Here is a 71,507-nt window from a genome sequence, read left to right as displayed (position 1 = left end):
GCAAGGATGCCAAGGAGGAGGCCTGTGGGGTGGGGCCTCTGGGGATAGGGACCAAGGAAGGTCCAGGAGTGCAGGGTTGGCTTGGGTTCCTGGGTGGATGATGGAGCTTCAGAGATTGTCTCAGGGCCCCTAGGAGCCGGTGATGTGGGGGGTCTTGCTTTCTCTCCAGGATGAAGATGGGAAGGAACTGTCAGATGAGGACATCCGAGCTGAAGCTGACACCTTTATGTTTGCGGGTGAGATTACAGAAGGGGCAGGGGTTTCTCTATCCCAGGGACTTGGCTGGTGGCCCCTGGACCAGCCCATAGTCCCCCATCCTCCCTGAGGGCCTCAATGTAAGGACGCTGTCCACCTTCTGGTGCTGAAGCCTCCCAGAAACGCAAACTTGTCTGGCTGCCTCTCAGGACATGACACCACAGCCAGCGGCCTCGCCTGGGTCCTGTACAACCTCGCGAGGCACCCGGAGCACCAGGAGCGGTGCCGGCAGGAGGTGCGAGAGCTCCTGAGGGACCGCGAGCCTAAAGAGATTGAGTGGTGAGTGCAGGTGCACATGGTCTATTCCTGACACCCTCTGCTGGCTCTGCGCCCCAGCTGGGAGTGGGAAGGTCTTTTCGTCCATTCTGTGATTTTTGCTTAGTGGGAATAGGAGCAGAGCCCAGAGGTGGGGTCAGGTACCCAGCCCGGGTCTCTAAGGACAGGTTACAGCCTTCTGGGTAGAAGATCTGGACGGCAAGAGAATTAGTGCAATGTGTGAGGGCAGATCATGCCCCTTAGAACCTGTTCAGAGAGTGAACCTCCCTTCTGCTCCCTTACTTTTCTCTCTGAAATCACATTCTTTCAAACATCTTCACCGCCTGGATGTTTGCTGGGCTCCTAACTCCTATCATATTGTTCAGTCCAGTGTTCACAGGGGACACCTGAGGATTGAAGTCACTCAACTCTTGTCCATGAACACCTGCTCCTTCATCCACCCAGTCCCCATTCAGTGAACACTGCCATACTGCCTGCCCATCCCCAACTCTGTGCCGTCCCCAACTCTTCCCAGCCCTATCCTGTGTCCTGGAGACCCGGGAAGCACCCAGACCTGGCCTGTGCCTTCCAGGAGCTCCCAGCCTGGAGGGGGATCGTCCCAGGTCAGGACACTCCCAGTCCACATGGGCAGGACCTGTGTTCAGAGCAGATAGGCAAGACTGAGGGTGGAGAGAGTTCTCAGCTGAGACCTTGAATGCTGATCAGTAGACATTTGGGTGTAGTTGTGTGCGGTTCTGTCAAGAAGATAGTGTGGGCAAAAGTGATGGGGAGGGGAAGGGCACAGGAAGAGGGAGAGGGGGAGGGAAGGTAGCAGAGAGGGAGAGACAAAGAGCGGGAGAGAGGGAGGGAATGGAGGAGGGGGAAGGAGAGAGAGAGAAAGGAGAGGGAAGGAGGGAGCAAGAGAGGGAGAAAGAGAGTGGGGGATGGAGAGACAAAGGAAGGGAAGGAGAGAGGAAGGGAGGGAGAATGAGAGAGAGAGAGAGTGACTCATGGTGAGATGATGAGGCTGGGAGATGGCAGGAGAGGCCGGTTGTGGAAGACTTTAGTGAAATGTTAAGGGCTCCATCTTTAACTCAAAGGCAATGGAGAACCAAGGAAAGTGTTTGAGCAGCAGGAGGACAGGTGAGATCTGGGTAGCAGAGAGAGATTTCTAGGGCTGGGGGGCCTGCTGGAGAGGACAAGCTGTAGGATCGGGCCCAGGGAGGAGATTCGAGGCCTGAGCCAGGCCAGGGGCTGGGGGATGGTGAGGAGATGTTGGACTGGACAGGCGTTTTGGAGGAAGTGTTCACTCCAAGTCTTGCTCAGCACAGCGGTCCTGTGAGGTGGAGAAACACTTTTATTGTTTTTAATCCAAGACTTAACCAAAATTATGCACTTAGTAAAAAAGAAGAGTGCAAAAGAATTTGCAATAAAAATGGACTTCCTTCTTAATCTGCACCCTGTGGGTAACTCTTGTCAATGAATTCCTGTGCCTCCTTTTAGAAGACATCTATCCTTAGACCCACATTTATATGACTCCTCTCTTTCTGTCTCTGTCCAGGTGGGAGTTCAGGTGTGCACATTAAAAGTATAACTTTGAACTCTTTACTTTTTCTTGAAGAATGAGTTTTGGAAAAGTGGTTTTGAATGACATAAACCACGGTGAGAACAAGTTCTTATTGCACTAAATGAGACATTACAGAGAAGACTAGGGTTATCCTTGACACAGTAAGTTTGGTTAACGTCCATCACCACACACAGTTACAAACTTTTCTTTCTTGTGATGAGAACTTTCAAGATCTACTCTTTTAGCAGCTTTCAAATATATAATACAGTATTGTTAATTAAACTCACTGTGTTGTACCTTACATCTCTTTGGGCTACTTTGGGCTAATTTTTATGAAGTCAGATCTGTCAGAATTTTCTTTTGCAGACATTCCCTCCATCCATACCCTAGGGTTCTGTGGGTTTCCTTAACTAGATGTTAAGTTTTCACGTATTCATGTGTCTGTCTCTCAGCTTTCTATTCTGTTCCATGGGTCTATTTTCCTCTCCTTGCAGAGGTGCTACACTGTTTTTTTAACTCCTGCATATTTGTGATAAATCTTAACATACAGTAGAGTTCCTCTTCTTTTTAATCTTTCAATTTTAAATTGACTTAGCTCTTCATCGCCTTTTATTTTCCCAGAAACAATTTTGGAGTAGGTTTATCAAGTTCTTTAAAATGTCAGGTACATTTTCATTTGAATTGCATATATTCTACTGGTTGACTTGAATGTATGATTGGCCTGTGGAAAATGGATTATTGCACAATATTAACACACACTATCCCAGAGTGTGGAATGGATATCCGTTTCTGGATATTCAAAAAATCTTTAGTTTGTTAATAGAGTCTAAAATTTTTGCATAGACATTTTATGCACATTTTGTTAAATTAATCCTTAGATATATTTGTTGCTATGGTGAATCATATCTTCTATTTGGATTGAGAGAAGTTTATAAATTCAGTAGGAACATGCAGATTTCAGATTTTTGCCAATTTTAATCCAGGTATTCTATATAAATATTATTATAATCTTCTCTCTTGTTGTCTTTTCTAATTGGTTGTTGCTTATACATAGAAAAACCAATAATTTGTGCCTATAAATTTTGTGCCTAATGAATATAGTAAATACCAAAGAGGGAGTCTCATGTAAATAGGAAAAATGAAGATCGTTTAATTAAAGATCTTGGAACAACTGGGAAGCTACCTGGAAAACAGTTAATTCAAACTGTGTTTATGTATTATAAGAATACAACATCTAGATGAATCAAAGATTTAAAATAAAAAATAAAGGAGTCTTAAAACTCTAGTTCTAGTCTAAAAACCCTGGAAAAATTGTTTTATAGTTCCAGGGTAGGGAAGGCCCTATTTTTTAAACTGTATTCTATTTTACTTTTTATCAAGATTATGATAGTTTACAACATTGTGAAATTTCAGTTGTACATTATTATTTGCCAGCCATATTGTAGGTGCACCCCTTCACCCTTTGTGCCCACCCTCCCAGTCCCCCTTTCCCCTGGTAACCACTAATCTGTTCTCCTTGTCCACATGTTTAACTTCCGCATGTGAGTGGAGTCATACAGAGATTGTCTTTCTCTATCTGGCTTATTTCATTTAACATAATACCTCAAGGTCCATCCATGTTGTCATGAATGGGACAATTTTATCCTATTTTATGACTGAATAGTATTCCATTGTATATATATACCATATCTTCTTTATCCACTCATCAGTCAATGGGCACTTCGGTTGCTTCCACGTCTTGGCTATTATGAATAATGCTGCAATGAACATAGGGTTGCATGGGTCTCTTTGAATTGCTGATTTCAAGTTCTTTGGATAGATACCTAGTAGTGGGATGGCGGGGTCATATGGGATCTCTATTTTTAATTTTTTGGGAAGTCTCCATAGTGTTTTCCACAGTGGCTGCACCAGTTTGCATTCCCACCAGCAGTGTATGAGGGTTCCTTTTTCCGCACAACCTCTCCAACATTTGTTATTTTTGTTTTGGTTATTTTAGCCATTCTAACGTGTGTAAGGTGATATCTTAGTGTAGTTTTGATTTGCATTTCCCTGATGATCAGCGATGATGAACGTCTTTTCATGTGCCTATTGGCCATCCATATATCTTCTTTGGAGAAATGTCTGTTCATGTCTCCTGCCCATTTTTTGATCAGGTTGTTTGATTTTTTGTTGTTGAGTTGTGTGAGTTCTTTACATATTATGGAGATTAATCCTTTGTTGGATATTTGGTTTGCAAGTATTTTTTTTCCCATTTGGTGGGTTGTGTTTTTGTTTCAATCCTGTTTTCCCTTGGGGAAGGCCCAACTTTTGTCACAAGTCCCAGGAGATAGACAAGAAGAGATTGATATGCTATTAAATGAAAAAGATACAGAGCAGTATTTGTAGTATATAATATGCCATTTTATAACTTTTTTTAAGATGCAAAAACATAACTCTGGAAGGATACATCAAAAATAACAATCTAATCAAACTATAAAGAGGGGAAATGAGTGGTGTTGGGCCACAGGGACAGTGTTTTATAGTTTTCTAATTTGAACCAGTTAACTGTATCAGCTATTAAAAATTCAAATCACCACACAAGAAGAAGGGAGTGAAAGAAAAAGAATTCAGCCCCGTTACCAGATCTTCGATGCTTATAATTTTTTTTCTGGGGGACTCTCATGTTTTCTAAGTGTAAAATCACTCTCTACCAAAAGTGACATGTTTATCCCCACATTTCGAATTGAGCTACACTCCTTTTTTCCCTTGTCTAATTGCATTAGCTCGTATCTCTAGCACGGTGATAAATAAGAGCAAAACATTGGAGCTGTTTCTTTCATTTCTTAATAATTCCTTTGCCTTTTGATTTTACTTTCTTGCCATAAAAATTATTTTATTTTATGCAAATTTGAAAACCATTTTATGGTTGGCTTTTGGGTGTTGTGTTTTGCTCAGAAAAGCTTTAAAAAATATCTAGCTGATGTTCTCAGTCTGGCACTTGTGTAATATTGCTTTTCTTTCAAACCACAGTATTGAGATGTGACTGACATACAAAAAGCTGTTCACATTTAATGTACACAACTTAGTGAGTTTGGAGATGTGTGATCCATCTGGAATTTATCCTGTTATAGGAGTGAGGGTCAGAGGAAGGTGGAGAGAGGCTCTAACGGGGCAGGAGGAGGGCTGAGGGGTCTCTGTTTTGGCTCCCTGGATAATTGTTCAGGGGTTTCCTTAGGGACGACCTGACCCAGTTGCCCTTCCTGACCATGTGCATCAAGGAGAGTCTGCGGTTGCATCCCCCAGTGACAATGGTCTCCCGCTGCTGCACCCAGGACATTGTGCTCCCGGATGGCCGGGTCATCCCCAAAGGTGCCCTCAACGTCAAGGGGAAGAGCATCCTGGGCAGGAAAAGGGGCCCGTCTGCCAGCGGGGGACCTCTTCCTGACCGGCCCCTCGTCTCCCACAGGTGTTATCTGCCTCATCAGCATTTTCGGGACCCACCACAACCCATCCGTGTGGCCAGACCCTGAGGTGCTGCCTCCCCCCACTCTCATCCTTGTCTGCTCCCCTAAGGGGACCCAGGGGAGGGCGCAGGGTTCTGACCTGACAAATGAGACATCACCTCCCCCCATCATACACACGTCTGACTCTCCAAGGCTGGAGGTCCTGGGAGAACCCACCCAGCAGCCCTGTCTTGGCCTCGCCCCCAGGTTTATGATCCCTTTCGCTTCGACCCAGAAAACACCAAGGAGAGGTCACCTCTGGCCTTTATTCCCTTCTCAGCGGGGCCCAGGTGAGGACGGCAGGCATCTGAGGTGGGGATGTGGTGATGGGGGCGGGGGTCTGGGATTGAGATCCCAACATGACTGTGAGGGCGGGAAAAGGGGAAAAGTGAAGATGGGCAGAGTTCCAGCTCTCCTTCCCCCCTGCCCCGGAGGTTATGGGTAATGGTCTGGGGCCTGGGGTCCTCGGTGTGCTCAGAGCCCCTGCCCCCTGTCTGCTGGTCTGAGCTCGGGCTGCAGGCTGGGCCAGGCTCAGGGGATGTGCAAGCCCTGGCGGAGGCCCAGGCTTCTCTCTGCCTGCGGGCAGGGATGGGGGTCTCTGGACAGGTTCCGGCGCGATGGTGCGGGCATGGGGGTCCCGGGACAGGTTCCGGCGCGATGGTGCGGGGATGAGGGTCCTGGGCGCCTTCGAGCCCCCACTCCTGCCGCAGGAACTGCATCGGGCAGACGTTCGCCATGACGGAGATGAAGGTGGTCCTGGCGCTCACGCTGCTGCGCTTCCGCATCCTGCCGGCCGGGGAGGAGCCGCGCAGGAAGCCGGAGCTGATCCTGCGCGCCGAGGGCGGACTGTGGCTGCGGGTGGAGCCGCTGAGAGCGGGCCACCAGTGACCCGCGGCCTCCCGACCCGGGATCCACCCCGACCCCACACCTCACTGTGCAGATTCCCAGCAATAAATCTGTGCTGTCACCTCTGCCCCAGCCTATCGGGAGCCAGCAGGGGGCGGTGGTGGCTGCGGAGGATGGGGAGGGGACGTGGTGGGTGGAGGCGGGGCCGGTGTCTCTGAGGCCGACACCCTGCCTGCCCCTCCCGCTGACCACAGGGCCACACGCCACTCGAGGGTTCTTCTAGAAACCAACGAGGGACTTCATCCTGTGGGCAGTAGGGAGCTGTGGGAGGTATCTGAGCAGGAGGGGGCCAGGGTGGAGGACGGACGTAAGGGGCACATTTGAGGCTCTGAGCCAGGGAGGAGAACCTGTGCTCTGAGCACTCTGACCTCGGTTCCCTCTCCTAATATACCCAATCTTTCCTCACCTCAGAACCCTTCGCTATGTATCTGTGGTTACTGTGTTACTGTCTTGACTTGAACATGACAAGCCGGATGCTTTATAGTGTGTTGTGTTGTCTGTCCCTGTTGCAGTGTCTGCTGTTTTTGCTGGTTTTCACTCCTAGGGTCAGTGTTCTTGTGTGCCTGGTTACCACTGCCGGGGTAGTGGCTGCCATATTTGAAATAATATCCATCGAATTTGAAGGAGGCAGCTTTCTGTAAGAGGAATCCTAGGAGCCGTGCTGGGTGAGGATGAAGTTAAATGAAGTTCAAGGCTCATGGTGCCCAAGGCCACCAGGAAGATTAAAGTCAAGGCGAAGTGACACTTGCAGGCTCCTCCTCTTCCATTTGCTGTCATGTTGAGGGTGGAGCTTTGTGAGGTCTCCACCAACGTGAGGAGCGCTCCCCTCCTGGCCTCTCCCTGGGCTCTGCCTTTTCTCTCCCCACCACGAGGACATCCAAACAGGGATTCACATTTTCTTGGCTGGAGAAATGCCTCCAGGGTAATAAAATGAACATAATGTTCATTTTATCTCTGGGTTTCTGTTTTCATTTGAGTAGTGTCTTCCTAATTCTTTACTGTCTTTTCAGGTCGTTATTCATTTAAGAAACTGGGAAGGTATCCAGCTTTGAGAGTTGTTTTTAGAAACCTGAAAGTTTAATCCGAGTAGCCTGGCTTTCCATTCATGGAAAACAGAAGTCTCAATTGGGATTTTAAGTGGTCGTGGTCCAGTTATGACTCCACTCTTGGATGTAGTAGGAATGGTGGTTGCCTTTAAGCGTATAGATTTCCAGGCCATAAGAGCCCGCAGCAGGTTAAGGGGAGGCCTGCACATCACCCAGACTCTGGACTCTGGGCTGAATGGAGGCAGCAGGTGGACTTTGGGTTTGACTCTCTTGGGATGTTGTGAGTGTGTTCCTTGTCTAGGAAGAAGGGTACACACGGGATGTTTTGGTAGTCAACAGGACGGCCTGTTCGGGGACTGCTAATTGTGTATCGGGATATGCATTTTGCTCTCTTAGAATCCTTAGTTTTTAGGTATGCACATGGCTGGCTGAAACACAAATTATACTTGAAAGCTTTTCTTGAAGGTAGACTGGTTAAAGAACTGTACCGTGTCCCATATGGAGAAGTCAAAGATTGCTTAGTAATTCCGGGAACCTTCTTGAAGAGACAGCTGAGATGCTCTCCCTGTCCAGTCTTCCCCTCTCCTCCTTCCTGCTGCGTGGAACATTGAGGTGGTGGCTGGAGCTCCATCTTGGGTCACAAGGACGAGACTACTCTTTGGGGCGGGTGGAGCAGACACCTCGATGCCATCAGGGTCAAATGACCCTGGATCAACCACATCCTGGAGTTGTACTACCAATGTCACAATCTCAGTCTGCTCTTTACCAGCTGTGTGGCTTGTGGAGAATTGTTTCTCTCTCTGAGCCTCAGTTCCTTTCCTCTGAAGTGTAGGCACTTTACCGCACTGCTGTGGAGAGTGAATAAGCAGGCATGTGCAGCATGACTGGGTCAATATCTGGTGGTGATCATCACTCACTGAGGGTTGCTTTCCTCCCTTTTGACCCTCTTTTTGTATCCAATCCTAAAATTTAAAATGTTATAAAGTCTTGAAGCTTACATTTAAGTTTTGAGGAATCTGGCACCCAGCTGTTGAAGAGAAGTGTCATTAGAATATTCAGTGAGTCCAAAATATCCATAGTTATGTCTGAGAAATTACAAGGGCGTTCGATGTGAAGCTGGCCTGAAGCTAGGAAGTGAAAATGGTTTTTTTACCCAGAGAAGCATGACCCGGACTTCATTTTAGTCTGGACATTCCAGGAAGTGGGGGTCACGCTGGTCTGCAATACCGATAGGAATGTGGAGGGGGTGGCAGTGAGGCTGTTTCCTTCAGCACCTGGGACAGCGGCCGTCCCTGGACTGGCTCCTGTCAGGCTGCAGTGGGTCCGGGGGTACAGGGTACAAGTCTCAGAGCCTATCAGGAGCCCACAGATTGAGGGCCTGGACTGGTTGGGTAAGAAGCACATGAAAAGTTACTCAGCATCACAGCCACTAGGGAAATGCCAATCAATGCCACAATTGATACCACTCACAACCACTAGGATGGCAAGAAAATAAAAAAGGGAAAATAAGGAGTGTGGACGAGGATGTGGAGTGATTGGGACCCTCAGACACTGCTGGTGTGAATGTAAAATGGTGCAGCCATGAGGGAAAACCGTTTGTTGGTTCCTCTATAAATTTAACCTAGAATTACCGTATGACCCACGCCCAGGTATATTCCCCAAAGAATTGAAAACATGTGTTCAAGCCAAAATTTGTACATGAAAGTCCACAGTGACACTATTCACAACTGCCAAAAGTTTGATTTTTGGGAAATAATCCAAATATTCATTAACAGATGAATGGTAAGCAAAATGTGGTCCATCCACACGAAGGAATTTTGTTTGGTCATAAAAAGGAATGAAGCACTGACATATCCTACAACTGGGATGAACATTGAAAGCATGATGTTAAGTGAAAGGAGCCAGACACAAAAGGTCACATATTGTACAATTCCACATACGTGAAATGTCCAGAATGGGCAAATCCATAGAGACAGCAAGCCGATTGGTGTTCGTCAGGGGCTGGAGGGTGGGCGAATGTGGAGTGCCTGCTGATAGGGATGAGGCCTGGGTTTTGGTGATGAAAATGTCTTGGAGCTCGATAAAGGAGGTGGTTGCACAGCATTGCGAATGTCCTAAATGCACAGAATTGTGTGCTTTACAGGGGCTAAAATGGTGAATTTCATGTTATGTGAATTTTATTGCAACCAAAAAATGTTATTTTCTCATTTTTATGAGATATATTTGTTATATATATTTGATATAAGTATATATTTGTTAATCTGAGTTTTTCACATAATACTATATTGTGAACCTCTTTCTATGACATTGCATTTTCTTTCCATGATATAAAAATGATCATCTTGGTATTTAAAATCTTTAGTTTTAAATGTGAAGCCACACTTTATTTTTTAAAATGGAATCATGTTTGAAAATAACAAAAGCTTGCCTCACTTTGCAAGAATTCTCATCATGCCATCATGCACACTGATGGCTTGAGATATGCTATGGATTATAGATTGTGGTGTTCTTAATCAAATAACTTTTGCTGTAGAAATTTCATGTTTATAAAAATAGATACACAGATATTCAAGTAAAATGTGGGTGGTGTTAAACACCTTTCATAGAACGTGTATGGCCTGGCACCTCTGCAGATACTGATGTTTTTGGTCCTATCAACAGAGGTAGACCACTGAGAAAGGAGAAATTGATACCCAGCTCCCCCACGTAAATGCTGTTTCATCCTCACAGCCATCTTATGATCAGAGAGATTAACGCACTTGCTCAAGGTCACTCAGTGAGTGGTGGAGTGGGGGTGAATTTGGTCAGCTTGGCATCAGAGGTATGCCCTAACCTACAAAGGAAGAGATCTTCAAGGTGTATCTCAGCCCTAGGTACATCAGATCACCTGGGGAAGCACTCCAGGATTGCTAGATGAGACCCTGCAACCTAAAATTTTTTTTTTAACATTTTATTAAGATTATGATAGTTTACAACCTTGTGAAATTTCACTTGTACGTTATGTTAGTCTTGTTTTAGGTACATCACTTCACCCATTGTGCCCTCCCCCTACCCCCCCCATCCCCTGGTAACCACCAGTCAATTCTCTTTGTCTCTATGTTTAACTTCCATCTTTGAGTGGAGTCATATAGAGTTTGTCTTTCTCTGTCTCTGCAACCTAAATTTTTAAATATAATAGTTTTGACATGGAATACATTCACTCACATAAAAAAGTATTGGTTCTCCATATGTCTTTTGTTTGTCCAGTTTCTTCTTTAGGTAAACACTTTTCTTTCTGTATATCATTTCATAGTATATTTATGCAAATAATATATGTGCTTAGTTACACCTGGCCTCATCTCAACGTGGTATGTAAATTTACAAATGTACAATTTGCTCTACTTGGTGTGCAGTTCTGAGCTTAGAGAAACGCCTAGAGTCATGTGACCATCTCTCCTGCAGTCACCCTTGGGAGTCAAAAGCCTCCTCTCACCCCCAACCCCCCGCAACTACTGGTCAATACTGCATCCCTATATTCTGGCTTCTTTCACTTAACGTAATGCATTTGCAATTCACCCCTGTTGCATATGCCAATACTTTGTTTCTTTTTATTGCTAAGTAATATTCCATCGTATGGATGGGCTACTCTTTTTATCGTGAGTTGGAGAGCGTGGATTGTTTTCAGTTTGTGGCTATTATGAATAAAACTACTGTGAATATTTGTTTACAAGTGTTCATTGCTCGTGGAATGGGATGGCTGGATCACATTATATGTGTGTGTTTAACATTAGAAGAAATGACCAAACTGTATCCAAAGTGTTTGTGTCAGTTTTAAAAATTTAATTTAATTAAAATTTCCGGCTTCACTGATATATAATTGACACATAACACTGTGTAAGCTTAAGGTGTACAATGTGTTGATTTGATACATTTATACAATCCAAAATTGTTTCCACCATAGTATTAGCTAACAGTTTCATCCTGTCGCATAATTACCATTTTTTTTTGTGGTGAGAACAATTATGATGTACTCTCTTAGCAAATTCAAGTATATGATACAGTATTACTAGATATAATTACCATTCTGTACATTAGACCTGCAAACTTGTTAACCTTATAACTGGAAGTTTGTACCCTTTGACCATTATCTCCTCATTTCTCCTCCTCCCAACTGTTGGGAACCACCACTCTATTTCTCTGGTTTGTCTGTTTTAGATTCCACATATAATGGAGATGACAGAGTATTTGTCTTTTGCTGTCTGACTTATCTTACTTAGCATAATGCCCTCAAGGCAATTTGTTGCAAATGACAGGTTTTCCTTCCATCTCATGGATGATAATATTCCATTGTGTATATTGCGTATATTCTTTATCCATTCATCCATTGATGGATACTTAGGTTTTACCTATATCTTGGCTATTGTGAATAATGCTGCAGCAAACGTGGGAGTACACATATCTCTCTCAGATCCTGATTTCAATTTCAATTCCTTTGGATACATACCCAGAAGTGGATCATACAGTAGTTCTATTTTTAATTTTTGAGGAACGCTCATACTGTTTTCCTAGGTGTCTCTGTCATTTTCTATTCCCGTCAGTGATGTGTGAGAGTTCTAGCTGCTCCACACACTCATTGGCACTTGCTGGTATCAGTTTTTCTCCAGCCATCCTATCCTTATGAGTGTCATTTTAGTTTGCATTTGCTAATGACTAATGATGTTGAACACTGGTTCATGGCTTATTTGCCATCCATATATCTTATTTAGTGAACTGTCTATTCGAATCTTTTGCCCATTTATTTTCCTTGTGTTATTTGCCTTCTTATCTTTGGATTTGGAGAGTTCTTTACATATTTACCATACAAATATTTTGCCACATATGTGATTTGAAAGTCTTTATTCCTAGTCTGAGGTTGGCCTTTACTTTATTTTAAGTTTCTTTCACAGAGCAAAAATTTTAAGTTTTTTAAAGTACCATTTATGAACTTTTTCTTTCTATGGATTAAGGTTATGGTGTTATATATAAGAACTCTTTGCCTAAACCAAGGTCACAAAGATTCTCTCCTATTTTTTCCTCTAAAAGTTTTAGATTTTACATAATTTAGTCATATGATCCATATTAAGTTAAATTTTGAATAAGGTGTGAAGTATGAGTTGATTTTTTTGTTTTGCATGTGGACATCCAATTGTTTCAGTACCGTTTATTGAAAAGACAATCCTGGAGTGACATCAGTGGTGGAGTGAGTTGTCCCCTTTGTCTCTCCTCTCTAAGTTACAAGTGAATGGACACCTGTTAATCAACAGAGGATCCACTACATAGCACAGCAGGATGCCTGAGAGATCCATGCAGGTGACCTCTGAAGGTGCATGGACTGGCCCCCTGGGAAGCAGCAGGATGAGGGGAGCTCCCCCTGCCCTCTCTCCAGTGGTAAGGATCCAGGTAGGCAGATCCTCACACAGTGGCCACTGAAAATATGTGTGGAGGCAGGGCAGCCTGGCTTGCATGTGAATGCCTGAGGAGCAGTGGTAGCCCAGTGTGCCACAGTGGCCCTGCCTGTAAGTGCTCTCCATCGAGTGCTCGTGGTTCAGCCCGTGCGAAGGTGCACAACCTGTGTAAGCATGACCTGCCAGCCGAGTGTGGTGACCCAGCCTGCACTAGTGAAGGCAACCTGCTGAGTGGCTGTGGCCTGGCCTGTGCAAATGCAGAGCATCCTACTGGCACAACCAAGAGAAGATGGGACAGGAATAGAAAAAACAGCCAATTACCTTTGCCCAATGGTGGCAGGGGGAATCTGTGACCAGAAGCAACAGGAACCACAGAAGAACCAGTGATGCCATCCCCAGTGGTGGCATCCCTGGCACCACCTTCACCACCAGCAGTAGCTGTACACAAGTTCCTGAGTCCCCAGACCCCTGCCAAGGACAGTGACACCAGCAAATGCAGCATCTCTGGGAGCAGTGCAACCAGCACCCAAAGACATCCTGGGAACAGCAGCACAGGTAGAGCATGGGACTGCAGTGTGTGAGCCTGGAGAGACCCAGTGGAGGACATGAGACCCAGTTGACAAGAACCAAAGTAACCAAAGCTGTACTCAAGTAAGAAAGGTGGTTACTATCAGAAATGCACCAGCAGAGGATCAAAAACCATCATCAGAACCTAGATTATCAAAAATCATGAAGAACTACAGTAACATGGCAGAACAGAATGAGAATGACAGCTCTGTAGAAACAGAACCTGAAGTCACAGAAGATGACAACCTGACTGACGGAGAATTCAAAATAGCAGTCATAAAGAAACTCAGCAAATTACAGGAAAACTCAGAAGGACAGTTTAGTGAGCTCAGGAATTAAATTAATGAGCAGAAGGAGTACTTCACCAAAGAGATTGAAGCTCTACAAAAAATACAAACAGAAATTCTGGAGATGAAGGATACAATTAATGAGATAAAAATAATGTAGAAAGCACAAAAAATAAATAGCTCTTATGGAGGAGAGAAGTAGTAGGCTTGAAGATAGAAACCTAGAAATGCTTCAGGTAAGGGAGGAGAGAGAAGTAAGATTTTAAAAAATGAAGAATTTCTTTGAGAAACATCAGACTGAATTAGGAAAAGCAACATAAAGATTATAGATATCCTATAGGGAGAAGAGTGGGAGAAAAGAGCAGAGAGCTTGTTTAAAGAAATAATACCTGAGAACTTCCCAAACCTGGGGAAAAACTGGACATACATGTACATGAAATAAATAGAACTCCTAATTACATCAGTGCAAAAAGACCTTCTCCAAGGCATATACTATTAAACTGTCAAAAGTCAATGAGAAAGAAAAAATATTAAGGGCATCAAGGCAGAAGAAAATAACCCACAAAGAAACCCCTATCCAGCTTTCATTTGATTTCTCAGCAGAAAACTTAGAGGGTAGGAGAGAATGAAATGATATATTCAAAAGAGGGAAAGACAAAAACTTTCAGCCAAGAATAACCTATCCAGTGAAACTACCCTTCAGATACAGTGGAGAAATAAAAGCTTTCTCAGATAAACAAAAGGTGAGGGAGTTCACCGCCACTAGACCTCCTTTACAAGAAATGCTCAAGGATGCTATGATACCTGAAACAAAAAGGCAAAGGTCTACAAACTTTAAGCAAGGAGATAAATATACAGACAAAATCAGAAAACCGTAGCTCTCTTTCAGGAGAGCAAATACTTAATTATAACATAAAAGATAAAGGGAAAGAAAGCATGAAAAATAACTATAAACACTTCAAGGTGCCAGGCCAGTGGCATAGTGGCTAAGTTCACATGGTCCACTTTGTTGGCCCAGGATTTGCAGATTTGGATCCTGCATGTGGACCTGCACGCTGCTCATTGAGCCATGCTGTGGCTGCATCCCACATACAAAATACAGAAAGATTGGCACAGATGTTAGCTCAGGGCCAATTTTTCTCACCAAAAAACAAACAGACAAACAAAAACCCTTTAAACACGTCAATTTAGTCACAAACTCACAACACAAAATAGAATAACTTGTGACAACTAAAAAATAGGTGGAGAAGAGGAAAGGGACAGAACCTGCATAGGCCAATGGAGAGATGAGGCTATCAGAAAATGGACTATCTTGTCTATGAGATCTTTTATACAAACATCATGGTAAACAAAATAAAACATTTAGACCAGAGTAACAAATCATAAATAAAGAGCAAGTTGAGAAAACCATCACAGAAAACCACCAAACTGAAATGGTAGTCAGAAATACAAAGGAAAAGAAACAATGGAAATATAGAACAATCAAAAAACAAGAGATAAAATGGCAGGATTAAGCCCTCATATATCAGTAATCACTCTAAGTGCAAATGGACTGAATTCACCAATCCAAAGACACACAGTGGCTGCATGGATTAAAGAAAAAGGCCCAACCATATGCTGCCTCCAGGAAACACATCTCAGCCATAAAGACAAACAGAGCCTCAGAGTGAAGGGATGGAAGATGATACTCCAAGAAAATGGCAAGCAAAATAAAGCAGCTGTAGCTGTGCTCATATCACACAAAGCAGACTTCAAGAGAAAAAAGACAGTGAGAGAAAAAGATGGGCATTATATAATGATAAAGGGGACATTCCAGCAAGAAGACATAATACTTATTAATATGTGTGCCCCTAACACAGGAGCACTAAAGTATATAAAGCAACTATTAACAGACCTAAAGGGAGAAATTGACAGCAAGACAATAGTAGTAGGAGACCTCAACACCCCACTTACGTCAATGGATAGATCATCCAGACAGAAAGTCAACAAGTAAAGTGGCCTCAAATGAAATACTAGACCAGATGAACTCAATAGATTTATTGAACCATCCATGCAATAACAGCAGAATTTACATTCTTCTAAGGTGCATGTGGGACGTTGTCAAAGATGGACCATATGTTGGGAAACGACGCAAGTCAATAAAATTAAGAAGATTGAAATCATATCAAGCCTCTTTTCTGACTACTATGCTGTGAAAATAGAAATGAACTACAAGCAAAAATCTAGGAAAGTTACAAACATGTGGCAATTAAAAAAGAAGCTACTGAACAACCATTGGATAAATGAAGAAATCAAAGGAGAAATAAAAAAATTCCTGGAGACAGATGAAAATGAATGCATAATGTACCAACTCCTATGGGATGTGCAAAGGCAGTCCTAAGAGGGAAATTTAAGGCAATACAGATCTACCTGAACAAATGAGAAAAATCTCAAATAAGTAATTTTAAACTACGCTTAGTAGAACTTGAAAAGGAAGGACAAACAAAGCTCAAAGGCAGCAGAAGGAGGGAAATAATAAAAATTACAGCAAAGTAGATGAAGTAGAGACTAAAAAAAATTAGAAATGATCAATGAATCTGAGAGCTGGTTCTTTGAGAAAATGAACAAAATTGACAAACCATTAGCCAGACTCATTAAGAAAAAAAGAGAGAAGGCTCAAATAAATAAACTTAAAAATGAAGGGGAGAAATTACAATAGATACCATAGAAATAAGGATTATAAGAGAATACTATGAAAAACTATATTTCAACAAGTTGGATAACCTAGAAGAAATGGATAAATTCTTAGACTCATACAACCTCTGAAAACTGAATCAAGAAGAAAAAGGTAATCTGAATAGACCAATCACAAGTAAAGAGATTTAAACGTAAGAAAAAACCTCCCCAAAAGCAAAAGTCCAGTACCTGATGGTTTCCACAAGGGTTCTGCCAAACGTTCAAGGAATATTTAATACCTATCCTCAAAATATTCCAAAAAATTGGAGAAGATGGAATGCTTTCTAATGCATTAAATGAGGCCAATATTATACCCTGATACCAAAAGCAGACAAGGACAACAGAAAGAAGGAAACTCCCAGGCCAATATCGCTTGTGAGCACAGATGCAAAGTCCCCCCAAAATATTGGCAAATTGAATACAACAATACCTTAAAAGGATGTACGCCACGATCAAGTGGGATTTAGTCCAGGGATGCAGGGATGCTTCAACATCCACAAATCAATCGATGTGATACACCACATTAACAAAATCAGGAATAAAGATCACATGATCATCTCAATAGATACTGAGAAAGCATTTGACAAGATCCAGAATCCATTTATGATAAAAATTCTCAATAAAATGGGTATAGAAGGAAAGGACCTCAACATAATAAAGGCCATATGTGACAAGCTCATAGTCAATATCATACTTAGCAGTGAAAAACTGAAACCCATCCCTTTGAGGACAGGTACAAGAAAAGTGTGCCCACTCCCCACCACTCCTATTCACCATACTACTGGAGGTTTTGGCCAGAGAAATTGGGCAAGAAAAAGATATAAAACATATCCAAATTGGAAAAGAAGTGAAACTCATGCTGTTTGTTGATGACATGATTCTACATATAGAAAATCCTAAAGAATCCACCAGATAAGTGTTAGAAGTAATCAACAACTACAGCAAAGTTGCAGGGTACAAAATCAACTTACAAAAATCAGTTGTATTTCTATACACTAATAACGAACTAACAGAAAGAGAAATCAAGAATACAATCCCATTTACAATTGCAACAAAAAGAATAAAATATCTAGGAATAAATTTAACCAAGGAGGTGAAAGATCTATACACTGAAAACTAAGACATGATTGAAAGACATCAAAGAAGACATAAAGAAATGTAAAGATATTCCATGCTCATGGATTGGAAGAACAAACATTGTTAAAATGTCTATACTACCTAAAGCCAACTACAGATTCAATGCAATCCCAGTCAGAATCCCAATGACATTCTTCACGGAAATTGAACAAGGAGTCCTAAAACTCATATGGAATAAGAAAAGATTGCAAATAGCCAAAGCAATCCTGAGAAAAACGAACAAAGCTGGAGGCATCGCAATCTCTGACTTCAAAATATCCTACAAAGCTATGAAATCAAAACTGCATAGTAGTGGCAGAAAAGCACACACAGATCAATGGAACAGAACTGAAAGCCCAGAAATAACACAAGACGTATATGAACAGCCAATCTTAGACAAAGGAACCAGGAACATGTAATGGAGAAAGGAAAGTCTCCTGAATAAATGGTGTTGGGAAAACTGGACGGCCACATGCAAAAGAATGGAAGTAGACCGCTACCTTATACCATACACAAAAATTAATTCAAAATGGATTAAAGCCTTGAATGTAAGACCTGAAACCATAAAACTCCTAGAAGAAAATATAGTCAGTACACTCTTTAACATCAGTCTTAGCAGCATCTTTTCGAATACCATATCTACTCGGGCAAGGCAAACAAAAGAAAATGAACAAATGGGACTACATCAGACTAAAAAGCTTCTGCAAGGCAAAGGACACCAGGAACAAAATCAAAAGACAACACACCAACTGGGAGAAAATCATTTATTTCTCATATATCTGACAAGGGATTAATTTCTAAAATATATAAAGAACTCATACAACTCAATGACAAAAAAACAAACAACCCAGTCAAAAAATGGGCAGAAGATCTGAACAGATATTTTTACAAAGAAGATATACAGATGACCACAGGGACACGAAAAGATGTCCAACATCACTAATTATTAAGGAAACGCAAAGCAAAGCTACAATAAGATATCACCTTACACCTGTCCGAATGGGTATAATTACCAAGACAAAAAGTAACCAATGTTTGAGAGGATGTGGAGAAAAGGGAACCATCACACAATGCTGGCAGGAATGCAAACTTGTGAAGCCACAATGAACAGTTTGGAGATTTCTCAAAAAATTGAAAATAGAAACACTGTATGATCTAGCTAGCCCACTACTGGATATTTTTCCAAAGAACATGAAATCAACAACTCAAAGAGACTTATGCATTCCTATGTTCATTGCAGCATTATTCACAATAGTCAAGACATGGAAGCAACCCATGTGCCCATCAACTGTTCATTGGATAAAGAAAATGTGGTATATATATACAATGGAATACCATTCAGCCATTAAAAAAGACAAAATTGTCCCATTTGCAACAACATGGGTGGAACTTGAGGAGATGATGTTAAGCAAAATAAGCCAGACAGAGAAAGACAAACATTGCATGAGTCCATCATATGTGGCGATAAACAAACAGATGGACAAAGAGAACAGTTTAGTGGTTACCAGAGGGGAAGTGGTTGGGGAGCAGTGGACGAAAGAGGTAAAGGGGCACATATGCATGGTGAAGGATAAGAAGTAGACTGTTGGAGTTTAGCACGATGCATTTTATACAGTAGCTTATAAATAATAATGTACACCTGAAATTATGCAATGTTATAAACCACTGTGACCTCAATAAAATAACTGAAGAAAAACCAACAAAAAGTATTCACAAAACTATGTAGCAGATTTTGTAAGGTAATATACAGATAATAAGTGCAGATACCAAACATGTTAAAGAAGGTTCGTATGATGGGGATGGGAAGGGGTATGGAAATGGAGGAGAAAAAATAAAATCATTAAAATAAAACAAGAGAGAGGACTTGCCAAAAAAAATCCCTTCATATGGTAGTATAATGATGCCTGGTGCTCAGCTCAGTGTCTGCAGATAGTAAGACTGTTCAATGAATATTGGCCCATTTTGTTGAGATTATTCTACATTATAAGTCTTGTCCAGTTGCACAGCAAAAATTGGTCAAGTTCATTCTGAATTGTGCTCTTCTGAAATGGCCATTCCGCTGTTCTCACTCTAACGCAGAGGCTCTCAGCCAGAGGTGACTTTGCCTTCTCCCGGCACAGGGGACACTGGCAACGTCTGGAGACATTTTTGCTTGTCACAACTGGGGGCGTTGCTCACATCTAGTTGGTCGAAGCCAGGGATGCTGCTAAACACCCTACAATGCACAAATGGCCCCACCAAAGAGAATTATCTGGCCCCAAATTTCAATGGTTCCAAGATTGAGAAACCCTTCAACTGAAATCCATCGGCCCTTCTCTGGCCTTGAATGGAGCCTCCGGCAGTTCCCTTGAATGCACTGACTTGGTCTCTCAGCAGAGATGAGCTTCATGCCCCATGCATCCCTGGAAATTAATCTGCCAATTTGAATTTTCAGATGCATTTTAAAGGAGATATTCATAAAACTAGTGCCAACTTAAATCCCTGGACAATTGCATTGTTTCCATGTCTCTGTACAGAGAAGGGTTTGTTGTTTAATCATTATCATTTTGGGCCAACTCATAGCCAAATATTCCCTCTGGACCTTGTCCAGGAATGTCAAGTGCATGATGTACTTGGTTCTTTCTTTTCACCCATATCTCACCCCTCGTAAGGGGAAGAAAAGGGAGCTTATTCCTATTAAGCATTCACTATGTAGCGGGCACCATGCTAGGGTCAGAGAGCGACTGATGGGTTTTGTTGAAGGGTTTCTCGACCTTGGCCCTATGGGCATCTTGGGCTGGATAATTTGGAGTATTTCACAGGCACGTTGTTTTCACTTGGTCCTTATCCGTAGGTGTTGGTATTATCTGCCTTGGATGGAGAAGGAGCTGAGATTTAAAGCAATGCAGCAGCTGACTGTCCTGGGGGGAATAGTGCTGCCCCCAACTGCGCATCCATTGCAGCCTCAGAGTGTGGCCTGATTGGAAAGAGGGTCCTTGCGGATGTACTTAGTTAAGGATCTGGAGATGAAATCATCCTGGATTTAGGGTGTGCCCTAAATCCAATGACCAGTGCCCTTATAAGCAGAGGAGAGGACACACAGAGACCCTGAGAAGATGCCATGTGAAGACGGAGGCAGAGATTGAAGTGACCCAGCTACACGCCAAGGAGCACAAGGATTGCGGGAAGCCACAAGAATCCAGGAGAGAGGTCTGGGACAGATTCCCCATCAGAGCCCCCAGAAGGAATCCATCTTGCCAACCGCTCAATTTTGGATTTCTGGCCTCAAGAACTGCGAGAGAATAAATCTCTGTTGTCTTAGACCATCCAATCGGTGGTACTTTGTTTCAGCAGCCATAGGAAAATAATACACCAACCCAAGATCACCCCGCAAACAAGTGATAGAATCAAATTAAAACCACAGCTGGTGTAACTCCAGAATCCCTGCTTTTCTCTTCACGTCCTACTTGCCAACAAAGAGTAATGGATTGTTCAGGTCCTACTTCCCTAAAGAAACCGTTGGCTCTTCCGCCCCAATCATGGTGTGTTTATCTCCTCTGATGACTGTCTTACTGCCTGGCCTGGGGTAGAAGCCACCTCACCAGCCACGGGTCCAGGGTCCCCTTGGATGTCCTTTCCCTGGCGCACCCCCAGTCACTCACCTGGCTCTGGCATACTGGTCCTTTCAGCTGGTTGGTCAACAGCCCCCCGTCTCCACCTCGAGAAGATACCATGCAGGTCGACTCTGGTTTACCTCCAAGAGCTGTCGATTGGTGTGGAACACAAAGGCAACTCAAAGCCACTGGCCCGGGACCTTTAGATCTTCCACCACTGAAGACTATATGGTATCTCCCCAATGTCTTAGCCATTGAAGGCCTCCTTCCTTCCATTGGGCTCTCAGCACTGCTTTTATCTGACCTCTTCTTCTCTTCCAGAATTACCAGGTGGTCCCCTTTCTACTGATGCATCCACAGAGCAGCACATTCCCCTCACTGGCTTTTGGAATCTCCTGCAAGCAGTTTCTCCAATAGGATTGGATCCCTATGTCATGGTTGGCCTTGGGCTTCACACACATTCTTCCTTCAGGACATTTTAGGAAAAAGGCGGTTCCCTCCACTAAACCCACCTTCCCCAGTCAGGCGAGCAGGGCTGGACACAGATAAGGCTTGGCTTCAGGTGGGTTATCACCTTGTCTTAAATCACCTCCTTTACACCTCAGGATGAAGAGTCTCTACAACCAGTTTTTAGTGTTGACTTTTAAAACTCTTCCTTTTCACATTCTCCTGTTGCTCTTTGCATTTCGGATCTGATGCCCTTTGCTGAAACGAGAGATGAGAGAAGAGGCATTGGGGTTATCTGACTCTCCATAGCCAATAAAACCTTTCTAGCATCTCCCACCTGTGATGGAGCATGGACGAGCCTTCCTCCATCAGGCAGAGGTGATCCAAGCCCAGTGAAAATGTTCTGATTTCTTCTAAATTCAGAAGAAAAGAGATGACTCTATGCAAACTGGAGTATATGTCTTTATACCAAAAACAAGCTATATAAAATATATATATTTTCAATTGTTTTTAATTTGTAGAGGCTTGCCTTGTTTCCCAACATATGATCTATCCTTGAGAATGTTCCATGCGCACTTGAGAATAACGTGTATTCTGCTGTTTTTGGATGAAGGGTTCTATATATGTCTGTTAAGTCCAACTGTTTTAGCTTTTCGTTTAGCTCCACTGTTTCCTTGTTGATTTTCTGTCTGGATGATCTGTCCATTGATGTGAGTTCTATATTTTATAGAAGAAAGAGCCGTAGAGGCAAAAATTCCTCTGGTCCATCCAAGTTACCCTGAAATTCTGCCTTTTCGTCTCTTTGCTAGTTTGGTAATCAAATAATGAGTCCTTGAGACCCAGTTCTCAGAGTTCTTGCTCTTTTATTGTCTATTCTGCCCTCATTCGCAACCACAGAGCACCAGGTGCATAGCAAGGGCTCTATAAACATCTTCCGTATGAATAAAATCTGAGAGAGAAATACTTAGTGTGATGACATGTCTAAGGTGACAGCGTGATTGACTACAGAGCTGGGAGTCAAATCCACCCTGACTGATTCCGAGTCGTGTGTCCCCTCTATTCTGCCAAGTGAATGGAGGGTTGTCTCCTTCTGCTCTGGCTCTCCAGGCTAGTCTGATTTGATCTCTGAAAACTGCTTCAGAGCATCAGATATTTAGTTTGCCCCTGGAAGGAGATCTGAAGGTGTCTCTGGGCTGTTCCAGGGAGCAGGTCCTAAATCCAATCTCTCAGCAACAGCTAGAGCTCCAGGTCTTCCAATCTCAGCAGCTGCTACGAAGGTTCAAGCGTGGACTTTAAAAAGATGACATTCCCTGAGGGTCTGGCATGCTCAGGCTCATGCAGGCCTGACCAACTGAGATAACACAAATGGTCACATGCCCCCCTCAGAGCTGGGGAAGATTAAGAGGCATACACAATCTGTCTTTCCCTCCAAATGCTTTCATAGACTCAAAGTCCACAGGATCATGCAAATGAATATAAAATCATCAAGTCTGGGGGCTCTTTCTTGCCTTCAGTGTCTCCTCTCTAATCATGCCTAGACCCCAGAAAGCCCCACAAGCAGGGGGGTTCCAGACTCTCACCCCTACTTGTCAGGGCCCAAGAGACTCCCTCGTGACCTTTACACACACTTCCATTCTCCTCCTCCTGGGACGCCTTCTTGGTAAAACCTCCCTGAAATCCAGCATCTTTAGCTAATGAATGTTGCCTTGGCCTTTGGGATGACTGACAAAACTGTGTGAGGATAGAGCTCTGGGGGACGGGGTTGCATCAGAAAGTCCCTTTTTTGTCAGGGAAAATTAACAGCCATGGGAGCTAGAGTCCTGGAGACTGGAATTATCCCTCGAGGAGTGTGCGAATCTTATTCCAGGAAGGCGGGAAGCAGTGCGACGGGTGATTGAAATTTCCAGTGATTCCAAATCCAAACTATTGTGTCAGGCAATTCAAGAATTTTTATTTGTACTCCTTCAGGAGAAGGGGATGTGAGAATCTTTTTTTTTCGTTAGCATCGATACACATGTACGCACACAAAATAACCATTCTGATCTTCAGAGAATCTCTTCTGAATGAAATAAATGAAGCTGTGACATTGGAAGGACAGTGAGGAAGTAGCCTAGCTTTCTTATTCCACCTATTGTAGAGTAATTCTCTTCTCAAATCCATATTCTCTGAGAGTATTCACAGAACTCACAGACACAAGGGAAATCAGTAAACACTGGAGGTCTTGTTTCCATGGGGACCTTGGCAAAGTTGCTGAAGAAATGGGAAAGGTCTTAGTGTGTATGCAGTGATACCTAGACTAAAATCAGGTGATGAGGCAGAGAGTACACAGGAGTAATGAACCAAGATACAAAAGTAGCTGGGTCCAGAACTGTAAGCTCATAAAATCATAAACACAGGCAAGACTGATGGCTACACATAAATCATAGTCAAGGAGTCAGTTGCTCATCCCACTAAAACCATGGCAAAGGATATCCAGGTGAGGCAATCTGTAAGAGTGATTGCTTTGTACCCTTCTGGATGTTCTCTGGCATTTTGGGGACCCTCGTGGAGGTGAAAAGATGTCACGAGGGAGAAGTTGGACAAGCTGAATTCCAAGGGTGCATGGAGGTGAGTGTCAGAGATGATAATAAGCGAGTACTCAGCCACAAAGAATAAGCTCAGCCCAAAAAGAAGCCACTGATCTGAGAACCCCAGGAGAAGTAATTCGTTTGTAAGTATTTGTTTTTATGGCTTCATGAACCTGCTCATGCCCCTTGGGAGAGTCTGCCAGGTCAGAGAAAGAGACAAAGACTCATATCCTAAAAAGCTATCTTTCAAAAATGAAAATGAAAGACATTCCAAGATTAAAAACCAGGAGAATAAGTTGCTAGCAGAGTCATCCTACAAAAAACACTAAAGGAAGTCCTTTATGCTGAAAGCAATTGACCCCAGATGGTAATTTAAACCCACAGTGAAAAAACACCACAAAACTCAGGTCAAGTTAATTGTGTAATTATAAGAGAGCATATGGATGTGTCTCAGAGGGTACATTCTGAGAAATGCATCATTAGGTGATCTCAGCATCGTGTGAACATCACAGAGGGTACTTACACAAACCTAGATGGTACTGCCTACTACACACCTAGATTATATGGTATAACGTATTGCTCCTAGGCTACAAACCTGTACGGTATGTTAGTATACTGAATACTTTAGGCAATTGTAACTCAATGGTATGTATTTGTGCATCTAAACATAGAAGAGGTACATTACAAATACAATATAAAAGATAAAAATGGTACTCCTGTACAGGTAAAGAGAGACATACAGGGCCAATATATAATGATCAAAGGAACACTTCATCAGGAAGTAATAACACTTATAAATATCTATGCACCCAACACAGGAGCACCAAATTTTATAAAGCAACTATTAAAAGACCTAAAGGAAGATGTTCAAAACAACACAAAAATAGTAGGGGACCTCAACACCCCACTCACATCAATGGACAGATCATTCAGACAGAAAATCAACAAGGAAAAAGTGGAACCAAATGAAAAGCTAAAACAGTTGGACTTAATAGACATATATAGAACCCTTCATCCAAAAACAGCAGAATACACGTTCTTCTCAAGTGCGCATGGAACATTCTCAAGGATAGATCATATGTTGGGAAACAAGGCAAGCCTCTACAAATTAAAAAAAATTGAAATAGTAACAAGCATCTTCTCTGATCACACTGCTACAAAGCTAGACATTAGTTACAAGAGAAAAGCTGAAAAAGGCACAAGGATGTGGACAGTAAACAATATGCTGTTGAACAAGCAATGGATAATTGAAGAAATTGAAGCAAAAAAATACCTGGAGACAAATGAAAATGATCACATGCCATACCAACTCATATGGGATACAGCAAAAGCTGTATTAAGAGGAAAATTCATTGCAATACAGACACATCTTAACAAACAAGAAAAATCCCAAATAAGCAATCTCAAATTACACCTAACTGAATTAGACAAAGGACAACAAACAAAGCCCAAAGTCAGCAGAAGGAGAGAAATAAGAAAAATCAGAGCAGAAATAAATGTTATTGAAACAAAAAAGGCAGTAGAAAGTATGAATGAAACAAAGAGCTGGTTCTTTGAGAAGAGAAATAAAATTGACAAACCCCTAGCCAGACTTACAAAAGAAAAAGAGAGAAAGCTCAAATAAAGAAAATCAGAAATGAAAGAGGAGAAATAACAACAGACTCTGCAGAAATACAACGGATTATAAGAGAATACTACAAAAAACTCTATGCCAACAAAATGGATAACCTAGAGGAAATGGATAAATTCTTGGACTCCTACAATCTCCCAAAGCTCACTCAAGAAGGAGCAGACAATTTGAACAGACCAATCACAAGGAAAGAGATTGAAACTGCCATTAAAAGCATCCCAAAGACTAAAACCCCAGGACCAGATGGCTTTCCTGGGGAATTCTCACAAAGTTTCAGAGAGGACTTAATACCTATCCTTTTCAAGCTATTCCAAATAATTAGGGAGGATGGAACACTTCCCAACACATTATACAAGGCCAAAATCACGCTGATACCAAAACCTGACAAAGACAGCATGAGAAAGGAGAACTACAGGCCAATATCGCTGATGACCATAGATGCAAAAATTCTCAACAAAATTTTGGCACCCTGGATTCAGCAATTAATCAAAGGATCATACATCATGATCAAGTGCGATTCATACCAGGGACACAGGGATGGTTCAACATCCGCAAATCAATCAACGTGATACACCACATCAACAAACTGAGCAATAAAAACCACATGATCATCTCAATAGATGCAGAGAAAGTATTTGACAAGATCCAACGGCCATTTATGAAAAAACTCTGAGCAAAATGGGCATAGAAGGGAACTACCTCAACATAATAAAGGCCATATATGACAAACCCACAGCCAACATCATACTCAATGGGGAAAAACTGAGTGCCATCCCCCTGAAAATAGGAACGAGACAAGGATGCCCTCTATCACCAACTCTTATTTAACATAGTATTTAACTAACAAAAAAAGAACTCAAGAACACAATACCATTCACAATTGCAACAAAAAGTATAAAGTACCTTGGGGTGAATTTAACTAAGGAAGTGAAAGACCTATACAATGAAAATTACTAGGCTTTTCTGCAACAAATAGATGAGGACATAAAGAGATGGAAAGACATTCCATGCACGTGGATTGGAAGAATAAACATAGTTAAAATGTCCGTTCTACCTAAAGCAATCTACAGATTCAATGCTGTCCCAATCAGAATCCCAATGATATTCTTTACAGAAATAGAACAAAGAATCCTAAAATTCACATGGGGCCACAAAAGACCCCGAACTGCTAAAGCAATCCTGAGAAAAAAGAACAAAGCTGGTGGCATCACAATCCCTGACTTCAAAATATACTACAAAGCTACAGTAAGCAAAACAGCATGGTACTTGTACAAAAACAGGTGCACAGATCAATGCAACAGAATCGAAAGCCCAGGAACAAAACCACACATCGATGGACAGCTTATCTTCGACAAAGGAGCTGAGGGCATACAATGGAGAAAAGAAAGTCTCTTCAACAAATGATGCTGGGAAAACTGGAAAGCCACATGTAAAAGAATGAAAATTGACCATTCTTTTTCACCATTCACCAAAGTAAACTCAAAATGGATCAAAGACCTAAAGCTGAGACCTAAAACCATAAGGTTTCTAGAAGAAAATGTAGGCAGTACACTTTTTGACGTCAGTATTAAAAGGATCTTTTTGGACACCATGTCTTCTCAGAAAAGGGAAACAATGGAAAGAATAAACAAATGGGACTTTATCAGACCAAAGAGCTTCTTCAAGACAAAGGAAGACAGGATTGAAACAAAAAAACAACCCACTAACTGGGAAAATATATTTGCAAGTCATACATCCGACAAAGGCTTAATATCCATGATATATAAAGAACTCACACAACTCAACAACAAAAAATCAAACAACCCGATCAAAAATTGGGCTGGAGACATGAACAGACATTTCTCCAAAGACGATATATGGATGGCCAATAGACACATGAAAAGATGTCTCATCATTGCTGATCATCAGGGAAATGCAAATCAAAACTACACTGAGATATCACCTTACACCCGTAAGAATGACAAAAATGACCAAAACAAATAGTAACAAATGTTGGAGAGGTTGTGGGGAAAAAGGAACCCTCATACACTGCTGGTGGGAATGCAAACTGGTGCAGCCACTATGGAAAACAGTGTGGAGACTTCTCAAAAAATTAAAAATAGAATTACCATATGATCCAGCTATCTTAATACTGGGTATCTATCCAAAGAACTTGAAGTCAGCAATTCCAAAAGTCCTATACACCCCAATGTTCATTGCAGCATTATTTACAATAGTCAAGACGTGGAAGCAACCTAAGTGCCCATCAACAGATGATTGGATAAAGAAGCTGTGGTATATATATACAATGGAATACTACTCAGCCACAAAAAAGAACAAAATACTCCCATTTGCAACAACATGGATGGACTTTGAGGGAATTATGTTAAGTGAAATAAGCCAGATAGAAAAGGACAATCTGTATGACTCCACTCATATGAAGAATTTAAAAATGCAGACAAAGAGAACAGATTAGTGGCTACCGGGGGAACAGTGGGGTGGGAGGTGGGCACAAAGTGTGAAGGGGTGCACTCACAACATGGCTGAAAAACAATAACGGACAACTGAAATTTCACAAGATTGTAACCTATCATTAGCTCAATAAAAGTTAAATTAAAAAAAAAAAAGAATGGCGAGAGTGGGCATCCTTACCTTGTTTCTCCTCTTAGAAGAACAGCTTTCAGTTTTTCACCACTGAGTATGATGTTGGCTGTGAATTTTTCATATATAGCCTTTATTATGTTGAGGCACGTTCCTTCTTCACTGGAGAAGAATGTACCAGTTTATCGATAGTTTTTATCATAAATGATGTTTGATCTTGTCAAATGCTTTCTCTACATCTATTGAGATGATCATGTGATTTTTCTTCTTCTTTTTGTTGATGTGGTGTATCACATCAGATGATTTGTGGATGTGGAGCCATCCTTGCAGCCCTGAAAAAAGTCCCACTTGATTTTGGTGTATGATCCCTTTAACATATTATTGTATTCAATTTAGTAATATTTTATTGAGGATTTTTGCAACTATTTTCCTCAGCTATATTGGCCTGTAATTTTCCTTTTTTTGTGTTGTCCTTGTCTGGTTTAGTATGAGGGTGATGTTGGTCTCATAAAATGAATTAGGAAGTATCTTCTCTTCTTCCGTTTTTGGAATTGTTTGAGTAGGATAGGTGTTAAATCTTGTTTGAATGTTTTGGTGGAATTCACTGGAGAAGCTGTCTGGTCCTGGACTTTTATTTTTTGGAGGTTTTTGATCACTGTTTCAATATCTTTCCTGGTGATTGGTCTAGTCAGGTTGTCTATTTCTTCTTGGTTCAATTTTGGGAGGTCGTATGTTACTAAGAATTTATCCAATTCTTTTCATTTTTCCAGTTTGCTGACATGTAGCTTTTCATAATATTTTCTCTTATAATCCTTTGTATTTCTGTGGTATCCATTGTAATTTCTGCTCTTTATTTCTGATTTTACTTATTTGAGTCTTCTCTCTTTGTTTATTAAGGAGTCTTGCTAAGGCTTCTTCAATTTGGTTTATCATCTCAAAGAACCAGCTCTTAGTTTCATCAATCCTTTATATTGTTTTTTCAGTCTGTATTTCATCTGCGTCTGCTCTGATTTTTATTATTTCCTTCCTTCTACTGACTTTGGGCTTCATTTGTTGTTCTTTTTCTAGTTCTTCTAGGTATAGTGTAATGTTTGAGATTTTTCTTGTTTCTTGACGGTGGCCTGTATTGCTATAAACTTCTCTCTTTGTACCACTTTTGCTGCATCACCTAAGTTTTGGTATGTTGTGTTTTCATTTTCATTTGTCTCTAGGTATTTTTAATTTTTTTGATTTCTTCATTGATCCAACATTTGTTCAGCAGCATGTTGCTTAGTCTCCACGTATTTGTGACTTTTCCAGCATTCTTCTTTTAGTTGATTTCTAGTTTCATAGCATTGTGTTTGGAAAAGACACTTTATGATTTCAATCTTCTTGAATTTATTGAGGCACACCTTATTTCCCAATGTAAGATCTATCTTGTGAATGTTCTGTGTGCACTATAGAAAAATGTGTATTCTCTTCTTGTTGGATGGAATGTTCTATACATACCTATTAAGTCTTTCTCGTCTAGTGTTTCATTTAAGGCCACTGTTTCCTTGTTGACTTTCTGTCTGGATGACCTATCCGTTGACATAAGTGGGATGTTAATGGATCCCTACTACTATTGCGTTGCTGTGAATTTCTCCCTTTAGGTCTGTTAATATTTTCTGTATAATTCGCTGCTCCTGTGTTGGGTGTATATATATTAATATGTTATATCTTCTTGGTTAAATCTCCCTTTTATCATTATATAATGCCCATGTTTTTCTCTTGTTATTTTTTTATCTTGAAGTCTGCTTTGTCTGATGTAAGTATGGCAACAGTTGCTTTCTTTTGCTTGCCATTTACCCCAAGCAGCATCTTCTATCCCTTCCCTCTGAGCCTATGTTTGTGTTTAGATTTGAGATTTGTTTCCTGAAGTCATCATATTGTTGGATCTTGTTTTTTAATCCACCCAGCCACTCTGTGTCTTTTGATTTGTGTATGAAATCCATTTACATTTAGAATTATTCTTGAATTATGAGGGCTTGATATTGCTATTTTATCTTTTTCTCCTGGTTGTTCTATGTTTGCGTTGTTTATTTTCCCTTGTATTTCTGTCAGACGTTTCAGTTTGGTGTTTTTCTGTGATGTTTTACTCAGTTTCCTCTTTATTTATGATTTGTGACGCTGCTCTGATTTTCTGTTTTCTGGTTACCATGACGATTGTACAAATGATCTCATAGTTGAAATAGTCCATTTTCTGATAGCCTTTTATCCCCATCAGCCTAGCTGGTTCCATCTCGTTCCTCTTCACTTCTATGATTTTGTTGTTACAAATTATTCTTTTTGTGTTACGAGTTTGTGGCCAAATTGAGGTGGTTATATTTATTTTTGATACTTTCTTTCCCTTTATCCATTATGTTATAATTAAGTGTTGTCTAACCTCTTCTTACAGAGAGCTGCAATTTTTTGATTTTTTGTGTCTATTTACCTCCTTGCTCCAAACTTTGTAAACCTTTGCCTTTTTGTTTCAGGTAGGAGGGTTCCCTTCCTCACTTGTTGTAAGTCAGGTCTCATGGCAATGAACTCCCTCAGCTTTTGTTTGTCTGGGGAAGCTTTTATTTCTCTGTCATATGTGAAGGATAATTTCACTGGATAGAGTATTGTTGACTGATAGTTTCTGTCTGTCTGTATTTTGAATATATCATTCCACTTTCCTCTTGCCTGTAAGGTTTCTGCCGAGAAATCTGCTGAAAGCCTGATGGGGGTTCCTTGGTAGGTTATTTTCTTCTCTCTTGTTGTCCTTAATATTTTCTCTTTATCATTGACTTTTGCCACTTTTAATACGAAATGCCCTGGAGAATGTCTTTTTGCACTGATGTAAATTAAGAGTTCTATTGGCTTCATGTACTTGTATGTCCAGTTCTTTCCCCAGGTGTGGGAAGTTCTCAGTGATTATTTCTTTGAATATGCTCTCTGCTCTTTTCTCCTTCTCTTATTCCTCTAGGATACCTATAATCCTGATGTTACTTTTCCAAATTGAGTCAGTATTTCTCAAAGTATTTCTTCATTTTCTCAAAATCTTAGAGAGAGGATCCAAGATGATGCCATGAGTAGTCCTCTTTGTCTCTCCCCCTTCGAGTCTACAATTATTTGGACACTCATCGCTTAACAAAGGATATCCAGACAATATCTCAGGACGTCTGAGAGACCCACGCGACTATACATCGGAAGGCGGACGGACTTCCCTCTGGGAGGATGTGGAGATAGGTGAAAACTCTCCGACCCCGACTGAACAGCCTAGTACCTGCAAGCGCCTTTCTTCCAACGGACGCCCCCAGAAGATCAACACACACCTAGGGCAGGAGCGAGCACACACCAGAGGAGCAATGGTGGAAACAGATGACCAGAACCCTACCTAAACCCCGCCGCAATTACTCCTAAACACAGAGGGAAACTCTAGAGTTACACACCTGAGCCTGCGGGGAGAGTCTCGCCCTGCCATTGGCAGGGAGATCCCGCCTAGTGATCATGGCACCCGGAGGGTCCCAGAGAGTCACTGAGGGTATGGCGGCACCCTGGCTACCACTGCCTGCACGGTGGGGAAAGGGATTGCTGGAGATCTCAGAGAGGACTGGGGCTGGGTGAAGCTCCAGAGGCCGGTTCCGTGCCCCGGAGCGGAAGCTCCAGAGTTCCACCCGGGCAGCAGACAAAACTCTGTCTGCCATTAGTGGAGGGGCTACGCCCAGCATTCACAACTCCGGGAAAGTCCCGGAGAGAATCCCAGAGGGTGAGGTGACCCCCAGCTGCCATTACCCGCCCTGTGGGGCTAGGGATTGCCGGAGATCTCAGAGAGGACTGGCGCTGGGTGAAGCTCCAGAGGCTGGCTCTGCGCCCCGAGGGGAAGCTCCAGAGTTCCGCCCGGGCAGCAGACAAAACTCTCTGTCTGCCATTAGCGGAGGGGCCACACCCAGCATTCACAACTCCGGGAAAGTCCCAGAGAGCATCCCAGAGGGCGAGGTGACCCCCAGCTGCCGTTGCCCGCCCCATGGGGTAAGGGATTGCCGGAGATCTCGGAGAGGACTGGGGCTGGGGGGAGCTCCAGAGGCCGGCTCTGTGGCCCAGAGGGGAAGCTCCAGAGTTCTGCCTGGGCAGCAGACAAAACTCTCTGTCTGCTATTAGTGGAGGGGCTACGCCCAGCATCCACAACACTGGGAGGGTCCCGCAGAGGAGAATATCAGGCAGGGCAGCAGCTGACCAGCTACCACTGAAATCAGGATCTCCGGCTATCCCCCAGACAGGGCAAAGGGCTCCCCGAGTTTCTGGGGAACAGGACTGGGGCTGGGTGGAGTTCCAGCGACCCAGCTCTGTAGCCTAGGGGAAAACCCTACAGGCTCACAGCAGCCTCAGGGAAAGCCTCTGCACAGCACTAGTAGAGAGCACCCATCCGGCAGCCACAAGGCTGGAAGACCCCTGGACAAAAGTAGCATAGCTAGGTGAGCTAACCACAGACTGTAGAAGATGCCAATAGCTCTGCTGTGACCCATAGTGGACAAGTGAGATTTTGTGGGTGCCGACAGTGATGGAGCAGCAAATATAAGTGATCCTACCCCTGGCCACTGGAAAAGCCCATAACACCGTTGTAGACCCCAAGGAGGGAGCACGTCTAGGTGGGCTGCAACAGTAGGCACCAGCAGCCTGAAGCCCCCCCGTGACGGCCCCCATGGCAGAAGAGGGAATCCAAAGGACCACTGTGACTACGAGGAGGGGCCCAGGCCCAGTTAGCAGCTGTGGATAGGGTTCCTGGTTGGTGCAGTATAAACAGCTGCTCCCCCACCACACCAGCAGAAACAAGTGGAAGGAGCAACTGAACTCTATCTCTATGTGGAGGCACAAATCTACAACATCAAGCAATATGAAAAAACACATTAAATCTCCAGAACAGAAGGAAAATAACAAATACACAGAAAACAATCCCAAAGAAAATGAGATATATAACCTAAATGACGAAGACTTCAAAACAGCCATCATTAAAATACTCAATGAGTTAAGAGGGAATTCAGATAGACAACTCAACGAGTTCAGGAGCTATGTCACAAAAGAGTTTGATACGACAAAGAAGAACCAAACAGAAATACTGGAAATGAAGAACACAATAGAGGAAATTAAGAAAAATCTAGATGCACTGAACAGTAGGGCCGATAATATGGAGGAAAGAATTAGCAATTTGGAAGATGGAAATATAGAAATGCTGCAGGCAGAGGAGGAGAGAGAAGTAAGACTAAAAAGAAATGAAGAAACTCTCCGAGAATTATCAGACTCAATTAGGAGATGCAACGTAAGGATTATAGGTATACCAGAGGGAGAAGAGAAGGAGAAAGGGGCAGAAAGCCTATTCAAATAAATAATGGCTGAGAACTTCCCAAATCTGGTGAGAGAGATGGATCTTCAGGTGACAGAAGCCAATAGATCTCCAAACTTTATCAATGCAAGAAGACCAACCCGACGGCATATAGTAGTGAAGCTAGCAAAAGTCAACGACAAGGAGAAAATACTAAGGACAGCCAGGCAAAAGAAACTAACCTACAAAGGAACCCCCATCAGGCTATCAGCAGATTTCTCAGCAGAAACTTTACAGGCTAGAGGAGAGTGGAATGATATATTCAAAAATATGAAGGACAAAAACCTACAGCCAAGAATTCTCTACCCAGCGAAAATATCCTTCAAATACGATGGAGAAATAAAAACTTTCCCAGATAAACAAAAATTAAGGGAGTTCATTGCCACAAAACCTCCTCTTCAGGAAATCCACAGGAAAACCCTTATTCCTGAAAAATCAAAAAAAGGAAAGGGGCTACAAAACCAAGAGCAGAGGAGATAAGTAGAAGGACAACAACAGAGAGTAGCAGCTCTTCATCAGAACAGATTAAACCATGGGACGAGAAACAAAGGAAATTGAAGAAAACCAGAAAACAAGACATAAAATGGTAGTGGTAGGCCCCCACATCTCAATAATCACTCTAAATGTAAATGGATTGAACTCCCCAATCAAAAGACACAGAGTGGCAGGATAGATCAAAGAACAAGACCCAACAATATGCTGCCTCCAGGAAACACACCTCAGCCCCAAACACAAACACAGACTCAGAGTGAAGGGATGGAGAACAATACTCCAAGCTAATAATGAACAAAAGAAAGCAGGTGTCGCTATACTAATATCAGACAAGGTAGACTTCAAAGCAAAACAGATAAAGAAAGACAAAGAGGGACAGTATATAATGATAAAAGGGACTCTCCACCAAGACATAACACTTATAAAAATATACACACCCAACACAGGAGCACCAAAATTTGTAAAGCAACTCAAAATCTTAGTTCTCTTTCCCTTTCCACCTGGATCAATTCTAGGTTTCTATCTTTGATCTCACTGATTCTCGCCTCCATAAGTTCTGCACCATTTTTTATGCTTTCTATATCATTTTTTCCCCCTAATTGTGTTCTTCATATCTGGAATTTCTGTTTGGTTGATTTTAGATCTTCAAACTCTTTGGTGAAGTATTCCTCCTGGTCATTAACTTTATTCCTAAGCTCGTTGAACTGTCTTTTGGACTTCTCTTGTAATTCATTGAGTTTCTTTAAGAAAGCTATTTTGAATTCTCTTGAGGTAGATTATCATCTTCTTTGACTTCAATTTTGTTTTCTGAGGAGCTGTTGTTCTCCTTCTGTTCTGCCGTTTTACTGTATTTTCTTCATGGTGTTGATGAATCGGTCCTCTGCCTGTGCATTTGTCAGTAACCATCTTTCTTATTTGAGCATGGCTGTGGTTCCTTTGGTTCTGAGCTGTTCTGGTTGTATTTCAGAGCCTGCACTTTCCACCCTCCACTCTATCTACTAGAAGCACCATCAGTGCCCTCTTTGTGCTGCTTGTGCCTCTGAGGTTGCTGATGTCTTGTTGTTTTTGATATCTCTGCATCCCCACTGCTGGGAAGACCTCGTCACTGCAGGGAAAGGTGGAGAGGCCGGGCTTCCAGCTCTGCTGAGTCCTGGAGCCTCAGGATGTGTGCAGCACCTGTCACCACTGGGGGGCATGGGCCAAGCCACATGTGCTGTGTTTGCCCTTGAAGCCTGTGGGTGCTGATGTGCCCGCTGATATGAGCATACAGTTTTGGATTGCTGTTCCTGGGGAAGGGGAAGGGCTTCCCTCCTAGGTCCACTGCCTCTTGGAGACCCCATCTGGCCACCTTCAGATGTATAGATGCATGGATCACTCAGCTGTTGTGGTGTGCTAAGCAGGGAGTACTTTGTGGGTCACTGGATGTCTGACTGCTTGTAACTCATAGGGGAGAGATGAAGGGAATGGCTCACTCCACCATGATGCTGACATTACTCAACACTGAGCTTTTCTCAGACCCATTTTACAGATGTGGAGACTGAGGCTCAGAGGGGTGACAGGTGGTGCCTGAAGCTGGAGACTCACAGAGTGACCACCACCACTTGTCTGTCGCATGAATGCCCCCTGCCTGGCTCTGGGTGGGGTGGAGGGACCCTGGAGAAGAGCCAGCCTCTGTCTTCCTGTGCATGGCTCCCTGCTCCACCACTGGCTGGGGGACATTCCATAAGCCAGGCTGCTGTGATCTGGCAGCTGACACATTCTGTGTTGAATGAGAAACCACTGCGGATGCTCCAGCCTCCCCAGGCTCAGAACAGAAACCCCCACGTGAGGCTCCCTGCCTGCCATGCTGGCCTCCTTTCCCCTGCTGTCACCTGACTCAGGAGGGGGGGAGCCCTAGGATGCCAGACCCTGCCCTCCTAATGGCTGCAGAGGCCTGCCCAGATTTGAGTCCTTGCTATGGCCAGTGAAAGGTCCACACTCACTTATAGCTTTAATGTGGGATTGGATTTGCTGTCCACCTTGGGCTTCCCAAGGAGCAATGGCACAAGCTCCTGCGTTAGTGCTCTCAGCCCCAGTGTCAAAGGGACAAGACTCCACTTGCCTTCTCGCATAGCCTGGGTGTCCCACCTCATGCTTGCCTTTGGAGGCTTTCTCTGTACACTCAGATCTCTGCTCACCCTGACCCCTGGCCTAAGGTAGGACCCCTCCACCAGGCCCATTGCTTATCACTGTCTGATACGTCCTTGGTCATTTATTTGACTGGTGTCCATCTCCCCACTGGGCATGAGCTCCTTGGCAGCAGGGACAGTGTCTGCCATGCTCACTGCTGCATCCTCAGGGCCTGGCACTCAATGGGTGTTCGGTAGACATATACCATATGCGTGAACAACCCCAGGAGGTATAGATATTTCTCCTTATTTCATAACTGAAAAAAACTCTGAGAATCAGAGGGGTGAAGGTGCTCCCCTCCCTCATCCCTCACAGCACCCGGACTCAAGGGTCTTAAAGCAACACTTCTTAAAACTTGAAGGCGTGTGCACAATTCCCCTCTGGATCTACTTAGATGCAATTCTGAGTCAGCATTCCGGGCGGGGGCACGAGATTCTTCATTTCCTGCAAGCTCTCAGGTGACACGATGGTGGAGGTCTGAGGACCACACTTTGAAGAGCCGAGCCTTAGAGCTCATGGCTGCAATGCTTTCTTCTTCCCCAGATATTTAATGAGCACCTATGTGCTAAGTTGTGCTGTCACCTGCAATGTCATATTTACCTAATTTGCTGTGTGGCTGGAGCAAGTTGCTTCATCTTTCTGAGCCTCCAGTTCCTCTTCTGAAAAATCGGCTCACGAACGCGATACTGCAGGGCTGTGGGATGATTACATGACACAACAGTAGCAATGACAATCACATTGAGGAGCATTTGTTAGGCCCTTCCTCTGCCCTGTGTGTTTTATGTGCATTGTCTCTTTCGATTATTCCCACATTGGGGGAGATGGCACTAACTAAATGCCCATTTACAGACATGAAGGAGCACAGCTTAGTGGCTCAGGGCACCCAGTGTGAAGCCTGGTGCACAGCCTGGCTCCACCAGCTCTGTGACTTAGGACAGTCACTCAATAGTTTTCGTCCTCAGTTTACTCATCCACAAAATGAAAAAAGTGGGTAATATGTCTAAAGGGCTTAAAACAGCTTCAGTGGCTTGTTGCCAGTTACTGGTGGTGGCCACCATTCCTGCTCTCGGCTGCCTGCATATTCCTGGCACACAGTAGGTCCGCAGTGAGTTGAGCACCGCTGGGCACTGAGGACCCTTTCTCCTGTGTGTCCCAAGACTCTGCCTGGTTTATCATTGTCTGGCCTTGTCCCCCTGATCCTGACATGGATGGATCTGCCAGCAGGTGGTCTGCCCCAGTGAGGGGGAGGAGATTCTGGGGTGATGGTGCACCCCACTGCACTGAGAGCTCTAGGACCTGAATCCCCCAGCCAGTGGGATGGGGAGAGGGAGGTTTGGGGTCTCCCCAACATCCCACCAGTGTCAGGGGAACTGTCTTTCCCCCACCATCCCGCTCTGTAGCTCTGCCAGGAGCCCCATCATTTGAGTTCCTCACCTGAGACCATCCTACAGGGCTCTTCTGGACAGGATCAGGGGAGGCCCAGGAGGGGAGAACTAGATCCTTTGGGTGGTGCCTCCTGGATGTGGGAGGATGATTCACGGGGTAACACAAGGGCCTCAAGATGTCCCCTCTGGGGTCACCGCATTGCCTTTGATTCCACCATCACAAATGTCCCTGGATTAATGGGGCATTGTCCCCTACGAGTGGGGGTGGAGCAGCATGGCAGAGGGAAAGGCTTGGGCATGGGAGCATGACCAGCCATGCAACTTGGGCTCGAGGCTTGCCCACTCTGTGCCTCCATTCACTCTTCAGTTAAATAGGCATCTTCCCTCATGCAGATGCATCACCTGGGTCTCTGCCTGATCCCAGGGTGCTGGCCCAGAGATTAGGGGAGCGTGATGCTTTATCTCACTGGGAGAACATCTGGCATACAGTAGTTTTAACTTACGTAGATCACCTGACACACAGGAAGAGCATTTTACATATAGTACCCTGCACACAGTAGGGATGCATTATGTAGAGTGCCCAGCACACAGTAGGCACACTTAACGTAGTATACCTGGTACTCAGTAGGCATGCTTTATGTAGAACATCTGGCATGCAGTAGACAGGATTTATGTAGAGTAATGGCCTCATAGTAGGTATACTTTTTCTAGAGTACCTGGCACCCAGTAGCCACCCTCTATGTAAAGTGTTTTGGGCAGAATAGGTTTACTGTATGTAGGGTACCTGACACATACAGTAGGCATACTTTACACAGAGCACACAACACACAGTAGGCGTGCTTATGTAGAATGCCCAGTGTGTAATGGATGTGCTTTATGTAGAGCACCTGGCACTTAATAGGCATGCCCTATGGAGAGTCTTGAACACATAGTAGGCATGCTTTATCTTGAACACCTGGAATACTGTTGACAGGATTTATGTAGAGCACTTGGCACACAGTAGGCACACTTTGTGGAGAGTACCTGGCACACAGTACATGCCCCTTATATAGCATACCTGCCATACAGTAGGTATGCTTTATGTAGAGATCCTGACTGGCTATAGGGATGTTTTGTGAGATACCCAGCACATAGTAGGCACCCTTTACATACCATCCTCTGCACAGAGTAGGTCTATTTTACGTGGAGTATTGGCACACAGCAGCACAAGGACTAGTTACCTGCCCTTTCCCTTCATTCTGTCTTTCTGGGGCTCTTCATCCTGCTCACCTTCCTGTGGAACCCTCCTCTGCCCCCTTCAGGCCCTCATCTGACATCCCGTTTCCCAGATGGAACCCTGAGCCCAGAGAGGGCCGGCACAGCCCACAGTCAGAGTGAGGACGGGCATGACTCCACCCAGGCTCTCTCAGCTCTGCCTTCCGCTGTCTGCACCCCGTGCTCTCACGACCCCTGCAGCCTCACCCCCCACTCCTCCACGTGCCCTCGCCTGATGGGGCTCCTTACCCTAGAGTCTCGTATCGGTGATCCCCACAAGGCTGGTGTCATTGTTCCTGCTCCCAGCACTCATGTCGCAACATAGGCCCTGGGCTGCCTGGAGGCAGGTATTGGCTTCCTGCCAGGCTGTGCTGTCCTGGGGCCAGAGGCTCCCTGTCTCTGAACTTCCTGATTCTTCACTGAGAAACAGTGCATGATGCCCACCTGGTCCCTCACGTGGACAATAGCCCAGGAGATGTGTGGGGACAAGGCTTGGCCTGGCCTTGCTCATCTGGCACCTGAACTCTCGAATGCAAACTTTCATCTTCTACACCCTGAACTGGGAAGGGCAGGGGGGGCTGTAAACTTTGGGCCCAGAGACACCTTTGCCCGCCCAGCAACTTTCGCCCTCCAGCCCACGAGAAAGGTGCTGAGTACTGAGGAGCCAGCATCCATGGTGTGTGACCGTGAGCTTGTTCATAGGCCTCTCTTGACAACACTGGCTCCCCTCCCCCGACCTCCATCTGGGCCTGTGGCCAGGTAGAGAGGAAGTAAGCAGGTCCGTGGGGATTGGCTGACACAGCCTGGCCCTGCCAGCCTCCCCAGGTCAGGGTCCAGGGGCAGAGACTTCCCAGGAGCAGGGGAGAGGAGGCTGTGTGCAGCTGCAGACAGGAGGTGTGGGCTGGGGTCCAGGGAAGGAGGTGCCGGCTTGGAGTGGGGAGGGCACTGCCCACGGCAGGGGTGGCTCCAGGGAGCAAGCAGCCCTGGACTTCCTGTAACTGGAGCCTCTGGAAACCTCCCACTGATTCAGTTTGTGCCTTTCCTCCTTAGTCTCTCTTCCTCTTTATCTTCTGCTTCTCTCTCTCTGTGTCTCTATCTGTCTGTCTTTCTGTCTCTTTCTTCCTCTTCCTCTGGATTTCCATGGACCCCCTCCCCTCTCTGTGCCCTTCTCTGAGCCCTCCCTGCCCTGGCCCCACCCCTCACCATTCCTGCCTCTCCCTGTCCTGTCCCTCACACCCTTGGTCCTTGCCCTCTTTGTCAGCTGTCCGTCTCTGCGTCAAGCTCACCAACACCTGGCTTTTCCTGGGCCCCAGGAGCTCGCCCTCCACCCCGTGTGCCCTGCAGGATGCCGCAGCTGAGCCTGTCCTGGCTGGGACTCGGGCCCGTGGCAGCCTCCCTGTGGCTGTTCCTGCTGCTGGTTGGGGTCTCCTGGCTCCTGGCCCGCATCCTGGTCTGGACCTACACCTTCTATGACATTGTTCGCTGCCTACGATGCTTTCCACAGCCCCCCAAACGGAACTGGTTCTTGGGTCACCTGGGCCTGGTGAGTGTGGCAGCAGGAGGGGTCTGGGGCGTCAGGGTGGGTGGACTTCCTGAGGGGTCGGGAAAGGGGCTCGGGGTTGGGCTGTGGTCTAGGAGAGTGGAAGTGAGATGAAGGCCTGTGCGGCCCCTCCTTGCTCACTCACTCATTCCTCTGCTCTGCCATCCCAGGCCTTTGCCACATCCTTGTCCCCCACCCCAAGCCTGCTCTGGATGCATTAGTGCAGCTCTGAGGGGCTCCCAGGGAGGGCTGCACAGAGCGAGACCCCTGGCATTCCCAGTCTCCACCGCTGAGCTTGAGATGGCCTTGGGGGCACTGTCCAGGGTCCACTCTGCCTGGCCCATTTTCTTGAGTCTGCTCACGCTGGGCTACAGTTTCCCCACAGGATTTAGCTAGTCCTCCCCACCCCCCACCCACTGGGCACAGCTCCCCACCCGTTTCTGGGACCCCTTCCTCTCATCTGACTCTCCCCCTCAAGATGTCCCATTGGGCCCCGTTGTCCAACCTGGAGGAACTAGGCCACTCACTTCCCTTTCAGAGGCCTGTTCCACTGCCTGCCCACACCCAGGCCTTGACCTTCACTTGGTCCTGCTCATGCTTAACTAAACATTAATTGTCCAAGTACTTATTATCTATCTCTCCACCTTGATGGCAGCTCTGGGAGCAGACATGGCAGGGCCAGCGCAGGGGTTGGTGGACAGTGGGCGCTCACAACAAGTGCTGATGACCTGGGTGGAGAACGTGCCTTCACCCCTCTCTGTCATGGCCAGAGCTGACCACCCGCTCCTTCCGTCCTCTGGACCAGCTGAGGGATGAGCACAGCTTTCCTTCCCTTCCTGGGGCGAGAGCTGCAGCTCAGGGGAGCACTTCCTGTGATTTCACTGTTCTCGTGACAAAGTTCAGAACAGGGATGTTCCAAAGCTCATTGTGAGGCATTCCTGGGATTCTGGGTCTTGGGATGTTCTCTGGGCCCTCAGGGCAGCGGGAATGCCGTGGTTCCTGCAGGTCTGCCTCCCTCTCTGAGGGCTCAGATGTGGGGGCTCGTCATGGACAGTCTTCCGTCTTCCAGCCCCTCTTGCTCTGTTGCCTTGGCTGAGTGACTCTCCCTCTCTGGATCAGTTATTACTAGTGTTTGAATCCTCCCCTCAGGTCCTTGTGGAACTTGGAGGGGGTATAAAGGTGAAAATGAGTTATGATCACCTGGCGTGGACCAGCTGGGGGTATTTGTCAGCCACGGACAGCAAGATGGACTAGAGAATTCACATTATGAGGAGCCACATGTTACTCTTTCTCCTCTTGGAGTATATGGTCTCAGTATTTTCATTTGCAATTTCGAAAATGTGTATGTGTCCATAGATTCAGAAGAGATAGATAGACAGGATACATTATGAGAGATAGAAAGAAAACCAGGATGCAATGTGAGAGAGCGACAGACAGGACACACTGTGAGAGATAGAGAGACAGACAGGAAGCATGATGAGAGATAGAGAGACAGACAGGATGTAATGAGAGATAGAGTGACAGGACGCACTGTGAGAGATAGACAGACAGACAGGAGGCAAGGTCAGAGATAGAGAGATAGACAGGACGCACTGTGAGATATAGACAGACAGACAGGATGCGCTGTGAGAGATAGAGAGACAGACAGGAGTCACTGTGAGAGACAGACAGACAGGATGCACTATGAGAGACAGAGAGACACACAGGATGCAGAGTGAGAGATAGAGAGACAGACAGGATGCACTGTAAGAGAGAAATGGACAAGACGCGCTGTCACAGATAGACAGAAGGATGCAATGTGAGAGACAGAGAGACAGACAGGATGTAGTGTGAGGAGAGAGACAGACAGGATGCACTGTGAGATAGAGAGAGACAGACAGCATGTCGCATGCCCAGAAGCTCATAACAAGAAGGTTTGCATAGTTGCTGGCCACACTCTTGACTGACCGTTAGAGTTCATTCTCTCCCCTGGGGTCTGCCAGGGTAGAAAGATCATTAGTCTGCAAAGCTATCACCATTCCCTGGACAGGTTAGCACATTAAAGGATGTGAGAATGAGTCCCTGGGTCTAGTCCTGAGTCCACCCTGCTGCCCACAAACCTCCCCCTTGAGCACCTCCCCCTGTGGCCACCCCGGGGCTGCAACCACTCTCAGGATGAGGGAAATCCATCTTCTGGAGCCAAGGTCGGCCTCTGTGTGCAGAGCGTGCCTTCTCCCTGTGCCCTGGTTGCTCCCTTGGGACTTGGAGAGGCCTCAGGGACCCTCCTGCCCTGAGAGGAAAGGAGCAGCAGGAAGCAGGGATTCCCCCATGCATGCAGAATCTGGACACAGTGTCCACTGCAGGTGGTGGCAGGGGGCACATGCCATGGCTGCTTCTGGGGAGTGACGGCCCCTCCTTGCCTGCAGTTTCCTCCGACAGAGGAGGGCTTGAGAGACGTAACTCAGCTGGTGGCCAACTACCCCCAGGGATTTGTGACCTGGATGGGCCCCGTCATGCCCCTTGTCACTCTCTGCCACCCCGACATGGTCCGGACCATCGTCAGCGCCTCAGGTACCCACGCAGAGCTTGTGGTGGTGGCGCCGTGGTGCATCCGAGGGCTTCTAGTTGCTCCCTGCAAGCTTCTGTGCAGCCCCTGCAGAAGCCTGGCCCTCTGCCCCTCTCCTCTCAGTTGTCTTTCTCTTCCCTTCCTGTTTTCACCAACCCCCATTTCACCAATCCTCCCTCCACTGCTGTTTGCCCCCTGCCCTGCTGTCCTGGGCACCCCTGGGGCCCCAAGAGGCCTCAATGCAAGTCACTGTCCTGGGGGATCCTCACTCTTAGATGACAGGTCTAGACAGAGTGATCCCCGACCTTGAGTGGTGAGGAACGGGCCAGAGGGAGATGAGTGAGGCAGCCCAGAGGAGAAGCAAGGTCTCTGCTGGGTCAGGCTGGAAGGCTTCCTGGAGCAGGAGTTTCTGGAACTGGGTCTGAAACAACGAGCAGAAATTTTCTAAAGCAGAGGGCAGAGGGGTGCAGTGGGCAAGATAGCATCCGAGGCCCCCCGCCAGGCCTGGCCTCAGCCCCGCCCACCCCCAGGCCAGAGCTTGAGGGCTTGAGGCTGGTGCAGGATCTGGGCTGCTATTTTCATGACGTCCACCTTTGATGGGTTGATTCCTTCTACTCCCTCCTGTGGCTTGTCCTCTTCAAGCTCATGGCCCTCCTGCTCCAGGCCCCAGGAATTGTCCCAAGCGGACCCCACCCCAGCCAGGCTCCCTTCTGCTGCCCCCCTGCCTTTCTGACTTCCAGATGGACCAGGCTGAACAGGGGAACAGGCAGCAGCCGACAGGGACCTTGGCTCCAACACCAAAATGCTGGGCGACTCTGGGCAGGTTTCCGGCTCTCTGGCTGCCAGGGTCTCTTTCAGCTGTGAGTGGTGGAACGTCTGTTCTGTATGGTCTAAGCAAAGAAAGGGAATCGACTGACTGTTCAGGCCAGGGATCTTGTCTTCAGGTGTGGCTGGATCCAGGTCTCAGACAGTGTCATCAGGAGTCGGTCTTCGTCTGTTAGTTCTGTGTCCCTCTGTGCTGGCTTCACCCTCACGCTGGTCAAGATGAGTCCCAGAAGCTCAGCTCCCATGGAAACACGAGCTCGTTCCCAACAGTTCCAGGAAGAGCTGCAGGACTCGCTTTAGTTTGCCTGGCTTAGGTCACAGGACCAGTTCCTCATGCAGTCACTGTGACTCCGATTGCCCAGATAGGCAGGCATAGGGTTCTCAGAGCTATTGTTCTGGGGTTCAAGGCAGTTCGAAGGTTAAGAACTCAGGCCCTGGATTCAGACAGATGTGGGGTCAGGTCTCAGGCACGCCACTTATGACCTGGAAGGCTGTGTGCAAGTGAGTTCATATCGTTCAGAGCCTCAGTCTCCTTATCCGGAAAATGGGGATAGGAGAGAAGTCAGGTGAACACGGATTTTGGGTTCAAATGGGGAAGGAACCTGCAACTAAGATATACAAGTGTGTACGGTGGTGGGGGGGAGGGTTTGGGGAGATAAAGCAGGAAAAAACAAACAAAAACAAATGGGGAAAGACCCTTTGTGTCCCTGTAACTGAGGGACCTCAGTTGTCATGTATGGAAGGTGTGGGGAGGGATCCCAGGAGGAGGATGAGCTGCTGGGTGGGATTCACGGGGCTCAGGTCTGGGTCTCTGCCCTGCAGGTCCTTCCCTCTGGCCACCTGGAAGAGTGGTTCAGTTCCTCTTTGCTCCTCTCCAGATTCGGACCTCAGAGGAAGGTCTCCTGTACACAGGGCCTGGCGAGGACCTATGGGGATGTGTGCTGCTGGTGGATGGGGCCCTGGCATGTGGTCATCCACATCTTTCACCCTACCTGCATCAAGCCGGTGCTCTTTGCTCCAGGTAGACACCCTGAAGGCCACAGCTTGCCTGCTGTTGAGGTCTCTGTGCTGCCTCCAGCTGGGCAGGCGACCTGGTGCAGACAGGAGGGGCCGTGGTGGAGATGACACTGCCTCTGTCTTACCTGGATCCCCACCTGCCTGATATCTGGTCGTGTCTGCTCACACTGAGGCTGTGTCTGTGTGATGTCTGCTGTATGGCCACATCTGGTCACATCTGCGTTTCCACCTGGGTCCAGGTTACAGCTGGTATATGTTACACTTATTCTGGCTGGTGTATGTTACACTTGGTTACAGCTGGCATATGTTACACCTGGTTACCCCTTGGTATATCTTACACTTGGTTACAACTGGTGCATGTTACACTTGGTTATGGCTAGCATATATTACACTTGGTTACGGCTGGTATATGTTACACTTCGTTACAGCTGGTATATGTTACCCTTGGTTACACCTGGTATATGTTACACTTGGTTACGGCTGGTATATGTTTACTCCTTGGGTCAAATGGTGATGGTCTCAGTCACATCTGTGGCTCGGCTGTTGCCAAGGACATTCCTGGCATGTCGGAGTCTGTTTGGGTCTTGTCTGATGCCACTTGAGATTGTCTGGTCCTTTTGCTGGTCATGCCTGGGCCACATTTGGGGTTTTTCTGAGCTCTAGGACCTGGGTCCTTCTGAGAAATGCCTGAGACCTTATGTGAGTCTTGTCTGAGGCCGGTCTTAGGATATTTCTGGGTCAAGTCTGGTCCACGTCTGTAACATTAATGGGACTATGTTTAAGTCCTCTCTGTGGGACATGCTGGGGTCATGTCAGATTGTCTTCTGGTCCATGTCACAGCACGTTGTGTGATGTCAGGGTCTGTCATGCATGTTGTTTCATGGAGGATATGTTAGTGCATGGTGGGGCCATGTCAGATGTCCCAGGAGATCTGAGAGAGTGTTGGGTAGACACAGTGTCCTAGGTCCCTGTGAAGGCATTTTGTAGAGTGCTGGGCTGTGCTCGGGTGTTTAGAACATGTTGGAACCTGTAGGAGCCATGTTGAGCTGTTCTGGGGCATGTTGTGCCATGTTGGGATGCATCTAAGCACGTAGGGGTGTGTCAGTGGGCTCTGCCCTTGCTCTAGTCTGTGCTGCAGCCTGGTGTGCTCCCCCTTCACCTCGCCCCTCCTCCCATCTTCCTCTGCCCTTGCCCCCACTTCTGCTATGCTGCTCCTGGAGGGGGAATGCAGACCCCTGGCTGGGGCCCCACCTTGTCTCAAAAGTCCCTCCCCTCCCCCTCTCCATGGCCCCTGATGGCTTATCTCTCATGTCAGCTGCCATTGCACCCAAGGACGTGGTCTTCTACAGATTCCTGAAGCCCTGGCTGGGTGAGTAACTGTGTGTGAGGGGATTGGGGACAACCTTGGGGCCCAGGGGAAGGCCCTCCCTTGCTCACTCTCTGTGGCTGCCCCTACCAGGGGATGGGCTCCTGCTGAGTGGCGGTGACAAGTGGAGCAGGCACCGCCGCATGCTGACACCCGCCTTCCACTTCAACATCCTGAAGTCCTACGTGAGGATTTTCAATGACAGTGTGAACATCATGCATGTGAGTCTCTTGAACCCAAGCTCCTACCTGGAGCCTCGGGGGCAATGGGGGCTCAGAGACATCTTGTCTGGAATTCTGGCTCTTCTGGGTAGCTTTGGGGCCATTGCTTCTCCTTTCTGAGCCTTGGTTTCCTCAGCTGTAAACTGGGGATAATGAGCCTCACTTTGCAGGGTGGTCAAGACGACGTAACGGACTCATGTCCCTGGCACATAGTAGGTGCTCATGTGCTAGTTTCTATGTTTCCCTCTCAGAAGCCTTGGAATCCTGAGACACTGTTGATGATAGTGATGAACATTGCATGTTGAATACTGAATATGGAGTAACAAGCCACTTTTCAATATATAAGGTTTCATTATTGCTAACAAGTCTACGATTCAGTGAGCTGCTTCTTCTGGACGTGGATGGGGTCACTCATGTATCTGGGATCAGCTGTGGGTCAGGTACTTTGCTGTTCTGGGCTCAGTCCTCTCACGTGTTTGGGGCTTGGTTGGCTGCAGGTTGGTCTAGGATGCTCTCAGCTGGGACAATCCTCTCGTGTGGTTCCCTCCCTCCAGAAGGCATTTCAGGCTGTTCACACGGCAGAGGCCAGGTTCTGAGAGGCTGAGAGGAGGCTGCAATGCCTCTTGAGCTCTAGGTTTAGGATGATCACTCATCATTTTTACCACATTGGCCAAAGCAAGTCCAAAGGCCAGCCCAGAGTGAAGGGTGGTGAAATGGGCTCCTCCTGCTCATGGAAGTTCATAGTCATGTTGCAAAGGGTGGATGTAGGGAGGTGAAGCATTGGAGGTGGGGGTTTTGTGAGGTGCCTGGGACTTTTCCATACTTGGGAGCTGACAAGTAGGCTCGTTAGTGTTTTGTGGATCCTGCCAGAAGACATGAGACTCCTGAACTAGAGACAAAGGACAGTTTATTACTCATGGCTCAGCAAATGGCACGTGCCTATTGTTGGTTTGCATTCTTCCTCCAAGTCCCCAAATCCCATGAGGAGGAAACAGGTGGGCTTCCACAGATGCCTGCTCATGCAGTATGTTGCAATGCACAGGAGGAGCACTAGGTTTAGGGACTGTGTGAGTTTCATAGCAATTGGAAGCAAGCCTGATATGTGCCCGGGGGGAGACAATTCCTCTTCCCATCACATTCTTTGCTGCAAAAACAACTCTGAGAAATGGCCCAGGTAAAGAACATCAGGGCCTTGTGTTTTTGGCATACCCAGCAAGAATGTGCAGGGTGCTCAGGGCCCATGGAGGACTACCACTACCAACATAGGGGACAGTCTCCTAGCCAATTTATAACAATAAGATGATGAAAGCTAGCATTTATTGAGCACATTCTATATGCTAGAAGTTACATGGCAATTCCATGATGTGTGTTGTCTAATTTAATTTTCATGTCCCTGTGAGGTGGAGATTCTTTTTCCCCATTACAGATGGTGAAACTGAGGCTGAAAGAGGTTAGGGAGTTGCTCGAGTTTACACAGACGGCAAGTGAGCTAACAAGTGGAGCTGGGATTCCAACCTGGTTTGTCTGACACCAAAGCAGGTCATCTGACCTGTCACTGATGATGGCAAGTGGAGCCCAGAGGGGGGCCGTGAGCTGGCCAAGGTTGCACAGAGTGTAGCAGGCAGAGCCAGGACTGGAATGTAGGTCTCCTGACCCGTAGCCGTGGGGTCTTCATATCCTCACAGCAACAGCGTCCACTCCTGCTCATGCCTGGTCCTCCACAGGACAGGTGCCTGGGGCCAAGAGGCTGGGTCTGGGGACCCCGTCCTGGTGTTGGGTTGGGGCTGGGCTGAGGGGAGGCCCATCCCAGCCCCGGCTCTGCTGCTTCTCTGTCCAGGCCAAGTGGAAATGCCTGGCCTCGGAGGGCAGTGCCCATCTGGACATGTTTGAGCACATCAGCCTCATGACCCTCGACAGTCTGCAGAAATGTGTCTTCAGTTTTGACAGCAACTGCCAGGAGTGAGTCCTTGCCCAGGGCCAGGGAATACAGCCTATAGATGCAAGGGAATAGATGGAGGGAGGACTGACCACGGCAATCAGAAGGGCCTTCCTGGAGGAGAAGGGTCTGAGCTGGACACTGAAGTGGGGAATGGGAAAGGGAAAGAGCAATATTTTCAGGTAGTTAGAAATGTTTAATACAGGACAGGAGGCTAGGATGAGCAGAGTGTGTGCAACAGTAAGGAGACACCTGGGAAATGGGGTTGGAGGTATAGGTGGGGGTAGATCTTAATGACATTCAAAAGCCAGGCAAAGAGCTATGAACTTGATTGAGGTGTCCAGGGAACCATGGAAGGTGTTTGAGCAGATGAGGGTCAAGCTGAGCTTGGACGTCTGACTCTAGAGAAGACTTGTGTAGACACAGGTGGTGTTGACACTGGATGCATGGAGACTCAGGAGGAGGCTAGGTCCATTGTCAGTTGGGAGAGGACAAGGTCTGAGCTGTGTGGACGGTTTTGGAAGGAGAAGGGGCAGATATTGGTAGAAGAGAGAGGAGAGAAGCGTGATGTCTCAGCTGTGCCCTGGGCACCTGGCACATGGAGGCACCTCACAGAGACAGGATAGGAAGCAGGGAGAGAAGAAAGTCTGGAGAGTCACGTCTCCTGGATCCTCCCCACCATCTGTCTGTGGGGCCATCTGATCCTGGAGACTCAATTTCCCCATGGGATGTAGGGCCTGATTTCTGGTGGGAGGTGCTTCCTGAGCTTCAGGTGAGCTAAGTTGTTGCCTCCCTTCATGCCCGCATCCTGCAGGAAGCCTAGTGAATACATTTCTGCCGTCTTGGAGCTCAGCGCCCTTGTGACAAAGCGGAACCAGCAGATCACCCTGCACATGGACTCCCTGTACCACCTCATCCCTGACGGATGGCGCTTCCATAGGGCCTGCCGCCTGGTGCACGACTTCACAGATTCTGTCATCCAGGAGCGGCGTCGCACCCTCCCTGATCAGGGTCTTGATGACCTACTCAAGGCCAAGGCTAAGGTCAAGACTTTGGACTTCATCGACGTGCTCCTGCTGGCCAAGGTGGGCTTCTCTGGGATCTGAATTCAAGAGGTAGGATGCACCTTGATTTCAAATGTCAGATAGGAGAACTTGTTCGTGACACAGACGGCAGTTGGGTAGCTAAGGAAGGTGATTGAGGAAGGGAGGGATGGGTCAGGGGTATGTTTTAGAGATGACTGTGTGGAATGCAGGCTCTGGGGGACGGCAAAGTCTGAAACTGATGCTGGGCAGGGCCTGGGACTCTACTCTAACTTATTAAGTCTAATATATATATATATTAGACAACACATATATCTATGTCACCACCCCGGATCAGAGCAGCCCACGTATTGATTACAGCACTAACAGTACCCAGAGCAGAAATGTGGCTCTGGTTCCCCATTCCCAAGTTCCTCTGAGGGTGGCGTGATGCTTTTACCTGTATGTGCAGCCATGCTTGCATCATGAGAGAGGTGACCCCACAGTATGAACCTTGGAACTTAGGACAGTTGACTCATGTGTCCTTTCTTCCTTATGGTGAGAGAGAGGGAGATTAGGAGAAGGAGAATTTTCTGGAATATAAGCAGATCTTCAGTGAGAAGGCAAAGTCTGTAGGTTCTGTAGGGTTATCTCCAGGGGAGATAAGGAATCTCTGGATCTACCATCCTAGAATGTGAGTAAATGGCTCTGGAGCGATGCTCAAACTCTAACTTCCAAGGCAAGTTGCCATTCAATCATCCTGCAACCTGGGTTGCCAATATATTTTTCTCAGAAAGTCCTCATCATGTAGAACCATGGAAATATTCATGGATCATTGATTCCTCCCACCAGGGACAAGAGAGGAGGCAAGGATGCCAAGGAGGAGGCCTGTGGGGTGGGGCCTCTGGTGATAGGGACAAAGGGAGGTCCAGGAGTGCAGGGTTGGCTTGGGGTCCTGGGTGGCTGTTGGAGCTTCAGAGATTGTCTCAGGGCCACTAGGAACTGGTGATTTTGGGGGTCTTGCTTTCTCTCCAGGATGAAGATGGGAAGGAACTGTCAGATGAGGACATCCGAGCTGAAGCTGACACCTTTATGTTTGCGGGTGAGACTACAGAAGGGGCAGGGGTCTCTCTATCCCAGGGACTTGGCTGGTGGTCCCTGGGCAACCTCATCGTCCCCCATCCTCCCTATCCTCCCTGAGGGCCTTAATGTCTGGGCGCTGTCCACCTTCTGGTGCTGAAGCCGTCCAGAGACCCAAACCTGTCTGGCTGCCTCTCAGGACATGACACCACAGCCAGCGGCCTCGCCTGGGTCCTGTACAACCTCGCGAGGCACCCGGAGCACCAGGAGCGGTGCCGGCAGGAGGTGCGAGAGCTCCTGAGGGACCGCGAGCCTAAAGAGATTGAGTGGTGAGTGCAGGTGCACATGGTCTGTTCCTTAAACCCTCTCCTGGCTCTGCTCCCCAGCTGGGAGTGGCAAGGTCTTTTCATGGATTCTGTAATTTTTGCTTAGTGGGAATAGGAGCAGAGCCCAGAGACGGGGTCAGGTACCCAGCCGGGATCACAAGGGAAAGGTTACAGCATTCTGGGTAGAAGATCTGGGCGGTTGAGAGAACTAGTGACAATGTGTGAGGGCAGATCATGCCCCTCAGGACATGTTCAGAGAGTGAACCTCCCTTCTGCTCCCTTACTTTTCTCTCTGAAATCACATTCTTTCAAACATCTTCACCACCTGGATGTTTGCTGGGCTCCTAACTCCTATCATATTGTTCAGTCCGGGGTTCACAGGGGACACCTGGGGATTGAAGTCACTCAACTCTTGTCCATGAACACCTCCACCTTCATCCATCCAGTCCCCATTCAGCAAACACTGCCACACTGCCTGCCCATCCCCAATTCTGTGCCATCCCCAGCTCTTCCCAGCCCTATCCTGTGTCCTGGAGACCCAGGAAGCACCCAGCCCTGGTCTGTGCCTTCCAGGAGCTCCCAGCCTGGTGGGGGATCGTCCCAGGTCGGGACACTCCCAGTCCACATGGGCAGGGCCTGGGTTCAGAGCATGACAGGCAAGACTGAGGGTGGAGAGAGTTTTTAGCTGAGACCTTGAATGCTGATCAGTAGACATTTGGGTGTAGTTCTGTGCAGTTCTGTCAAGAAGATAGTGTGGGCAAAAGTGAAGGGGAGGGGAAGGGCACAGGGAGAGGGAGAGAGGGAGGGAAGGTAGCAGAGAGGGAGAGATAAAGAGAGACAAAGAGTGGGAGAGATGAATAGAATGGAGGAGGGGGAAGGAGAGAGAGAGAAAGGAGAGGGAAGGAGGGAGCAAGAGAGGGAGAGAGAGTGAGGGATGGAGGGACAAAGGAAGGGAAGGAGAGAGGAAGGGAGGGAGAAAGAGAGAGAAAGACTGACTCATGGTGAGATGATGAGGCTGGGAGATGGCAGGAGAGGCCGGTTGTGGAAGACTTTAGTGAAATGTTAAGGGCTCCAATTTTAAGTCAAAGGCAATGGGGAACCAAGGAAAGTGTTTGAGCAGGAGGAGGACAGGTGAGATCTGGGTAGCAGAGAGAGATTTCTAGGGCTAGGGGGGCCTACTGGAGAGGACAAGCTGTAGGATCGGGCCCAGGGAGGAGATTCGAGGCCTGAGCCAGGCCATGGGCTGGGGGATGGTGAGGAGGCGTTGGACTGGACAGGCGTTTTGCAGGAAGTGTTCACTCCAAGTCTTGCTCAGCACAGCGGTCCTGTGAGGTGGAGAAACACTTTTATTGTTTTTAATCCAAGACTTAACCAAAATTATGCACTTAGCGAAAAAGAAGAGTGTGAAAGAATTTGCAATAAAAATGAGCTTCCTTCTTAATCTGCACCCTGTGGGTAACTCTTGTCAATGAATTCCTGTGCCTCCTTTTAGAAGACATCCATCCTTATGCCCACATTTGTATGATTCCTCTCTTTCTGGGAGTTCAGGTATGCACATTAAAAATATATCTCTGAGATCTTTACTTTTTCTTGAAGAATGAGTTTTGGAAAAGTACTTTTGAATGACATAAACGATGATGAGAACAAGTCCTTATGGCACTAAACGAGACATTACAGAGAAGACTAGGGTTATCCTCGACACTGTAAGTTTGGTTAACATCCATCACCACACACAGTTACAAACTTTCCTTTCTTGTGATGAGAACTTTCAAGATCTACTCTTTTAGCAGCTTTCAAATATATAATACAGCATGTTAAGAAAACTCACTACGTTGTACCTTACATGTTTTTGGGGTACTTTTAGCTAATTTTCATAAAGTCAAATTTGTCCAAATTTTCTTTCACAGTCATTCCCTCCATCCATGTCCTACGGTTTTGTGGGCTTCCTTTACCGGATGTTAAGTTTTCCCTTATCCTATAGCTGTCTCTGAGCTCTCTATTCTGTTCCATAGGTCGATTTTCGTGTCCTTGCAGAGGTGCCATGCTATTGATTTTTTCCTGGGTTTTTGTGATAGGTCTTAATATCTGGTCATGTTCCTCCTCTTTTTCTTTCTTTTTTTTTTTATTGTGGTCTAAATAGTTTATAACATTGTGAAATTTCATTTGTACATTAATATTTGTCAAACACCATATAAATGTGCCCCTGTACCCCTTGTGCCCACCCTCCCCAGTTCCCCATGGTAACCCCTAAATTGTTCTCTTTGTCCTTAACTTTGTTTATATTCCACATATGAGTGAAATCATACAGAGTTTGTGTTTCTCTGTCTGGCTTATTTCGCTTAACATGGTGCCCTCAAGGTCCATCCATGTGGCTGCGAGTGGGATGATTATGTCTTTTTTATGACTGAGTAGTATTCCATTGTACATATATATATGCACCACATTTTCTTTATCCAATCCTCTGTCGCTGGGCACTTGGGTTGCTTCCATGTCTTGGCTATTGTGAATAATGCTGCCATGAACATAGGGATGCATAAATCTCTTTGTATTGTTGATTTTAAGTTCTTTGTATAAATACCCAGTAGTAGGGTAGCTGGGTCATATGGTATTTCTATTTTTAACTTTTGGAGAAATCTCTATACTGTTTTCCAAGGTGGCTGCACCAGTTTGCATTCTCACCAGCAGTGGATGAGGCTTCCCTTTTCCCCACAACCTCTCCAGCATTTATTTTTTGTCTTCGTGGTCATACCCATTCTAATAGGCATAAGATGATATCTAAGTGTAGTTTTGACTTGCATCTGATGATTAGTGATGTTGAGCATCTTTTCATGTACCTGTTGGCCATTTGTATATCTTCTTTGGAAAAATGTCTGTTCATATCCTCTGTCTTCTTTTTGATTGTGTTGTTTATTTTTATGTAGTTCAGTTGCGTGAGTTCTTTATAAATTATGGAGATTAACCCCCTATCAGATACATGATTTGCAAATAATTTCTCCCACTTGGTGAGTTGCTTTTTCGTTTTTATCTTGGTTTCCTTTACCTTCCAGAAGCCCTTTAGTCTGGTGAAGTCCCATTTGTTTATTTTTTCTTTTGTTTCCCTTGTCTGAGCGGACATCAACTTCATAAAGATCCTTTTAAGGCTTATATCAAAGAGAGTACTGCCTATATTTTCTTCCAGATGTTTTATGGTTTCAGGTCTTACCTTCAAGTCTTTTATCCATTTTGAGTCTATTTTTGTGTATGGAGAAAGATAGTGATCTACTTTCATTCTTTTGCATGTGGATGTCCAGTTTCCCCAGGACCATTTATTGAAGAGGATTCCTTTCTCTATTGTGTGTTCTTGGCTCTTTTATCAAAGATTAGCTGCCCATAGATGTGTGGTTTTATTTCTGGGCTTTCAATTCTGTTTCACTGATCTGTGTGTCTGTTCTTGTACCAGCACCATGCTGTTTTGATTACTGTAGCTTTGTAGTATGTTTTGAAGTCAGGGATCGCAATGCCACCAGCTTTGTTCTTGTGTCTCAGGATTGCTTTGGCTATTCTGGGTCTTTTGTTGTCCCATATGAGTTTTAAGATTCTTTATTCTATTTCTGTGAAGAATGTCATTGGGATTCTGATTGGGATTGCATTGAATCTGTAGATTGCTTTAGGTAGTATGGACATTTTAACTATGTTTATTCTTCCAATCCATGTTCATGGAATATCTTTCCATTTCTTTATGTCATTCTTGATTTCTTTCAGTAATGTCTCATAGTTTTCCTTGTATATGTCTTTCAACTCCTTGGTTAAATTTATTCCTAGATATTTTATTCTTTTTGTTGCGATTGTAAATGGGGTTGTATTCTTGAGTTCTTGTTCTGTTAGTTCATTGTTAGAGTATAGAAATGCCACTGATTTTTGTACGTTGACTTTGTATCCTGCAACTTTGCTGTAGTTGTCGAATATTTCTAATAGTTTTCCGATGGATTCTGTAGGGTTTTCTATATATAAAATCATGTCATCTGCAAACAGCAAGAGTTTCACTTCTTCATTGCCTATTTGGATTCCTTTTATTTCTTTTTCTTGCCTAATTTCTCTGGCCCAAACCTCCAGTACTATGTTGAATAAAAGTGGTGAGAGTGGGCATCCTTGTCTTGTTCCTGTTCTCAAAGGGATGGCTTTCGGTTTTTCCCCTTGAGTATATCGGATGTGGGTTTGTCATATATGGCCTTTATTATGTTGAAGTATTTTCCTTCTATATCCATTTTACTGAGAGTTTTTATTATGAACGGGTGTTAGATCTTGTCAAATGCTTTCTCTGCATCTACTGAGATGATCATGTGGTTTTTGTTGCTCCTTTTGTTAATATGGGGTATCATGTTGATTTATTTGCAACTGTTGAAGCATCCTTGTGTCCCTGGTATGAATCCCACTTGATCATGGTGTATGATCTTTTCAATGTTTTGCTGTATTCAGTTTGCCAATATTTTGTTGAGAATTTTTGCATCTATGTTCATCAGCAATATTTGCACATAATTTCCCTTCTTTGTATTGTCCTTGTCTGGCTTTGGGATCAAGGTGATGTTGGCCTCGCAGAATATGTTAGGAATATTTCCATCTTTCTCAATTTTTTGGAATAGTTTGAGAAGACTAAGTAATAAATTGTCTTTGAATGTTTGGTAGAATTTTCTAGAGAAGCAATCTGATCCTGAACTTTTATTTTTGGGAGGTTTTTGATTACTGTTTCAATCTCTTTACTTGTGATTGGTCTATTCAGATTCTCTATTTGTTCAGTTTGGGGAGGTTGTAAGAGTCTAAGAATTCATCCCTTCCTTGTAGATTGTACAGTTTGTTTTTCATGATGTTCTCTTATAATCTTTTGTATTTCTGTGGTATCTGTTGTAATTTATCCTCTTTCATTTCTAATTTTATTTATTTGAGGATTCTCTCTTTTTTTCTTAGTAAATTTGGCTAGAGTTTGTCAATTTTGTTGATCCTCTCAAAGAGCAAGCTCCTTGTTTCATGGATCCTTTTTACAGTCTTTTTTGTTTCAATTTCATTTATTTCTTCTCTAATTGTCATTATTTCCCTCTTTCTGCTGAGTTTGGGCTTTGTTTGTTCTTCTTTTTCTAATTCTCTTAGGTGTAGTTTAAGACGGTTTATTTTTGCTTTTTCTTGTTTGTTAACATGGGTGCCGGAGTCCCGCCCCGGCTGAGTCCAGGTTCCTGACTGACGGACGACGTCGACGCAATGAGGGGAAAATAAAGAGGACGTGAAACTTGGGTCAGTGTTAGCAAGTCCAAGTTTACTGTGCACAAGTGTCGTTTACATATTTTTCAGGATTAGTACAGAAATAGCTCTACAAATATTCTCAGAGAGATAAGGAAGTAAAAAATGAGTGCAAGAATATTTATTAGCATTCTATTCTATAGAGCACAAGGTTAATGGTAGTCTTCTCTGCAATTAGCTAGTGTTTGTTGTCTCTAAGCTAAAAGAGATAGGTACCTAGACATCTGTTGTAATTCATGGTAAAGTTAAATCATGGAGAGAAGGTCCAGGCCTCCAGACAGGACAGCAGTCCATCTGGTTACATCCTGGGGGAGCCATCCCTGCCTCCCTCAATCATTTACACCATTAGTGTAGATGGTTACTGGGAACAAAAGGCGACTCCAGGGTATCTTATCCCCAGGGCTATCTGCATTCTCAGCGGGCGGTTAAACATCTTTACGTTTTCACGCCCGTTAGGGGGTGAAAGCATTCCTTTGTCTTTTAGATTGTAGAGCTAACAGTCCCTTAAGCACACTGCCCGGAGAAAGTATCACTTTGCTAGTAAAGTAAAGGGCTGAAAAGCTAAGCTAAACTATATATCTTCAAGAATGAAAAACAGAAATAAGTATAGACATAACCTTGATAGAAAGCATGCATATAATTCAGAAAATATCAGGGGTGTTGGCCGGCCGTTCTTCACCGAGGGGCATCCCTGCACCCCTCGGCCCTGCTACTCATCAATTATTTATTATTTATTGCTTTTAGGAGAAAACCTCTATAACATTTTAACAGGAAGCAGAAGGTCAAGAATAATATGTAGATACTTCTTGATCATCCAATTAACCAGCAAACTTAGAAGGATGATGCATATATATATTTAGACAAAGAACTGGAGGGAGAAGGAAACATTAACCAGATGGAGGCCATAAACCTAATTCAACATGGTATCTGGGCAGGATTCCTTTCTGCTTGTCTCAAAAGGGACTGTGTGCTCCTCCATTAACTAACTGAAAAATATCTTAAAAGTTACCTGCAGGTGGTCGCATTCTCTGACTATATCTAATTCTCCCGGGAGGTAGTGCCTCCCAAGCAGCCATCCAAAGGAGTGAAAACTAGAGGTTAAGAAAGGAAAAGGAATGAAGGGCAATTAGAAGCAGCACAGGTTTCAGAACTATGTGAGGGGCCGGCCAGTTATTATTCACCAAGGGGCGACCCTGCACCCCTCGGCGTTAATCGGCTGGACCGTGTCAAACAGCCGATCAAATGATGTAGCCACGGCTCCCGGCACATGGGCCTGTATTGCTATAAATTTCCCTCTTCGGACCGCTTTTTCTGCATCCCATAATTGTTGGTATGGTATGTTTTCATTCTCATTTGTCTCCAAATATTTTTTGATTTTTCCCTTTATTTCTTTGATGACCCATTGGTTGTGCAGTAGCATGTTGTTTAGTCTCCACATTTTCATTCCTTTTCCAGCTTTTTTCTTGTAGTTGATTTCTAGTTTCATCTCATTACCGTTAGAAAAGATAATAGATATGATTTCAATCTTCTTAAATTTGTTGAGGTTTGCTTTGTTTCCCAATATATGGTCTATCCTTGAGAACATTCCATGTGTGCCTCAGAAGAATGTCTATTCTGCTTTTGGATTGAGTGCTCTCCGTATATCTATCATGTTCATCTTGTCTAGATTTTCATTTAAGTCCACTATCTCCTTGTTGACTTTTTTTCTGGACGATCTATCCATTGATATAAGTGAGGTATTGAGATTCCCTACTATTACTGTGCTGTCACTGATAACTCCTTTTAGGTTTATTAATAGTTGCTTTATGTACTTTGGTACTCCTGTGTTGGGTGCATACATGTTTATAAGTGTTATGTCTTCTTGGTGGAGAGTCTCTTTTATCATTATACACCCCTCTATGTCTGTCTTTACCAGTTTTATCTTGAAGTCTACTTTGTCTGATGTAAGTATAGCAACACCTGCTTTCTTTTGTTTGCCATTAGCTTGGAGTATTGTCTTCCATCCCTTCACTCTGAGCCTATGTTTGTCTCTAGAGTTGAGATGTTTCCTGAAGGCAGCATATTGTTGGGTTTGTTCTTTTAACCTCCTGCCACTCTGTGTCTTTTGATTGGAGAATTCAATTCATTTACATTTAGAGTGATTATTATTTTTTCTTATAAATATCATTAGTTTTATTGATAGTATCAGAAAACAGAGTTGAAAGGGACATAAGGATTTTTATTGATAGACGTTTCTTGGGGTTGTAACCATTTATGTACTGGAAAATGGGATTATTATTCTTTACAATATTTAGCAGCGTTTATTCATTGCCCATGCTTTGAATGACCACCATGTGCCACAGCTTGCACTAAGATAAAATAAGTATGCAATATGTCATTTGACATAGGAGGGTTTTTTTTTTAATGTAAGCACTTTTTAAAAGCTTACTATGCATGCAGAAATATAATATTCCTTTCCCTTTAAGAGGCTCAGTGCCTTCATATAGTTATTGACTTAAACTACAAGAGTGAGAAGTGATAGGAAAATCTATATATATTTTATCTAAATAGCTCACATATCTAGATTCATGAGTTTTCCAAGAAGCAAAAGAGCTCCATTGCCTTTAAATAAATGAAAATAATAAGAGCAAGAAGCTCTTGAATAATCCTAAAAGCTATCAATCTTGATTAAAATAGATATGAGTGAACCTAATTGTGCACTGTTTATAATAATAGTTAATAGGATTACTTTGGGAACTGTTTAAAATATTTTTTAAATTTTTTATTAGGAGATCTTTCAAGCATAGAGAAAAATATCAGAGAATATAACAAATGTATGCACTCTCCATCCAGATGTAACAAGGTTTAAGATTTAGTATATGTATATGTGTATACATATATGAAGAACTCACTACAGATGGAGTTGAGGTCCTCTTTGTGTCACACCTTCCTCCCCGAGCTGACGTAATCAACTCCTCTAACAATTTTTTTTATTGAGTTAATGATAGGTTACAATCTTGCAAAATTTCAATTGTACATTAATGTTTGTCATTCGTGTTGTTAGTGCGTCACTTCACCCTTTGTGCCCACCCCCCACTCCGCCTTTCCCCTGGTAGCCACTAATCTGTTCTCTTTGTCCACATTTTTAAATTCATCATATGAGTGGAGTCATACAGAGATTAACCCTCTCTAACTGGCTTATTTCACTTATCATAATTCCCTCAAGGTCCATCCATGTTGTTGCAAATGGAATGATTTTGTTCTGTTTGACAGCTGAGTAGTATTCCATTGTATATATATACCACATCTTCTTTATCCATTCATCTCTTGATGGGCACTTTGGTTGCTTCCAAGTCTTGGCTATTGTAAATAATGCTGCAGTGAACATTGGGGTGCATAGGACTTTTGGAATTGCTGACTTCAAGCTCTTTGGGTAGATACTCAGTAGTGGGATAGCTGGATCATATGGTAGTTCTATTCTTAATTTTTTGAGGAATCTCTATACTGTGCTCCATAGTACATAGCTCCATAGCTGCACCAGTGTGCATTCCCACCAGCAGTGTATGAGGATTCCTTTTTCTCCACAACCTCTCCAACATTTGTTGCTATTTGTTTTACTTATTTTTGTCATTCTAATGAGTGTAAGGTGATATCTTAGTCTAGTTTTGATTTGCATTTCCCTGATGATCAGCGATGATGAACATCTTTTCCTGTGCCTATTGGCCATCTGTATATCTTCTTTGGAGAAATGTCTGTTCATGTCTCCAGCCCAATTTTTGATCGGGTTGTTTGATTTTTTGTTGTTGAGTTGTGAGAGTTCTTTATATATCATGGATATTAAGCCTTTGTCAGATATATGACTTGCAAATATTTTTTCCCAGTTAGCGGGTTGTTTTTTTGTTTCAATCCTGTTTTCATTTGCCTTGAAGAAGCTCTTTAATCTGATGAAGTCCCATTTGTTTATTCTTTCTATTGTTTCCCTTCTCTGAGAAGACATGGTGTCCGAAAAGATCCTTTTAATACTGATGTCAAAGAGTGTACTACCTACGTTTTTCTTCTAGAAGCCTTATGGTCTCAGGTCTCACCTTTGGGTCTTTGATCCATTTTGAGTTTATTTTGGTGAATGGTGAAAAGGAATGGTCAGTATTCATTCTTTTACATGTGGCTTTCCAGTTTTCCCAGCAACATTTGTTGAAAAGACTTTCTTTTCTCCATTGTATGCCCTCAGCTCCTTTGTCGAAGATAAGCTGTCAATAGATGTGTGGTTTTATTCCTGGGTTTTCAATTCTGTTGCATTGATCTGTGCACCTGTTTTTGTACCAGTACCATGCTGTTTTAATTACTGTAGCTTTGTAGTATGTTTTGAAGTCAGGGATTGTGATGCCTCCCTTTTGTTCTTTTTTCTCAGGATTGCTTTAGCAATTTGGGGTCTTTTGTTGCCCCATATGAATTTTAGGATTCTTTGTTCTATTTCTGTAAAGAATGTCATTTGGATTTTGATTCTGATAGCATTGAATCTGTAGATTGCTTTAGGTAGAACAGACATTTTAACTATGTTTATTCTTCCAATCCATGTACATGGAATGTCTTTCCATCTTGTTATGTCTTCATCCAACTCTCTCAGAAAGGCCTTGTAATTTTCATTATACAGGTCCTTCACTTCCTTAGTTAAATTTACCCCGAGGTATTTTATTCTTTTTGTTGCGATTGTGAATGGTATTGTGTTCTTGAGTTCTTTTTCTGTTAGTTTGTTATTAGAATATAGAAATGCTACTGATTTATGCAAATTGATTTTACACCCTGCAACTTTGCTGTAGTTGTCGATTACTTCTAAGAGTTTTCCAATGGATTCTTGGGGGTTTTCTATATATAAGATCGTCTGCGAACAGTGATAGTTTCACTTCTTCCCTCCCTATTTGGATTCCTTTTATTCATTTTCCTTGCCTAATTGCTCTGGCCAGAACCTCCAGTACTATGTTAAATAAGAGTGGTGATAGAGGACATCTTTGTCTTGTTCCTGTTTTCAGGGTGATGGCGCTCAGTTTTTGCCCATTGAGTATGATATTGGCTGTGGGTTTGTCATATATGGCCTTTATTATGTTGAGGTAGTTCCCTTCTATGCCCATTTTTTCAGAGTTTTTATCATAAATGGCTGTTGGATCTTGTCAAATGCTTTCTCTGCATCTATTGAGATGATCATGTGATTTTTTATTCCTCAGTTTGTTGATGTGGTGTATCACGTTGATTGATTTGTGGATGTTGAAACATCCCTGTGTCCCTGGTATGAATCCCACCTGATCATGATGTATGATCCTTTTGATGAATTGCGGAATTCTGGTTGCCAAAATCTTGTTTAGAATTTTGCGTCTATGTTCATCAGTGATATGGGCCTGTAGTTCTCTTTTTTCGTGGTTTCCTTGTAGGCTTTGGTATCAGTGTGATGCTGGCTTCATAGAACATGTGAGGAAGTGTTCCATCCTCCCTAATTTTTTGGAATATCTTGAAAAGGATAGGTATTAAATCCTCTCTGAAAGTTTGGTAGAATTCCCCAGGAAAGCCATCTGGTCCTGGGGTTTTATTCTTTGGGATGTTTTTGATTGCTGTTTCAACCTCTTTCCTTGTGATGGGTCTGTTCAAATTGTCTGCTTCTTCTTGAGTGAGCTTTGGGAGATTGTAGGAGTCCAAGAACTTATCCATTTCCTCTAGCTTATCCATTTTGTTGGCATATAGTTTTTTGTAGTATTCTCTTATAATCCGTTGTATTTCTACAGAGTCTGTTGTTATCTCTCCTCTTTCATTTCTGCTTTTGTTTATTTGAGCTTTCTCCCTTTTTTTCTTTGTAAGTCTGACTAGGGGTTTGTCAATCTTATTTATCTTCTCAAAGAACCAGCTCTTAGTTTCATTGATCCTTTCTACTGCCTTTTTCATTTCAATAGTATTTATTTCTGCTCTGATTTTTATTATTTCTCTCCTTCTGCTGACTTTGGGCTTTATTTGTTCTTCTTTCTCTGGTTCAGTTAGGTGTAGTTTAAGATTGTTTATTTGGAATTTTTCTTGTTTGTTAAGATGTGCCTGCATTGCAATGAATTTTCCTCTTAATACAGCTTTTGCTGTATCCCATATGAGTTGGTATGGCATGTTATCATTTTCATTTGTTCCATGTATTTTTTTATTACTTCTTTAATTTCTTCAATGATCCATTGCTTGTTCAGTAGCGTATTTAGTGTCCACATCTTTGTGCCTTTCTCAGCTTTTTTCTTGTAATTAATTTCTAGCCTTATAGCATTATGATCAGAGAAGATGCTTGTTATTATTTCAATTTTTTAAATTTCTAGAGGCTTGCCTTGTTTCCCAACATACAGTCTATCCTTAAGAATGTTCCATGTGCACTTGAGAAGAATGTGTATTCTGCTGTTTTATGGTGAAGTGATCTATATATGTCTATTAAGTCCAATTGTTTGAGTTTTTTGTTTAGCTCCACTATTCCCTTGTTGATTTTCTGTCTGGATGATGTGTCCATTGATGCGAGTGGAGTGTTGAGGTCCCCTACTATTATTGTGTTGTTTTTAACATCTTCCTTTAGGTCTGTTAATAGTTGCTTTACGAACCTGGGTGCTCCTATGTTGGGTGCATAGATATTTATAAGCGTTATTTCTTCTTGATGAAGTGTCCCTGTGATCACTATATATTGTCCCTCTGTGTCTCTCTTTTCCCGCCTTATTTTGAAATCCATCTTGTCTGATATAAGAATTGCAACACCTGCCTTTTTTTTCTTGCTATTAGCTTGAAGTATTGTCCTCCACCCCTTCACTCTGAGCATGTGTTTGTCCTTGGGGCTGAGGTGTGTTTCCTGGAGGCAACAAATTGTTGGGTCTTGTTCTTTAATCCATTTTGCCACTCTGTGTCTTTTTACTGGAGAGTTCAATTCGTTCACATTGAGGGTGATTATTGATGCATGTGGACTTAATGCTGCCAATCTGTCGCTCGTTATCTGGATTTCCTGCATTACCTTTGTATCTTGTCCTGTGTGCTTTAGCCTACCCATTGACTTCTGCAATTTCTTATGCTGGGTTTCTTAGATTTTGTCCTTATTTATGTTTTTTTTTGGCTCTGTTCTGTTTTTAGTTTAGTGGCTACCCTGAAGTTTGTATTCAGAATTTCATGTATAATATAGTCCATTCTCTGGTGGTCTCTTGCTTACTTGGCCTAGACTGATTTAGTCCCTTTCCTCTTCTCCTCCTAAATTATTATTTTCATTTCTTATTCCAACTCGTGTTATGAGTTTGCAGTTAGAGTGATAAGATCGTCTTTGCTTTGGTAGTTTCCTTATCTTTATCCTAATGCTATAGCTGAATATTTGCTATCCTATTCTGGTTCTATCTATCTGTCTCCCTACTCTGTGGTTTGTGACCCCTTTCTCCCTTTTTTTTTTCAGGTATGAGAGCCTTCTTGAGGATTTCTTGTAGTGGAGGATTTTTGGTTACAAATTCCCTTAACTTTTGTTCGTCTGGAAAAGATTTAATTTCTCCCTCATATCTGAAGGAAATTCTTGCTGAATAGAGTATTCTTGGCTGAAGATTTTGATCTTTTAAAGCTTTGAATATGTCACTCCATTCTCTGCTAGCTTGTAAGGATTCTGTAGAGAAATCTGCTGAAAGTCTGATAGGAGCTCCTTTGTAGGTTATTCTCTTCTGTCTTGCTGCCCTGAGTATTCTTTCTTTGTCTTTCATTTTTGCCATTTTTACTACTATATGCCTTGCAGTAGGTCTTTTTTCCATTGACAAATATAGGGGATCTGAAAGCTTCCTCTACACACATTTCTCCCTCAATCCCTAGATTTGGGAAGTTCTCTTCTATAATTTCATTAAGTACACTTTCTGCTGCATTTTCCTTTTCCACGTTCTCGGAATTCTTATGATCCTTAAATTCTTTCTCCTCATTCAATCCGCTATCTCTCAGAGATTTTCCTCATTTGTTTAAATTCTTAGTTCTCTTTCTTCCTCTGTCTGGAGCCCTTCAGCCTGTCTACCTTCGATTATGCTAATTTGCTCTTCTATGGTGTCTACATGGGCATTCAGGGAATCCATATTCTGTTTTATCTGGTCCATTGTGTTTTTCATCTCTAGTAATTCTGTTTGATTCTTCTTTATAGTTTCTATCTCTTTTGTGAAGTAGCTCCAGATCTCGTTGGCTTGTTTCTCTATCTTTTTCTCTACCTCATTGAGTTTTTTGATTATAACTACTCTGAACTCATTTTCACTTAGTTTACCTACTTCCAAAGCCTCAGGACTTAATTGTGTGTTTTTATTGTTTTCCTTCTGGTCTGGAGCTTTTCTAAATTGCTGGATGGTAGAGGAGCGTTTTTTTCTCATGATGGTAGAATTCGGTTGCAGTTACAGCATGTCGCCACTAGATGGGGGTCTAGAGCCACGCGTTGGGAGCACTCTGCCTTTGGGCAAGATGGCTGCGCCCAGCGTGGTTTGCCCGGGGGAGGGGCTGTTTTTCTCGTGCACAGATCTGGATTGGATCAGCTCTGTTCTCCGGACTGCCGGGGCACTGGTTTGCTGGGGTCCCCGCGCAGGCAAGCTTCCCCCCGTCATTGGGTTTCCGCTGCACCGGCGGCGGGAGTCCTGGATGATCCCCCCGTCATGCGGCCCCGCACCCGTGGCAGTGATCCCAGTCTCTAGGGGAGGGAGCGATGTTCTCTCCTGCCCTGTTCCAGCTTCTCCGAGGCCTGCTGCAGCATCTCCGTCCTCTGCCTTTTTGGTGCTGTAGGTCTCTGATGGTCTGGCATTAGGTTTATTAGCTGAAATTCAGTTTTTTCCAATCCTTTGTTGTAGTTTGGAGGGGAGAGAGTCCCAGGTCAGCTCACCCCCCCATTTTACTCTGACTAGAGTGATTATTGATGTATGAGGGCTTAATATTGCCATCTTATTGCACATTTCCCAGTTCTTCTGCATTTCCTTTGTTTCTTGTCCCATGTATTTCAGACTACCAATTTGATTAGTTAGTTCTCTCTGTTGGTTTTCTTCGTTTTGTCCTTGTTTATCATATATGTCTCTATTCTGATTATTTGTTTAGTGGTTACCTTTAGGTTCTAAAAAAAATCCATAGTTGAGATAGTCCATTTTCTAATAGCCTCTTATTTCCTTAGACTAAGATGATTCTACCTCTTTCCTCTTCCCCTTCTAGGTTATTTTTGTCATATCTTTTTCCATCTTGTGTTGTGAGTTTGTGGCTAAAATGATGAGATCATTTTTGTTTTGGTATTTTCCTTTTCTTTATTCTTGATATTAAAGTTAAGTGTTTACTAACCTGATCTGATAGAGAGCTGCCATTTTCTGTTTATTGCCTACCTATTCATGTCCTTGCTCAGAGCTTTCTAGTTCTTTTCCTGGTTTCTTGTTTTTCCTTTCAGGTATGAGGGACTTCTTGAGGATTTCTTGTGGGGGTGGGGTCCTTTGGTGATGAACTCCCTTAGCTTTTGTTTATCTGGGAAAGTTTTTATTTCTCCATCATATCTGAAGGAGATTTTTGCTGGATAGAGTATTCTTGGCTGAAAGTTTTTGTCTTTCCGGATTTTGAATATATCATTCCACTCTCTCCTAGACTGCAAGGTTTTTGCTGAGACACCCACTGAAAGCCAGATAGGGGTTCCTTTGTAAGTTATTTTCTTCTGCCTTGTTGCCCTTAGTATATTTTCTTTGTCCTTGACTTTTGCCAGCTTCACTGCTATATGCCTTGGAGTGGGTCTTTTTACATTGACAATGTTAAGAGAGCTGAAGGCCTCTTTCACATCGATTTCCAGCTCCTGCCCGAGATTTGGGAAGTTCTCAGCTATTATTTCTTTGAACAAGCTTTCTACTCCATTCTCCTTCTCTTCCCCCCTCTTGAATACCTGTAACCCTTATGTTGCATTTCCTGATTAAGTCAGATATTTCTCTGAGAGCTCCTTCATTTCTTTTTAGTCTGAGGTCTCTCTTCTCCTCCCTCTGAAGCATTTCTACAGTTCTATCCTCTAACTGTCTGATTTGCTCCTCCATATTGTCAACTCTGTTGTTTAGCGGATCCAGATTTTTCTTTATTTCATCCACTTTGGTTTTCATCTCTAACAATTCTGATTGGTTCTTCTTTATGGTTTCAATCTCCTTTGTGAAGGAGATCGTGAATTTGTTAATTTGTTCTGTGTTTTCTTGTAACTTGTTGAGATTTTTTTTAATGATAGCTGTGTTGAATTCTTTGTCATTTAAGTTATGGATTTCTGTGCCTTCAGGGTTGGCTTCTGTGTATTTGTCACTTTCCTTCTGGTCTGGAGATTTAACAAACCTACTCATACTGCTTGACGGAGTGGAGTTTTGCTTCTTCATGGTGCCCTTATCTGGTTGCAGCTGCCATGTACCACCACTGGATGGGGATCAGGCACTGTGTATTTTGGGCCCAGCATGTGTATTTTGGGGCTCCCCATCTCCAGCCACTGACTACTTTTCTCTCTGAGTGACTGATCAATGGCAGATCTGGAGCACTGGGCAGGAGGAGGAGTACTCTCCCTCCCCAGCACTTCCTCTGGCCCCTGCTTGTCTCTCTGTATGGAGCTCTGGACGATTGCAGGACTGTGCACTTTCCCTTTTCCCAGCCACTGTTCCCTCACTCACCACTCTGTGCACTGTGTAATAGTGGCTGGAGTGCTGGGTGGGGGCAGGGTACCTCTCTCACCTGTACACTTTCCCCACTGTCACTTCCGTGCTCACTGTGCTGTACTCCACATGATTCTGGGGCTGGAGAATCAGGTGGGGGAGGGGGCGCCCTTTTCACCTGCACATTTCCTGCTCCTGCAGCCTGTCTCTCTCCACGGAGCTCCTGTGGATCACCTTCCACATCCTCTGGAGGATCCAGCCCCACCACCACCTTCAGGCGTGTGGCTGTGTGGGTCTCCAGGACGTCTTTTGTGACATGTATATGTCCTCTGTTGGTGTATGTATGTCCTTTTGGTTGTATCTTAGAGGGAAGAGGCCAAGGGAAGCACTCACTCTGCCATGATGCTGATGTCACTCTCCTCCAATGCTTAATTTCTCAATGGTCTATCAGACATTGTATAAGTCAGGAATAGCCAGATGGAAGAGATGCATAGGGCAGGGTATGAGGAAAGGGCACGGAGCTTCCATGCCCCCTCCAGGTGTGCCACTGTCCCTGAATCTCTCCCTGTTCCTCCTTTTTTTAATCTTTCAATTTTAAATTGACCTAGCTCTTTATGATCTTTTATGCTTATAGAAAAACTATTAAAGTAAGTTTAAATTTCTAAAAATGTCAGGTTGATTTTCATTTGAATTGGATACTTTCTACTGGTTGACTGGAATGTATGATTGACTTGTGAAAAATAGATTACTTCATATTCACCCCAAAGTGTAGAGAGGATATCTGTTTCTGGATATTAAAATAATCTTTAGTCTTTTAATAGAGTCTAATGTTTTTGCATAGACATTTTATGCATATCTTGTTAAATTAACCCTTAGATACTTTTGTTGCCATGGGGAATAGTATCTTCTATTTGGACTGAGAGAAATTTATAAGTTCATTGGGAATATACAGATTTCACAGTTTTTGCTAAGTTTAATCCAGGTATTCTATGTAAATATTGTCATCATCTTTTTAAAAATTATCTTTTCTAACTGGTTGTTGTTTCTGCATAGAAAAACTAATAAGTTATGCATATAAATTTTGTGCTTAATGAACATAGTAAATGCCAAAGAAGGAGTCTCATATCAATAGGAAAAATCAAGATCATTTAATAAAAGCTCTTGGAACAGCTGGGAAGCTACCTGGAAAAGAGTTAATTCAACCTGTTCTTAGTCCTATAAGAATATAACATCTAGATGAATCAAAGATTTCAAATAAAAAATAAAGGAGTCTTAAAAGCTTGAGAGGAAAGTGTGGAAAAATTATTTTATAGCACCAGGGTAGGGAAGCCCCTTTTTTTGACACAAGTCTCAGGAGATGGACAAGAACACATTGCTATACTGTTAAATCAAAATGATACAGAGTAGTGTGTGTCATATATAGTATATAATTATTATATAAGTATATTACTATATAATTTTATACTTTATATAGTGTAGATAGTATATATTATATAATTTTTTTAAGATGCAAAAACAACTCTGGAAGGGTACATAAAAAGCAACAAACTCAGCAAACTGTGAGGAGGGTAATGAGTGGTGTTGGGCCATGGGGACGGTGTTTTGTAGTTTTCCAATTTTCAACCAGTTAACTGTATCAGCCAATAAAAATTCAAATCAGCACACAAAAAGAAGAGGGTTAAAGAAAAAGAATTCAGCCCCCTTACAGGAACTTCAATGCTTATATTTTTTTCCAGGGGATTCTCTTGTCTTTTCTAAGTATAAAATTACCCTCAACCAAAATTGACATCTTTGCCCCCACATTTTGAATTGTGTTACTTTCCTTTTTTTCCCCTGTCTAATTGCATTAGCTAGTATATTTGGTACCACGATAAATAAGAGTTAAAGACTGGATCTGTTCATTTCATTTCTTACTCATTTATCTGCCTTGATTTTGTTTTTTTGCCATAAAGAATATTTCAATTTTATGCACATTTGTGAATCGTCTTATGGTTGACATTTGGGTGTTGTGTTTTGCTCAGAGAGCTTCTACAAATATCTGACTAAATTTTCCGTGTCTGGCACTTGTGTAATATTGCTTTTCTCTCTTTCTCTTTTTCCAAACCACTTTATTGACATACAAAAAGCTGTACATATTTAATGTGCACAACTTAATGAGTTTGGAGATGTGTGATCCATCTGGAATACATTTTGTTGTAGGGAGAGAGGGTCTACCTGGGCAGGAGGAGGGCTGAGGGGTCTCTGTCTTGGCTCTCTGGATAATTGTTGGGGGGTTTCCTTAGGGACGACCTGGCCCAGTTGCCCTTCCTGACCATGTGCATCAAGGAGAGTCTGCGGTTGCATCCTCCAGTCACTGTCATCTCCCGACGTTGCACCCAGGACATTGTGCTCCCAGATGGCCGGATCATCCCCAAAGGTGCCCTCAATGTCAAGGGGAGGAGCATCCTGGGCAGGAAGAGGGGCCCATCCTGCAGGGGGGGACATCTTCCTGACGGCCCCTCCTCTCCCACAGGTGTTATCTGCCTCATCAGTATTTTCGGGACCCACCACAGCCCATCCGTGTGGCCAGACCCTGAGGTGCTGCCTCTCCCCACCCTCATCCTTGTCTGCTCCCCTAAGGGGACCCAGGGGAGGGCGCAGGGTACTGACCTGGCAAATCAGACATCACCTCCCCACATCATACACACGTCTGACTCTCCATGGCTGGAGGTCCTGGGAGACCCCACCCAGCAGTCCTATCTTTGCCTTACCCCCAGGTCTATGATCCCTTTCGCTTTGACCCAGAAAACACCAAGGAGACGTCACCTCTGGCTTTTATTCCCTTCTCAGCGGGGCCCAGGTGAGGGCAGCAGGCATCTGAGGTGGGGATGTGTTGATGGGGGCAGGGGTCTGGGACAGATTCCCAACATGACTGTGAGGGGGGGGAAAAAGGGAACACTGAAGGTGGGAAGAGTTCCAGCTCTCCTTCCTCCACCCACCACACCCCCCACCACACCCCGCCCCAGAGGTTATGGGTAATGGTCTGGGGCCTGGGGTCCCTGGTATGCTCAGTGCCCCTGACCCCTGTCTGCTGGTCTGAGCTAGAGCTGCAGTGTGGGCCTGGCTCGGGGGACGTGCAAGCCCTCGTGGGGGCCCAGGCTTCTCTCTGCCTGCGGGCAGGGATGGGGATCCCGGGACAGGTTCCGGTGCCATGGTGCAGGGATGGGGGTCCTGGGACAGGTTCCGGCGCGATGGTGCAGGGATGAGGGTCCCGGGTGCCGTAGAGCCCTGACTCCTGCCCGCAGGAACTGCATCGGGCAGACGTTCGCCATGACGGAGATGAAGGTGGTCCTGGCGCTCACGCTGCTGCGCTTCCGCGTCCTGCCGGCCGGGGAGGAGCCACGCCGGAAGCCGGAGCTGATCCTGCGTGCCGAGGGCGGACTGTGGCTGCGGGTGGAGCCGCTGAGCGCGGGCCCCCAGTGACCCGCGGCCTCCCGACCCGGGACCCACCCCGACCCCACACCTCACTGTGCAGATTCCCAGGAATAAATCTGTGCTGTCACCTCTGCCTCAGCCTATCGGGAGCCAGCAGGGGGCGGTGGTGGCTGTGGAGGACGGGGAGGGGACGTGGACGGTGGAGGCGGGGCCGGTGTCTCTGAGTCCGACACCCTGCCTGCCTCTCCCGCTGACCACAGGGCCCCACGCCGCTCGAGAGTTCTTCTAGAAACCAACGAGGGACTGCATCCTGTGGGCAGTAGGGAGCTGTGGGAGATGTCTGAGCAGGAGGGGGCCAGGGTGGAGGACGGACGTAAGGGGCACATTTGAGGCTCTGAGCTGGGGATGAGAACCTGTGCTCTGAGCACTCTGACTTCGGTTCCATCTCCTAATATACCCAATCTTTCCTCACCTCAGAACCCTTCGCTATGTATCTGTGGTTACTGTGTTACTGTCTTGACTTGAACGTGACAAGCCGGATGCTTTATAGAGTGTTGTGTTGACTGTCCCTGTTGCAGTGTCTGCTGTTTTTGCTGGTTTTCACTCCTAGGGTCAGTGTTCTTGTGTGCCTGGTTACCACTGCCTGGGTAGTGGCTGCCATATTTGAAATAATATCTGTCAAATTTGAAGAAGGCAGCTTTCTGTAAGAGGAATCCTAGGAGCCGTGCTGGGTGAGGATGAAGTTAAATGAAGTTCAAGGCTCATGGTGCCCAAGGCCACCAGGAAGATTAAAGTCAAGGCGAAGTGACACTTGCAGGCTCCTCCTCTTCCATTTGCTGTCACGCTGAGCGTGGAGCTTTGTGAGGTCTCCACCAACGTGAGGAGCGCTCCCCTCCTGCCCTCTCCTTGGGCTCTGCCTTTTCTCTCTCCACCACGAGGACATCCAAACAGGGATTCACATTTTCTTGCCTGGAGAAATGCCTCCAGGGTAATAAAATGAACATAATGTTCATTTTATCTCTGGGTTTCTGTTTTCATTTGAGTAGTGTCTTCCTAATTCTTTACTGTCTTTTCAGGTCGTTATTCATTTAAGAAAATGAGAAGGTATCCAGCTTTGAGAGTTGTTTTTAGAAACCTGAATGTTTAATCCAAGTAGCCTGGCTTTCCATTCATGGAAAACAGAAGTCTCAACTGGGATTTTAAGTGGTCGTGGTCCAGTTATGACTCCACTCTTGG

At 44.5% G+C, this 71,507-nt stretch overlaps 2 protein-coding genes across 5 annotated transcripts in view; both read left to right on the top strand.

The window, feature by feature from the left end:
* Positions 1 to 7,416, top strand: part of LOC103544511 (cytochrome P450 4F3-like) — a 17,305-nt gene extending 9,889 nt beyond the window's left edge. The window contains 6 exon segments of the mRNA XM_070586391.1: positions 170 to 236; positions 405 to 534; positions 5,292 to 5,425; positions 5,523 to 5,587; positions 5,767 to 5,849; positions 6,270 to 7,416. Coding sequence (XP_070442492.1) covers positions 170 to 236; positions 405 to 534; positions 5,292 to 5,425; positions 5,523 to 5,587; positions 5,767 to 5,849; positions 6,270 to 6,447 — 657 coding nt within the window. The 3' untranslated portion in view covers positions 6,448 to 7,416.
* A 32,607-nt stretch (positions 7,417 to 40,023) lies between these two features.
* LOC103545145 (cytochrome P450 4F2-like) lies at positions 40,024 to 71,288 on the top strand. Of its 4 annotated transcripts, XM_070586387.1 has the most exons (14): positions 40,093 to 40,641; positions 43,044 to 43,188; positions 43,924 to 44,043; positions 44,887 to 45,029; positions 46,341 to 46,394; positions 46,485 to 46,612; positions 48,450 to 48,571; positions 49,363 to 49,633; positions 50,606 to 50,672; positions 50,850 to 50,979; positions 69,140 to 69,273; positions 69,370 to 69,434; positions 69,614 to 69,696; positions 70,142 to 71,288. In XM_070586387.1, exons 1-14 carry the CDS (start codon positions 40,590 to 40,592, stop codon positions 70,317 to 70,319), a joined length of 1,692 nt encoding a protein of 563 aa, XP_070442488.1. In that variant the 5' UTR covers positions 40,093 to 40,589; the 3' UTR covers positions 70,320 to 71,288. The 4 variants fall into 4 exon arrangements, with proteins under 4 accessions (XP_070442491.1, XP_070442489.1, XP_070442488.1 ...); XM_070586389.1 differs by lacking the exon at positions 43,924 to 44,043 and having other exon boundaries at positions 40,115 to 40,641; XM_070586388.1 differs by lacking the exons at positions 43,924 to 44,043; positions 44,887 to 45,029 and having other exon boundaries at positions 40,058 to 40,641.
* Positions 71,289 to 71,507: the final 219 nt, after the last annotated feature.

Source organism: Equus przewalskii, chromosome 20, assembly GCF_037783145.1.
Source record: "Equus przewalskii isolate Varuska chromosome 20, EquPr2, whole genome shotgun sequence".
NCBI classification, from domain to species: domain Eukaryota; kingdom Metazoa; phylum Chordata; class Mammalia; order Perissodactyla; family Equidae; genus Equus; species Equus przewalskii.
The sequence above is the reverse complement of the archived record's forward strand: the minus strand, read 5'-3'. Positions and strand labels throughout refer to the sequence as shown.

What these genes read in the sequence shown, in the direction of transcription:
- LOC103545145 (XM_070586387.1), top strand. Translation starts at nt 40,590, where the DNA reads ATGCTTTCCACAGCCCCCCAAACGGAACTGGTTCTTGGGTCACCTGGG. An exon ending in TCTTGGGTCACCTGGGCCTG is followed by an intron (nt 40,642 to 43,043) that starts GTGAGTGTGGCA and finishes CCTTGCCTGCAG; the next exon opens with TTTCCTCCGACAGAGGAGGG. An exon ending in ACAGTGTGAACATCATGCAT is followed by an intron (nt 46,613 to 48,449) that starts GTGAGTCTCTTG and finishes TTCTCTGTCCAG; the next exon opens with GCCAAGTGGAAATGCCTGGC.